We start from the raw sequence: 72,089 nt of genomic DNA, 5'->3' as shown, positions 1-72,089 counted from the left end.
GTCCTATTTTGTAAAAGTATGACTACAATCAAGCGTTCAAAGACACCAATAGGGTGAAAGGTACCAACGGTTCACAACATGTTGTTAGTGATCTCCAAATGCATAGCAGAATCCAACTTGAGATTATTAATATTAAGAAAGAAAAATATGCTGCATATCCATTACAATGCCCAATGCACACCTAATAAGTTATTGTGCTATGTAAATTGAACATTGTTTATATATGGTATTAGGAGCACTAACACGTCTTGGAAACAGTAGAACAATGTATGTTTACCTAAAAAAATAAAAAAAAATACATGTACGACTATCCAAGGATACCTAATTTTATGTTTTTTGGTGAGAAAAAAGTACATTTAAACTGTAAGGTTGGCAGTTTTCTTGCTTGATGATGATCGTATTTTCGTGTAACAACAAAAATGGTTAAATTGCAAACAGCAAATTGAGAGAGGGAATATGTCACTCTTCTCGTAGTACTTGTGAATGTTTACCAATGTGCTTAACTTTTAAAAGCTGCGCATTTATAAACTGAGGACAAAGCAGAAGTGAATCAGTGATTTATTTCTTTGCACAGTGCATGCATTTAGATTAACAACGTTTGGCGTGTCTTTATACAATTTAATTGCAAGTTGTATTTGTAAGGAAGCAAAAGAAACTGATGTCTGCTATAGCAATGACAAAACATGATGAGTGTTCACCTGTGAGCCTGGAACTGCCTAGATCATAATCTATGTATAGACCCTCACCCCTTGCACTTGCCCTCCTTGGGCTCTCCTAGCACTTAGCTTGCCTCGGCCCTGCCTTACCCTGCCTCAGCTATGGGACCTCCTCCATCCCCACTGCACTATGTTAATGCACTTGCACGACCCAAATGTTACAAGGCCTAGTACGACCATCTTGTGTTGTTTATTTTCCCCTGCCCCCTCCCCTTTTGTCTTATGGCACCTGGAAACATTTTCTACTGTATCGGCACCATACAAATGCACAATAAATAAATAAATAAATATAAAAATAAAGTAGAAATCAGTAAATACTCTTTCTCATATCTGATCAGCACTTGGCCATATGGAATAGACCAAGACCATTCACAAAAGAAATCACAAAAAACAAAAGAAGATTATGTTTTTACGTATGTATTAATTCGGTGTGAATGATTGGCTCATTCTCTGGAATAAGCTTGAACATGTACCACCTGCATGTATTTTGATATGACATGTACCATGAATGGACATGTGGGAGTCTTTGCAAATTTTGACCCACCAACTAAGCCACAGAGTACTTATATGTGCACACTTTTAGAAGTATAGCAAGGCCTACCTTTGTCTGGCAAGTCCCTTCTGATGCCAATACAAAAACCGAAGGAGCTAAAAATAATTCAACACATAAAATACAGGAAAAACAGAAATGTATTGGAGTATCTGCCGAGGCAGGGACACATCCAACAGACATTCAAACCATGTAGTAGAGTGAGTGAATGATTATGTTGTGGCTACAGAAAGCAAAAAGCAAGTTTAAACATTGTAAATCAGTGATTGGCTGGCAAGTGTTGCAGTATACATAATTTCATACATTGCACATTTTCATTGGCCTATTATAGATATGTGGTAATAGTGACATACATGCAGGTTAGCTAATTTCTAATGAAATCACCTTTATCTCATAAACAGTGATTGGCTGGTGAGAGTTTGAAACATGTAACAGATGGTTTTGGTTCATTATTATTGGCTGTTCCAGGAGGAGCAGATGTGGAGTGAGCAAAGCAGAGAGTTCTCAACCAATTAGAATGTGAGTTATTGATATTGTGAAATGGGATTATAACATCCAGGTTCCGTCCTGAATGATCTAAGCGGCTTGGCACCAGAATAGTTTTCTCACCATTATGAACTGTGTATTATCATTTCATTGTGTAACTTTTCTTTGTGGAAAGGCTACGTGCCTGTCCTTCCTGATCCTCATGATATCACCTTGTTCACATATAAACATTGCTCATTCGTGATGGCACAACTGTAAATGTGTGTGTGTGTGCAGTGTATATTGAGATAAAAGTGCCTCTATGCTGCTAATACATTCAGGCAGTGTAACATGAGTGTGGCCAGCTATACCAATTCAGTAGTTTGAATGTAATTATATTATATTGACTGAAAACACATTGTTAAAGGGACGTTATGGTTAAGTTGCACTAACAAAAACCCTTGAAATGCAATACACATTTTAACACGCAGGACATCAAAGATGACATCACAAATGTCATTGATGAAATCAACAATGATATCACATATCTGGGCCACTTCTTTTTGTTCACTGACATATCTAAGCCACGTGTTTTTGTTCACTGATGGAGACAATGTTACATATGTAGACAATAACCGTGTTGTGTGTTGTTAAGGCACTTTCCTTAGGATTTGGCCTCAGTTCATGGTGCACATACATGTGGAAATAACCGAGCCTCAAACACACAATTTATTTTTATACTTGGTGATGAAGTCTAATGTTACTTTAATTCTTTGGTGGTGTTGTTTCTTTCCTCCTTACTGAAGTTTCCCTTTATGTGCCTCAGATTTGTATGCATTGTGGGTCTTCATATTTATTGTTTATGCTAACATCAGTATGTAATACGTCTTGAATTATTAGCTATTAGCTATATGCTATTTATTCCATGTTTATCATTACTCAAAACTCTGATAAGGTACCATTTGTTATTTTACTATCCATAATTACCAGATTAAACATATTGTACATCTATAGTGCATGCTGCAGCCATTGCCTATGTCCATGCATGATTAGGTTCCTGTATTAACAACAATACTCCAATATCATGTTTTGTTCAGATGACTACATTCTTTAATAAATTAAGTAGTTCATGATATTTTCGCCAATCACCTCTGCCATCTTGTAACTAATTTTATAAACACAACCCCTTTTAGAGACTTTTTTATCAAAATGTATTTCATATATGATATCATCACTAATGTCATCAATGACATTTGTGATGTCATTGTTGATGTCCTGGGTGTTAGACTTCAAAGTGCACAGAGGTTGCACGAGTTCTGGTTGCTTAGCTTACCAAAACTGTTGAATTTCAAGGGTTTTTCAGTTTTACTTGTGTCCATTCAGTAACATTTTTTCATTGAATTTCATTGGTTGTTATTAGTGCAACTTAACCATAACGTCACTTTAACAAAGATTTTTCAGTGAATGTCATAGGTTTTTATCAGTGTCACTTAACCATAACGTCCTTTTTAACAAAGTTGTTTCAGTGAAATGCATAGGATTTTACTAGTGCACCATTAATCTGCTGCAAGTTCCTTATATTATACTCACCACCAATGTAGTCTGCAGACATCAGACGGCATTTGCAAAGCCCAGAATCATAGGGGAGACTCAAAAGAGTTGTACCCATCAACCGACAAACAGATGTACATAACATCATTACTAATGTTTACGACACAGACGTATACCCTTTTGTACAAACAATTACTTTGAAAAATATTTTTTTTCATTGAGCAAACATTACAATGGAATGCACCAATCAGAAACCATAACAGTACACTTAATATAATCTCCTCAGTAGAACTGTGCACACAGATTGAGAAACACCAGGTGCTTATTGGAAAACAAATTCTCACTTAGTAAGTGCATTGTATTTATTTCTCTATTATTAGCATTCATTATATAAACATTTGTTATAAGACAGAAGCATTTTTGTTCTTCACAGAAATGGCAAGCACACTTGAGTGGTTAGTGGAGAACTTCGGAAAATAAGAAATGATTGACGATAAAATCTCTCATGGTACACAATACATATTTTAATGTAAACAAATAATGTAATTTGTATACACCTTACTAAAATAATAGTATCTATTTTTCTTACAGTACATAGTTTTCATGAAGAACCCACGCCTCAGTTTAATTATACACAATCCCAAGAATCACAAAGAGAAGCCCCATAACCAACTGTATATAATCAAATTATGAACTTGTCTACAAAATTGGATGGTCTAAGTGATGATTTTAAGGAACCTTTACAATATGTCAAAAATCATGTTGCAAGAAATCATCCTCATCAAATTCCCAACATTTAAAAGAAAAACATTTTGATAAATCCTCACTCCCTTCCTCCCATCATTATTATTGTACATAAATTCTTAATTCTCCCATTTATATTTTCTATTGCGATACCCCATCTCTTTCTTAAACAAATGTATGTTTTATACTGTAAATATTCATGTATACTGGTCTGTCACCCCATTTTACAGAACACTGTTGACCCTTACCTTTGGAGGGTCACAGTGGTATGTTTGTACAGTGAAGCACCAATCTGTAGGGGGAGCAGTTTCGAAGTGCTTTTGAGGCTGCGGTCAAGGAGCATGAGAAACACTGCCACCAATCAGACTAAGGCCCACCCAACATCTTCCTCTGTCGCCTACCCCTCCGTCCCTGTGGTTGGCACCCCTTCCCTCCCTTCCTCCACTACCTTGCCTCTCCTGCAAAAAAATACAAAAATAATACAAAACTAAAAAGACACGAAATAAAGGTTCCTTTAGGAGCAAATTTTCACAGTTGAAAAATAGAACTGAGAAAAAAAGTCACAGGCCCCTATGCAGCTCGCATAGTCCATTGACAGTGTTGTAGTGCGTAGAATTCAAAAGGATTCCAGGCGTGTGGTAGGGGCATGAACATCATTTTTTTTGTTTTGCATTCAAAAATTGCATCTCTTAAAATAACCTTTTTTGTGTTTTTGGCATTCATATATATTTTTTTAATTTGAACTTTTGAATGTAATCTGATTACCCACAACAGTTAGATGGACGCCATCTCTCCAAATAAATGTTGGCAATATCAAATGTAATGTTCTCATTATGAAAAGATGTAATGCCAACCTCTTGCAGAAAAGTACTCACAACTTTATTGACGTTGCAGCTCACTTTTTCCACTTGCAGACCAAATAAACTCAAACTGATCCACATCCGTCCCTGAGGAGTGCAAGAAAAAATTATTTTCAAATTTGGGAACATTTCCTTCAACTTTCCTAATGTCTCCTTCATTGTAAACTGCAATGAAATTCCAGTCACTTAACCCAAACTGTTCCCTCCATAATGAAGAATAATAATGTCTAGATGTTTCAATTGAACCATATTTGCACAACATGGGAGTAAGTTCACACACTTCATCCCTCGTACTCCATAAAATGACACTTAAAATTCATGGAATCCAAGATTTACCACCAATCCACACTGCTCAAAATAGATCTTCAAACAATGTACCCAAGAGTACCCCAAAATGTACACACTCTGCCTTCTCAAAAACATAGCCATAGCCATTGTCAGTGCTCTCACAACTCCTACTAACAAAACTGCTGCTACACTCTCGTCCTGTACACCACACATAGGAAACCTGATTGGCTGATCCCCCGATATCCGCGGATATCATGAGTGTCTGTGGTCTCCACAGTCCCCTTTCCATGCCAGGCATCCTGAAAAGAGCCAGATGTGGCACAAGGGAGAGCCAGCCATGTGATGTCATCAGTGATGTCAGTGATGTCATCAATGACATTTGTGATGTCATCTTTGATATCCTGGGTGTTAGTGTTAGCAGTGCACGGTTGCGCAAGTTATGGTTGCTTATCTTACCATAACTGCCGAATTTCAGGGGTATTTCGGGTTTACTTTCAACCATAACGTCCCTTTAACAAAGTTTTTTTACTGAATTTAATAGGTTTTTAGTAGCGCAACTTAACCATAACGTCCCTTTAACACATTTTTTTACTGAATTTCATATGTTTTTAGTAGCACAACTTAACCATAATATCTTTGACTTTATATACATGTAACATAGAACATACTGAACCCCTAGCTAGTGATTTCGATGTCCGTGGACTACCGCAATGTCCGCGGACATATCAAAAATCTGAGCGTGGTGAATGTAAATTTAAATAGTGTGCCCCATTTCCCCTTTGAGGTTGGCTCTGAAAAGAGCCGTTTTTTTTTTTTGCAGATGCTTGACAGACACCTGTTATTTTGTATTTTTTTTTCTTACTTTACTCCTAAAATCTTCACATAACCTTCTCCAAAGCAACCCTTACATTCCAAAACAGAATGGCATTTCCCATAAAAAGATAAGGAAATTCCATCTTCTTTAAAATAAACAGCATTACTGGAATCAATATTCTCATTATTACAGAAGAACATACCAGCTCTAAGCATGAAGGCACACATGCCTCGGTTGATTACACACCTATCATTGTTTTACTGAGGACAAAAAACTGAACAATTGTCCCATATTACCCTAGGTACTAAACCAGAAAAAATTACTTTGGCAGTTGGAAGGATGTTCATTACTGCTTGAACCAAGTGTTCCAAATCTGCCAACAAAGTAGGGGCACTAACATAGCCCAAATGGAAAGCATCATAGTGCAAAACTACCACATGGGGACTGTTGATCCTGCCCATATCGTCACAAACTTGTACAATTCCCTGTACATTGCAAACAGGCACAGTGCTCCACAGCACCTCCACTCCTTTAACATCAAAATTATTTGCAACATGCCTGCATTAAGCATACTGTTGTAAACCATGCACAAACATATCTCCGAGCACCAACACCCTGACTTTCTCCACTTCTGCCATCTTCACTACACACAGTCTTTTTGAACACAAATCCACAACCTGAACATCTGATTGGCTGATCCCTACAGTCTTCTTTCCATGCTGGATTTGCTGGAAAACCCCAGATGTAGCACGCCCTGTCCGCAGACCGCATAACTCTTAGACAGCCCTTCTACCATTTCCACTTCATTCTCTGTGCCATTCCCTCATTGGATACAGCTAAGCAGGCACACAATACGGACAACGTCCTCAGAACACCCCCATTTTCTTTATGTACGAACATTTCAGGACACCGCAAGTGTTCTTAGAACACTTTCAGCTTGACAACGAACAATACAGATAACGTCTTCAGGACACCCCCTGCGAACAATCCAGGACCCCACAAGTCTTCTTATTACACTTTCAACTTGAGACCGAATCCATTGTGCTTATTTACGAACATTTCAGAATAGCCGTGTTGTCCGCAGACAAATTGAACACAAGAAAAGCGTCTAGCACATAAAAAAAATACAACATTGCACCTATCTCATACTCCCCCACCCTCCCCAAACACTCTTACACACCAACACACTCCACTAAATACAATCTTTAATCCAAGTTTCGCCACTCTGTCCGCGGTCGTCTGCGAATGCAAGATGGCGACCGCCACAGAAAATCTGACGTGCTTCACGCACCACGCCGTCCAAACAGCGAACACGTCGCATATCCGCGGACATCACGCAAGCCGCTCGGCCAATCAGGGCACTGTCCGCGGAGCGAACCGGGAAGTCCATCCACGAAGCGAACGGAGATATCACTAAATTGTTTGCCTTACATTCTGGTCATTTCTAAAATAACTACTGGATGGATTTACACCAAATTTGCAAAAGCACACTTTCGGGACCAAGCCCCCACTCCTGCTGCAGATTTGGTGTAAATCCGTCCAGCGGTTTGGGCTCTAGGCGTGCGCAAAGTTTTTTCCCATTATGTCTATGGGAAAAAAAAAAGTTTTGGGACCCCCCCATAACTTTGCCCCCCCTGGACCAAACCTCTCCACACTTTGCAAACAAATTCAGAGTGGGCCATATACTTGTTTTCCAAAGTTATAAGCCACCCAAAAAATGCTCTTCCTATGGAAACACCAACTTAACCATAACTTAACCATAACTACATGGACGCTACCGCGTCCATGTAATTACACGGCACACAGTAGTGGGCGTGTAGTTATGGTTACGTTGCTAATCCCATAGGAAGAGAATTTTTTGGGTGGCGTATAACTTTGCTCCCCCTGGACGAATCCTCACCAAACTTTGCAAAAAAAGTATAATGCCCACTCTGTTTTTTTTCCGAAGTGTAATGATGTTTGGTGCAGGGGGAAAGTTATAAGGGGGAACCCAACATTTCTTTTTTTCCCATAGAGTGAATGGGGAAAAATGTTTGCTCACGCCTACAGCTCAAACTGCTGGACGGATTTGCACCAAATTTGTGGCTGGAACAGCGGCTTGGTCCCAAAAGCTTGCTTTTGTAGATTTGGTGGAAATCCGTCCAGTAGTTTCTTTTAAAACAACCAAAAAGTAGGTGTCAAAAATGAGTGATATCTACACATTTCTCTGTTCGCTCGCAGACAGGACCCGATTGGCTAATCGACTTGCATCATGTCTGCGGACATACGACGTGTTCGCTGATTGGCTGGGATGAAGCGTGAGGTGCGTCGTATTGTTTTGATGCGCCTGCCATCTTGGCAGCACAGCGACAAACGGAGAAAATACACCTTTGGGGAGAATATTAGTGTGTAAGAGTGCTTGGGGAGGTGGGGGAATAAGAGATGGGTCAAATGCTGTATTTGTTTAGGTGGCAGGCGCCCCTGATGTGTTTGTCATGTCTGCGGTCACTGCGGCTGTCCGCGGACATAGAAAATGCAGTAGCCCATATAGCACAGTTAAAATGTTTGATTCTATGGGTGTGTTATGTTGCAGGGTTTGTGGTCAGGGCCTAGAGACTTGGGTGCCTGGCCGAAGGCCGTAGGCCGTAGGCCATGAACCCAAGACTCTAGGTCCTGGCCACAACCACTGCAGCATAACACACCCATAGAATCAAACATCCATCAAATATCCACAAATCTACAGTTTGTGTACTGTTTGATTTGTATAGTTTGTATGTGAAGTTTTGGCTACGTCATGTAATTAAGATTGTATAGTTTGGTAACAAGCACTGCAGTATAACATATCCATGGAAGTAAACATTTTGGATTGCGGTGTATGGTTAGATGTTTGCTTCAATGGTTGTGTTATGGAGCAGTATGTGTGAGTTAAATTATAATATACTTACAGTTTGATTTTTTGTGATTGGATATATTTTTCTATGACTTGGGTAACTGGAGCAGATATTCTTTTTCAATTTCTGTGATAAAAGAAAAGATCATGTTAGTGTAGGTAGCTTATAATGAGTTATTGCATTGCATAATAGACATTACTGCATTATTTCGACCCTCATATTTAGTAGTTTACAAACCAGTGTACTGTGCAATTTGCTCAGTTTCTGTGTTTGTTTCTTAAATCATTGGGGCTGTGGGAAAAAAAAAATCCATGTTGGATTAAAAAAAACTTTTTTTGTTATGGTACAATACATTTCTTTCTTTGTTTTCAGTGTTTATTTCTTGTTTCTGTCTAATGTTGGCTTGTTGCAGATTGTTAGATACCTGTTGACGTATTCTAACTGGTTATAGTTTTTTATTTATATTTTCAAGTTGCTCATCTATCTGTTGGGTTATTGCAGATTTTTGGGGCAGTTAGATACCTGTTGCCGTATTCTAACAGTTTATTTCTTCTTATATTTTAGTGGTATTGATTTATCTGTTTGGTTGCTGCAGAATCTTGGGGCAGTTAGATGTCTGTTGGCGTATTCTAACTGGTTATAGTTTTTTATTTTATATTTTTAAGTTACTCATTTATCTGTTGGGTTATTGCAGATTTTTGGAGCAGTTAGATACTTTTTGGCATATTCTAACTGTTTATTTCTTCTTATATTTTAGTGGTATTGATTTATCTTCTAGGTTGTTGTAAAATCTTGGGGCAGTTAGATACTTGTTGGCATATTCTAACTGTTTATTTCTTCTTATATTTTAGTGGTATTGATTTATCTTCTAGGTTGTTGTAAAATCTTGGGGCAGTTAGACAACTGTTGGCATATTCTAACTGTTTATTTCTTCTTATAATTTAGTGGTACTGATTTATCTGTTCAGTATTTTTGGGGCAGTTAGATACATAACTGTTGGTGTATTCTAACTGTTTTTAGTTTTCTAAGTGAAGTTTCATTAATGTTTATGCACAGATAATTTATTACATTTTGGTTTTAAGAATATTAAATAAGCGTTTATAAGATTTGCTGGTAATCTGTGTTTTAGAGTAATGGTACTATCATTACATTCGAACCATCCACAATTCTTTTTCATATATGCAGTGTAGTGACTTGCATTGGTTGTGGCTCATGTGTGGTAGATTATAACTATTGTTGTGAAGGTTTTTTTTACCAAGTGATACTTGACAATGTGTGAATCCAGTCAGCTTGCAGTTGTTTTTGGGACCATCTGCATGGTTACATAGAAGCATTACTATTACGTATTTACTATGTGTTTGTATTTGTAAGGTGGAGCGATTATCTAAATTGCTGGTAGTACATAATCTGCCATGGTTTGCATTTTGTACAAGTTGCTGAAATGGAACGGATTCACAGTTAGGTATGGATACATACACAATGCGTTCATTAGGGATTTGTTCCTGTGCCACATATTTGCAAAGAGTGCATGTATGTTTCCACATGTATGAAATCTGGAAGATTTCATTTATAGGTATGTTTATGTTTTCCAGTACTTGTAGCAAGTACATTAGAAATTCTTGTGGATCTTTTTGTGAGTTTACAGTGAATTTCACCATTCCAGCACAGTAGTCCAATTCTTGTCTTATTCCATGAACCCTGTATGTGTTGTCAGGATTGTTGCTTGCATTTCTATGAAGGAATAACATTTGCAAACACAATTGGTCTGTATTGTGTAAGTAAATGTTGTCAACAATTGGTGGCAATTGGAATAGAATATTTATTGCTACATTTGCGTAGCAATTTACACAGTTATATTTGAAAATTTAATTGGACCAGATAGTTCTGGGTCCAAGTCATTTCTTCGGAGTGCGTGTTGCTTCTTTGAAGAAGTACCTGAGTCACTTTGAGTATTAGATTCTTCTTTGGTTGTAGTAATTGATGAAGTATTAGCTTCTTTTACTCTCTTTGGAGGATTTACAGTCAGATCCTGTTGCAGTTCTGTTTGAAGTAGTTTTCTTTTACAATGTTTTGCTTTTTGTGGAACAGGATAGGTTTTTAGATGGTGGTGTACAGTGAACGTAGTCTATTGTATTCTAAAATGCATGGAATATCAGCGTTTACTTTACCTGCATCAAACTTGATTAGAAATAGACCATCAAGTGTACATAAGCGTGATAGTGCTACGTAGCTCATGCCTTCTTTGAAGACTGTGTTCCCAATATCTATCAATGCTTTATCTAGGGTAAGACCTTGTGATGTGTGAATGGTGACTGCGTATGCTAGAGTTAGAGAAAATTGCTCTCTGCGTACATACATGTCTATGAAAAGAAGGAATCAAGTTGTTGAGCATCCTATCCTTTTTACTTCTGATAGTTTGTCAAAGAGAATATTGACAAACTGAATGTTGTTGTCACGTGGGTATGTTTGAAAGCCAAGAACTGGACCAAGAGCTCCATTAACTAGTCCTTGCTCCATGTCAAGGTTGCATTTAAGCATTACTCTACAGTTTAAAGATAATTTTAATATTTTCTCCAAACCAGCTGTGTTGGAGATAGAGTTTTCTAAGGTATTTAGTCTTGTTGTGGCTTGTTGACACATGGGTAGTGTCATACCATGTACGTCCAGTTTGTCTGTGGAGCAAATTACAATTATTGGTTGCATTTATTTTTTCAACATTGTTTAATTGAATTTTGGACAGCTTGCAAGAGTTTGCATCCAGGACATACAGTTGACATTTCTGTGTTCTAATTTTTCCATGACATCACTAGCACATCAGTTATGGCCATACAGTGCATGGATGTGCCAGGTTTTCTAATATTGATTGTGCTTCTTGAGGTAGTACACCAACTCTAATACTTTTTAAAATGTTGGGGTATGTGAGGTATGCAGACTGGCACATGTTTTCTGTTAATTCTCTGTATTGGAAATGTTGCCAAAGGTATAATTTCCTATGCTGCCAACAGTTTTACGGCAGAGTTTGTGTCCTAAGGTTTTAAAAATAGGTTCACCTTTCACTGGTGTCAATTGAAGAAGATCTCCAAATACAATAATGTGTTTTCCTCCAAAGAGCTCTTCATAGTTTATTTTGAGTACTTCTTGTAATCTGAGGTGAATCAAATCCAACATTAAGTTGGAGGCCATGTTCACTTCATCTATTAGTAGTATTTTGATTTGTTTTAACACTCTGCCTAGTTCCATTGCAGCTTCTGTAGAAACCTTGGAATATTCTAATTTGTTTTGGTGTTCTACTGGAACGAGTAATAATCAGTGTAACATGACACTGCCTATGTTGTAGGCAGCTAAACCTGTGGGGGTAGTTACAACAGCTGACAGTTTGTTGTTTGTCAGTTGTTGAAGGAACTTGCTGATGATTTTGATTAAGAATGTTTTGCCTGAACCAGCTTGACCACTGACGTATAGTAGTATAGGTTTGTAATTTTGACACGTACATTCTTTATTTTCATGTTGTACACCATGTGCAATTTCTTTTGTTACTTCTTGAAAAATGCTACGCTGCTCACTGTTCAGTTTTGATTGCAGTACAGTTAAGTCTTCTGTATCTTCTGTATCTTCTTCATAGTGACACATGGAGGCCGATTCATGGAATAAATGTGCGCTGAAATTTGTGGAGCAAGCTGGCGCAAGCGTGAAAAAGTCAGCGCATTCACACGCGTGCGATTAATGGAAGGCCCTGCACATGTTTTCCCCGGGATGTGTGCCAAATCCACGGATGGCGCACATGGGCGCACACGTCACTGCAACACCCCGAACGGCGTTTACCGCAAACACCAAAAAGGGGGTGGAACACGTAGAATGGGAACAACGCATGTAAATGAAGGCGTAACTGGGGAAGTACTGCTGGGAAATACACAGAACGGCCACACACGTGCAAACAACACGTATTCATGGAATCGAATACGGGAAACCCATGCACACCAAAAGACACGCACAGGAGTAAACACATCCACCACAAGAAGGCAGGCGGAGCTTCCCTGCACAGTATAAAAGTGCGCGCAAACAACAAACACGTATATACAGCTACGAAGAATGTCCTATTTCTCGCAGCACTGATCGTGGGACACCACAGGAGGAGGAGAATAGCCAGGCCCCACATTTTTTTGTCCATTACCAGCCTTTTTGGGATGCCTGATGACCAGGTCTATGGCAGGTATAGGTTTCCACCTCATATCATCCTAGACCTGGTCACTGAGTGGGAGGATGACCTCACATCACCCACCTTGTGCTCTCAAGCACTGAGCACTGAGCCCCTTGGAAAAGTTGCTCAATGTCCTGCATTTTTTGGCCACTGGGTCATTTCAGCGGACAACTGCCATAGTTAGGGGCATCTCACAGGCCACGCAGTCACGCTGCCTGCACCAGGTGTTGACAATCATGACTGCGTGCCCCTCAGTCCGCAGGCACATATACATGCCCAGAACACCCATAGAAAGGCAGGCCGTGGTCCAGGAATTTTACATGGTGGCACACTTCCCCAAAGTGCTTGGTGCCATAGATTGCACCCATGTGGCCCTACGTCCACCTAGGTCCACTGAGCACATCTATCGAAACCGCAATCACTGGCCTTCCATCAACGTACAGGTTGTCTGGGATGCCCATGGAATTATCACCTCTGTCTATGCAAACTATCATGGGTCTACCCATGACAGTTTCATATACAGAATGTCTACCCTGAGCCGGGACCTGGAAGCTGGGAAGCATGGTGACACATGGCTCATTGGTGAGTACAAATGTCTGTGCACATGCATGCATGTCACACACAGACAAATACACAAACCCAACTAATGACAACCATCCTCACCTCCCCAGGGGACAGTGCCTACACTCTGAGCAACCGCATGATGACGCCAATACGGAATCCCACTACACCACCCAAGGTAAAATACAACGCTGCCCATATTGCAACCAGGGGCATAGTGGAGTGCACATTCGGAGTGCTCAAGTCACGCTTCCGCTCCCTTGACCGCTCTGGCGGGCAGCTACTATATGCACCCCCAGTAGTGTGCAGGATCATTGTGGCAGCATGTGTCCTGCACAATGTTGCAACACGGCAGTGCGTACCGGTGGACATGGTGGTGCCCCCGCATCCCCAACCACAGGCACAGGTGCTGCATATGGGAGGGGAAAGGGCATGTGGTGAGGCAGCCCGGACTCAACTTGTGGCCACATTTTTCACCTAAACTCCCACCCCTACGGAGAGCACAAAGGCCTGGCACATACCAGGTGACAATCGATGATGACAAAGAGACAGTCAACTGTCACAAACCTACCACCCTGAGAATGTTGCCACGGAAGTGCTACATTGTGTGCATCCCCAGCCATAACCAATCCAGTGTGACCAAAAGGAAACATGCAAGGTGTATATCACACTGTCCCCCTGCAAAACAGGCCATGGCAATCACTATTATGTCACCCAAACCCTCCCAAACCACATCACCCTTGTCTGCCACACCATGACCTGGCATGCAACAGCAAAAGAGCAAACCAAAAGCCCAACATATGACCAGTTAGATACAAAGTGACACGTGGTAAATGGAAAGAGGCCTGAGACAATCACACCTGACATGGAATCTGATTAAATGACTGACCAACAACCTCCCACACATACAAAGTCATACACAAATGCATGCCACCAGCGGTACCATCAACAAAAGACAGAATGCCTGTTGGCATGCACATTGGCAAAGCCAAATCCGCAAATCCCTAAACCGTGTGCTGTGTGTGTCTCCTGCAACACACTGCTCAGCACACAGCACAGTGAGCAGCCATTGTGTTGGGGATACACCTTGAGCATCATATAAAAAGGATAAGCAACAAAAATGACCTATTGATGCATGTACACGATCCCCAAATGGTAAGTGATCATGCGCTGCAGGGACACAGCATGCCAGAGAAGTCAATCTGTGTGCACTTGTGCGCATGGAAGGGTGGTTGTATGTGTGGTGAAGTATTGTGTAACTGTGTGTGTCAGTAGGGACATGCACTCAATAGATGCATGTGAAATCAATGACCCTCAGTGTCCTGTACACATCACATGTGAACATTGCCCATGTGTACACCCCAGTATGTCAAACACAACAATCCCCTGACACCTGAAAAGTATACCCAACACAGGAACAGCGATTGACCAGCAGAACACATCATGTACATAGTACCCCACAATTAGAATGTCAGAGAGTGCCCAAACACTGCAGCCCAAGCGTACTGTCTGACAACAAAAGGCCCTCCCTCATTTACTCATCACCATCACCTTCAGAAGAACTGTGTCTGGGGTCCGTTGCCTTCTTCCTTCTAGTCTACCTAGCTTCAGGATCCTCTTACCCGTTGGTTTCCTTGTTCTACCTTGCGTGTAAATAGGGTCTAGCTCCCTCAGAGGCCACCTTGACTGGTAAAAATACCAAATCGCAGAGAACTCAAAGGAGGCAAATCCCCAAACCAGGGAAAAAGCCTGTAGCCACCAAAAAACCCTGGAAGAGTCTCCAGTAGATGACTTGAAGTCGCTGAATATGGCCAGGCACATGTCCAAGCAGAATGATAGAATAACTACCAAGGTAGCACACTGGAACAATGGTTCAACAGGATGGGTAGCATTGTCAGTACACAATAATCAATGAGGATGCAACAACTGATGGGTAGTGTCACAGCTCCGGTCTCCAGGAGCAGGAGTGGCACGACCAACCACCCCCTCCACGGTCCGGGCACCTGCAAGGTAAAATTTACACAGGCCTCTGAGACCCCGGTGGGGAAAGAGGGTTAGGGATTGGTTGTTTGGATAGGCATCAGTATTCAGGATAACCGGAAAGAGGGTCAGGAGAGGGGAGGTGGATGGACAAGGGAAAGTAGGCAAAAGACAAAATACAACTATTGACAATTACACATACTCAATCAGAGAAACCATGTTCTTCATGCACATTGTACAAAATGGCTCAAAGGCGAGCCAAAGAGAGACTTATATCTGGGGTGAGTGCTGGCCTCCTGCCTGCGCACTCTCAGGTCCAGTAACAGGAGCAGTTCAATGCTGCACAGAAAGCATGAGTTACTATTCTGTGTGTGTTTTCCCCACACACACATAACACCATGCATGCCTCAAACTTAGTGACTCCTCCCCAAACAAGCACTCTTGTCTGCTGCTTTGTTTGTATACTTTTGCTTGCCCCGTGATGGCTCATATGCTGTTAATGCAGTATGGCAGCCGCACGTTGCCCTGCGGTAAATGGAAGACCATGTGTTAAGCATCACAAATGATAGAATGGTCCTTAGGTGAGCTGCTAGACGCGTGTGGCGAGGTGCGACTTCAGTACAAATCACGTTCTGCCATCCATGGATTTCTATAGGTAGCGCACGTGTCAATTTGCATATGCTAATGATATGCACTGCACTCGAGTTTGTGCATCGCTGGGTGCTCCCCATTGTGCTGTATTAGTGTGTTGCTAGGAACGCTACTGCACTTATAACTTAGCTTCTATGGAGCAGGGTTGACTCAAGGATATGGGAGACAACCCCTCCGTGTGCCTCTGACAACTTGGAAAGCTTGGCATTTGGTCCTCAGCGTGATTTAGCTGTACTGTGCTCATCTTCCCCAACACCTGGTCAAGCTCCCCAGCACTGGCGCTACTTAACTTGCAGGTGTGAGGAGCCTGGAGTAAGGTCAGCTGGGGCATGGCCCCTCATGCTGCTCACCTTTCTTGGAGCGCCTGGAAACACGTCTGCTTCTGTCAGACGTTTGAGCACAAGCCCTGTGCTCCTGCTTGCGCACACATGCGCACGTGTGCCCCACCTAACGTGGCAAGGCTTTAGTAGTTCTTGGCCTGGTGTCTGCTGGGAAAGGTAGTCTGGAGGCTCCTTTTCCTGCAGAAAGGGCATACAAGGCTTTAATAAGGCTGGAAAGTTTTCTGTGTGTGTCTTCATGTTGCTTGTTACTGGGCCATGTCTGAGACCTACATCTGACCTCCACCCACACAACCCCAGGTTCTGTACCCTGACAGGTAGAGCTGGAACTTGAGTAGAATATAACCAAGGAGGCTGGCACAACTGGATGGTTGAGCTGAAACCCAATCAATCCTTGATAGCGTGAACTAAGAAAGGCAGAGACAGCACAAGTCTGGAAAGGCACAGAGAATGCAAGATAGCCAGAAACAGCTGACAGCAAGTTAAGAGCCACAACAGTTGAATAGCATTGGCAAAAGCCAACACTCAACATAAAAGCATGGATGTAATATATGAAAGACAGGAGGAGTAACAGAGAGATGCATTTGAACAAAAGTGTACTGAGGCAAACCAAGGCAGTGTAAAAGTATGTGGAAATAACTGCCCGAGAGGCGGTTGGACAGATCTGCAACAAGGACAGTAGGAGGAAGAAGAACAGGGACTGAAGGCACCAGAGTGTGAAAAACAAGTAAAAGAACCGTAGTCCAGTAGGAAAACTGTGCCATCAGGCAGCATCAAAGTCGTAGAGGGAAGACAGACACAACGTGCCGTCCAAATAGAACGTAGTATAGTAGTAGTATAGGCGGACATCTCAGGTGAGGACTGGACTGTGAGTTGTGCCTCTTGGGTCATATTCCTAATGCATCCTCCTTTGCCACAATCCCCAGGGGATGTACTCAACACGTACCAACTTGACATTGTCACCACCCGGCCCCCTCCCACCATCAGTGACAGCTAAAGGGTGCAGGCTACCGTCTACAGCATGAAGTGCATCAAGCATGTATACAGGCAAGTAATGAACATACATCCCAATCAACATCAATAATTGGACAGTTCAATAATGTGCACACCAAAATTGATTGCAGACATGCTGTGGAGAAAACATCCATAATACCCACTAGGGGTGTGAACACAAGTAGTACAGCAGCAGACAGGCCACAGATACGATGAAAGTCCAATGCTCTTGTGTAAATGGTTGTAACACCGAACCATCCTTGCGAGCCCATGGATAGGGGAAGCAGGAGCGGCATATGTGAGTCAGGACCCCCAAGCTGCAAACACATACACGAGACAAGCTTGAATGGGCCCTGCTGGAACATAGAGTGGATGCTTTCAAAAGTTACAAAGCACCACACCCTCACATTAATGCACAATAGAGAAACAATTTTAAACTATATTAACTAATTAAACTATCTATAAAAATAAATAATGGCCAAATATGAGCCGGGGGGAGGCACCCAGGAGGAGGGAGGTACAGGGTGCACCTCAACACCCACATGCGATGATGATGAGATAAAAAAAATTCCATGGGCTCAACACCTGGACGGCCCGACCTGTGTGGGAGATAAGTCGTCGTCTTGCTCACCCTCTGACTCAAAAGGTGGACATGGCACAGTACCCCCTCGTCGGCAGCAAGTCTGCAGGACTGGTAAGCCTGGTCCTGTGTGGTGATGACACGTAGGCCAGCATGCAGAACCTCACGTGATACACGTGCTTCCTCTTGCAAGGTAGCACATGTAACACAGAGTTCTTCCTGCATGGCCTGGCATGACATCTAGAGGACCTTCCGGCAAGCACATAGCTCAGCCGAGATGGTATTCTCAAGTTGCTCCAAGCTCTCATCTGTCCTCTACCTCTGGGTCATGTTGAGCACACCCAGAGTAGATCTGAGGGATCGGTGGTCATCCCTCAGGGCCTCCCTGTGTGCCTCTGCATGAGCAGCAAGTGCTTGACACAGAGACACCATTTCAGCCCGGTGTGCTCTGTCTGAGCCCAACTTGCCCATCCTGAGCGAGTGGGCCGTGGACTGTGTTGCCCGCTGCTGGAGATCCACCTGCCTAACAGGGGGGAGCACGGATTGGGCCACACCTTCCATGTTCTGAGCGATCTTATCAATTGCTGCCCCCTGTTGTTTGGAATTGGCAACCATGGCTTGCCCCCACTCAGAATACCCCAGTTGCGGCGCACAGCCACTATATTGCTGGGCTTGACACCCGCGGGGCCCAAGGAGCCGTGGTCTTCATTGGGTTGGCACCACCCGTGGCTGCAGGACTACATCCCTCCATTGACGTGATGCCCCAGGCACATCAGCAACTGGTGTTGAGTGTGGCCGTGCGTCCCAATCTACCACAGGCGGAGGTTCCAACACCGTCTGGCCCCTCAGTGCAGGATTCGCAGACAGAGGATCATCAACATCAGAATCACTCACCGTCGACGGATGGACATGACGTGCATCCAACTCAACATTGTTGTCTGAGTGATCATCTGAGCTAGACCCATTGCCAGCCCAGGACACGATGGTCTGCAGCACAAGTGGGTTCTCGTGGTTTACCACCCCACAACCCCCACTTGTGCCGGGTTGCTGATGTGATAGCAATCCCGTGTCAGGATTGACATCACCATCCTCTGGCTCCATTGCGTCATCATCTGTAATGTGGAAAAAACAAACATGAGTACACATGTCAGAAGCATATAACTAACACACACATAGACATCACATTGACAGCCAACGCATGAAGCAGACATGTCACACACAAATGAAATTCTGGCATGAATTCAGTGGCATTGATATGCAAACTCATCCCAAAAGCAGAAATGGATGTGTGTAAATAGCAAAGCCTACACATGTACAGAATGTAGTATATCACCTCCATCACACAACACCTCTGTCAAGCACATGTCACAGGCAGAAATGACAGATGGCAACAAAGAGATGGCACATACCATAAGCATGTCTGAACTGCAAAATGGCCACAGCTGCAAGAGAATCCAAACACACCATGACACACGTAATATGCATGTACACATGCATCACTAAACCATCATCACCAATACAGCTTCATCCATCTGCAGCTCGTCCCATACCGGGCGTCATGGGCCATGTAGACATAGTGAATAAAAAAGCAAAGGGAGGACCTGCAACCAGGCATGAGGGACCATAACGCCCAGTGCGGTCCGCGCTGCCACCCATGAAGCCTCCAGAACACCCCTCAGGGCCTGATTGAGCACATTGTGCATTGATTGTGCCCTAAAATATTATTCAGTGTGTCAAATCATCACGGCCAGGCCCCACCAGATTAGCTAAGTGGGCCTGGGCGTACACATGCTGCACCATAGTGCACCTTCAGGAATGTGCCAGTTGAACATCACGGGCAGAATGCTGAAATCGCAGCAGCATTAACATTAATCAACTACATTTTAGTCAGACAACCAAAAAGTTTCAGAGAACAAGACACATAAGTGAGTAGCCGAAATGTTGCACTACACAACATTGAAGCTGCTTGCATATGTACATGTGAAAGGGTTCAAAAACACTTGTTTCCTTATACACCTGTATTGTGAACATGAACAGCACCCAATGCAGCAAAGCAAGCAGCTACAACGCTGCTTCTTTGATGTATGTGAAAGTGTACACATACACACGTGCAGGCAGCTCCACAATCATTACAACCCGATTGGCAGACTACAGTCAATCTGCGGCCTATACTGGTTAGAATAGGCCACATATTGACCTATCAACTTTGCTAAACACCCACTAGTGTGTTTCAATACTGAATACATGTGTCACAGGATGCACCTGTGCCTGTGCCTTTCATGACATTGAAGCGATGACAATCTGACCATACATGCCAGGTCACTTTGACATTGCATCAGTGAGTAGGCATGTAGAACGGTGTGACATGGCTCAGAAGTGGCTTGGTGCAAAGCAGAGCATGTGCACGTTACCGACTATCTACATCAACAAGTACATTATGATGTCAAACAATAAACAAGAAGTCAGTGTAAGTGCAAGGTCAGGCCTCACATGCAAGGCCATTGCAGTAGCCCAACATGTTACCCACCAGTGCAATGGTGTAACAGTGGTTCAGGGGGGTGGAGGGGCAAGGGAGCATGCCTACATGGAGTACCAGCATACAGGCAGAAGACACATACATGTCAGTCATGCAATGACATAGTCCGAGTGCTGAATGGAAAGACACCCCAGGCTACATGCAGAAGGGACAGTGAGCTGGAACATGGACAGGAGGGGAAGCCGGGTGACTAGCATGTGAGTAGGGTGCAAGTGTGGTGATGAAGACAGTCCTTGTCTTCACTACATGTCCAGCATACTGCACAGCAGGCACGCATTAGTGAAGCATTGCGTGACTCGCACATGAGAATCATGTAAACATAGCATGTATTGGGAGTCAAGCACAACACATCGCACAAGCAAACCACACATGGCCTGGACAAGCACACAAAAACACTCACTGGACGGGAAATCAAAATCCAGCATCTCTCCCTCTCCTTCGTACAATTATGCCGGTATGAACTCTGCAGCGATCAACTCATGCGGAGTGAGTTCTTCCTCCTGAGGTGGTGGCTCTGCCAGTCACCCCAGTCATGGCATAATTGGAGGCACGCTTTAGCTTAGCACAGCGTCATAGGTCATCCTAACACTTTTTGCACTCCTGAGCTTTGCGCACCTCATATCCGAATGCACTAACACTCTCTGCAACACGCTTCCAGTGGAACCAAGGCTGGGCAGCCGTAGTGTGATGATTTTGGCCCAATAGCATATCACGTTCGTGTTCTGACACATAGCCCACAAGGAAGTCCAGTTTCTGCTTCCCGAATGGCTTCTTCCTCGACGTGCCTGAGGACCGAACCGTGTGTGGAGTCCCAGCCTCTTGTGCAAGTGCCACCTTCCTCCTCTTGGGCAGTGATCTGGACCCTGACTGGCAAATGCCGCCCTGATCTGTAGGGGCAGTGGCACTAGTGGATTGAACTGAGGGAGTGGCAGGTGGAACAAGGGCGGAAGCCCTGACTTGCGTCAGTGGCTGCTGGGTGCCCTTGACTGGACCCTGCACAGCAACATCTGCTGCACCAAGGTCATTGACCGGGACTGTCCTGGATGTTAGACTCACAGCCAGGGTGATGTTGGCTGCATCTGCCCATGCACTTGCCAACACCCGGCTGCTCGGGGCAGCAGATGACAATACTCCCCCAGGGACATTATCCTTGGTCAGGGCAGCCCTACGTACACTTACCACATGCCTCCTGACCTCCTGGAAATCATCCTGGGACTCTTCAGGTGCCAACGCAGCATGCGCTGGCTGACACTGAGCCTTAGTGGTGGTGTCCATGGCTGCACCTGCAGCTACCACTATCCTTCGGCCCGTGGCAGTCGATGAAACGGACTCCCGGGTTATATGGGTGCCAGTGCCAGATGCAAGAGCTGCATCTCCCGGAACCACAGGGGGTGGTGGCATGACTACATCAACACGTGGCAGAACATCCTGCCAAAGTGGTGCGCCCCTGCCTCTTCCCCCTCGGCAGCCACCCTGGGCACCCAGGAGTCCCCCTACTCCCTGGTCCCCCGGCCATATTCCTGACCACGCCTGCCATGTGGAGTATGCCCAGCTGAGGTGCCCCTCAACTTTCGTGGCCTCCCAACAATGGCACAGATGTAGTAGTGCCGGCACAGATGTAGTAGTGCCAATGGGAGGTGTACACTACAATTCTTCTGGGCAATTGGAGTGAAGGGGGTGGGATACTAGATATTAACAGCACCCCTGTGTGCCTGCAAGGCTGTATGTGACCCTGGTGATGAAGTGACGGGTCACACAATGCTCAGGCACCCCAAAACTGCAGTAAAACTGTGCACACAACCCCCGGTAGCCCACGTGTGTGGAAATAACCTCCTGCAGTACACAGTAGAACCCAGGGATGTGAAAAACATGTACGTGTGGGACACGCAGGCTACTATGAACTCAAAAAAAGGGTAAACAATACACAGGGGGACCCACAGTGGGAAAAATAGCATGCACGACTCACTGTCTGACTAGCCGTGGTAATGAAAAACATGCGTAGCCAATACCCCACCAAAAGAAGAGATATGTCCGTGATCTGCAGTGAAATAGTGATGGTGCATGAAACAACCAGAAGTAGCAACACATGCGTCGCTCTCCACGAAAGGCACATACAGTGAACTGCTGGCCCCTCTCACCTTTAACCTGAGCTGAGGGAAACGCCCACGCGCATCATGTCACTCACACGCTTAGGCCCTTTCCTCAAATTACACGCATTGCGGACGTGCTGTTTTTTCACGTGCTGAATCACTATGCACCCGTGCCGAGGGAAATGTCCGCGCACATTACGTCACAAATGCTCTTATGCACTAAGGGCCTTTCCTTGAATTACACGCTGACGTGCTGTTTTTTCATGCGCCAAATCACTCCGTATCATGCTGGCCACGCGACAACACACGGAAGACCATGCTCCTGCCCAGAAGGTCATTGTTCTGCCCCCCAGAGCCGCGAGCCAACTCCCACCAGCCATCTGCTGCTGCCTGCCTGCTGGCCGCGTGCCCTACTATTTGGTGCCTGTACGTCAGCCATCCGCAGGGGTCCAGTTGCTGAGACCACCCCTGCTGGAACAGAAGACTCCCGACTGAAGTTCCATCGCTCCACAGCCCAGCACCAGGACCCAGTTGCCCACCCACACCTGCCTCTGGGGTTGTCATGTCAGGGGAAACACCATCAGAGACCACTGGCAACCCCCAGCCTGAGAGGCAGGGGGCTGCCAGTTTCACAGCAGGAGAGGTTGGCATCCAAGTGGAGCAAGTCCTGGTGCATTAAGATGCCCTCTATGGAAGAAGATGCGGCGACAAAGATGGACGTGAGAGGATCTGGCTGGACATCGTGGTTGCCATCAATGTGGAGGGGGTGGCAACCCGCGACCTACAACACGTCCGTATGTGCTGGGAGGACTTCAGGTCCAGGACCATCAGGAAGGCCCGGCACCTTTGGAAGCAGCAGATGCAGTGAGGCGCCGGGTCCACCTTACCACCCACAACAGGTGGGTCCTGGAACGCATTACCCCAGTGCTTCACTACCAGGTCCTCGAGAGGGAGACCGTCCAGAGTCGAGCAGTAAGTGTCCATGCGTATTTATTGGATAGTGCATGTTGAGTTGTGCCAGGAGTGTGCAGCTTGGACATATGTCTGAAAAGGGCCATGTATGGATGTGTATGCGTATGGACATGACGTGCTGCATGTGAGTCCAGTCATGTGTGATGCACATCAATGGTGTATGTGTTACAAATCATCATGTACAACTGCATGTGGAGATGCAGACATGTTAGCATTTCTGTGTATGTACTATGGCATGGTTGGGGTGTGACAAATGGATGCTGATTCCACCTTCATGTACGTGCATGGCATACATGTGTGTGTGTGTGTTTGACATGTGTGCAACTGTTATACGCCATGGATGCATGTGACACAGACATGTAGGAACCCGATTGGCAGATGTCACATAGTTGCCAATGATTGCACTGTGACAGGTGGTGGAGATGTACAGATGCATGTCTGTCTGGTGGTGTGTGTGCAAGTGTTGGGAACTCCCCATGTTGCTTGTGATGTCATGCCAACCTTCGGATGTTCATGCTGGTGTGTGTGTATCGATGCTGCTGCCTGCTGCACGATTCCTGTCAATTTGTGCATGTGTGTGGGTTCAAATGATATGAGTGTTGGGGAGTGTGATGCTATCTGTGAAGTTTGACACTGCCACTCATGTGCAACTGTACTGTGTGTATCCAACCACTGTTCACTGCCCTGATGCCTGTGTTCTCTCTCTCCCTGTCTGTAGCGTCAACTGATGAAGAGGGCGGAGACGGTGCTGTGGAGCACAGTGGCAGGGTTCCCTCCACCAGCCGGAGACGCAAGGCCCAGCTCTCCTCCCATGTAGTCATCTCTCCCGGGAGTGAGGAGTCTGGTGCCGTGTCCATGGCCGCAGCTGCCGAAGGAAGGTCCAAGAGGTGGAGTTTGGAGGTGGACTCCTCGGCAGCAGTAGGGGCAAATGAGCCCCCACAGGGGCCTATGGAGGAAGATGGCACAGAGTCATCCAGGTTGGTCGGGGGTCCGGTTGAGGAGGAGGCTGTGGAAGGCCAAAGCATAGGGCCTGGAGGGGGGATTCCACTGGTGCTAGTGGTGCAGTCCTGGGGCAGGGACAGGAGGCAGCACAGGCTGCCGCGGAGGTGCCTGTGTGTAATCCTGTCCCAGATCCTGTGACTGCATCAACCGGCACCAGCAAGGATGCCTCCGGCCAGATCCGTTTTCAGGGAGGGGATGCACGTACAACAACTGGTCTTCCTCTCCTTGCGGACATTGCAATCCATGACTGTATTGAGCCTGTCCTAGTTGGGATGGCGATGCTCCAACGAGGAATTCGGGATGACGTGCATGGTTCTTGTCGGGACAATGCACGTCATTTCGGATCCCACATTGGCCACGTCGACCTACTAGGACAGGTCGTTGGCACTGGGTTCATCCGTGTGCTGGAACTTCTTGCAACCCCCTCCTCAACTTAGCCCCCTATGCACCAGTCATCCTCCTTGCCATCTTCCTGCCCAAGTATCACCTGGGCACCCTGTGGATCTGCCCCTGAGCCAGCAGCCAGGCTGGTGGCGGACACGTCCCTGCCACAGTCGGGAGTCGGAGGTCCAGCAGGGGTGGCCACCCCACCAACTGGACCCCAGCAAGAGGAGGACGTGCAGGCATCAACAGGCAGGGCACATGCACGGCAGCAGCAGGCTGAGGGTGGGAGCAATGATGGCTCAGGGCCATCAACATCACAGGGTCAGGCATCTATTAGTCTCACATTCTTTACATCTAATCTGAGGAGTACCCTTTGGAGCTGCAGTGATCATTATGTCTTTTGTTGCACTTGCATTTTTATTTAATCACTTCGATACCATACTCGTGAGCCCACTATGGTCAGGGTGGAGAACGCCATGCGCAGGGCATTGAGGCAGGCTGAGTGCCTTGAGGCAACTCACAGGGAGTTGGAGGAGGCCATGGCTGCACCCTTGCGAGACCTCGAGGCCATGGAAGAGGCCTGCCTCCGGAACATCGACGTGGAGTTCGATGATGCCCTGGCCCGGAACATCAAAAAGTGAGCCGTAGGACTTGCCCGCCGCCTTTGTACATAGTTCATTAGGGTTAGGTTTCCTTTGTTTTATCTTTTTTTTTGGAGTTCATAGACTTTGCTCCACTTTATGTATATAGTTTTTTATTCATAGCACTTTTTTGTAAGTTTTATTTTTTTTGCTTTTATTATTTCTTAATTTGCAAGTTTGAATTTTCATTGTTTTATTTCATTACATTTTTGAATACATTTCATATATCTTCATTATTGGTGTTGTGTACTCTCATTGGTTTTGTGCATGTCTCTATGAGCATTGCCTCAGTCACATGTTGCCACTGTGTGGCTCTGTTGTACATTTATGCATGGCCATGGTGGTTCTTTTAAGACTCTCATGGCATGGGTAATTTGTGGTCTGGGCCTGCTGGCAGGTGACCGTCACTGGGGTTGGAGTGGGGGAAATGAGTCAGGGCCTGCTGGCAGGTGCCTGTCAATGGTGGGTGGGTGAATGGGTAGGTGGGGGGACATGATTCAGGGCCTACTGGCAGGTGACTGTCACTGGGGGTGAGGTGGGGGACATGAGTTGGGGCCGGCTGGCAGGTGCCCATCAATGGTGGTTGGGGAGACATGAGTCGGGGCCTGCTGACAGGGTCCCGTCAATTGGGGGACATGACTTGAGGCCTGCTGGCAGGTGCCCATCACTGGGGGTGGGGAGGGGGACATGAGTCGGGCCTGTGGTGTGGGCTGCCTGCGCGGCATGGGGAGGGGGCACACCCAGGCCGGCACACACTGCCAAATCACGTGTGAAACTCCACGTGCACCCCCGGAATACACGTATCCCACTCGCGCCAGCGAAATCGTGTGTAAAACTCCCCACATACCCCCGGAATACACGTACCCCACTCACGCCAGGCCTATCGCGTGTAAAACTCCCTGCGCACCCCCGGAATACACGTACCCCGCTCGCGCCAGTGAAATCACGTGTAAAACTCCCTGTGTACCCCGGAATACACATACCCTGCTTGCGCCAGGCCTATCACGTGTAAACCTCCCCGTGCACCCCCGGAATACACGTACCACGCTTGAGCCAGGACTTTTGCGTGTGAAACTCCACAAACACCCCGGAATACATGTACCCCACTCGCGCCAGGACAATCACGTATAAACGTCCACGTGCACCCCCGGAATATGTTCAGGCAGCCCATCCACCCTCCCCATGCCCCGCAGGCAGCCCATCCACAATGACCCGCAGGCAGCCCATCACCCCAGACCATGGCCCGCAGGCAGCCCATCACCCCAATCCATGGCCCGCATGCAGCCCATGACCCCAGACCATGCCCGCAGGCAGCCAATCACCCCTGGACATGCCCCGCAGGCAGCCCATCACCCCAGTCCATGCCTCACAGGCAGCCCATCATCCTGGGCATGCCCTGCAGGCAGCCCAACACCCCAGTCCATACCCTGCAGGCAGCGCATCACACCTGTGCATGCCCCAGAGGCTGTGCATCACCCCAGTCCATGCCTCGCAGACAGCCCATCACCCCTAGGCATGCCCTGCAGGCAGCCCATCACCCCAGTCCATGCCCTGCAGGCAGCCCATCACCCCAGACAATGCCCCGCAGGCAGCCCATCACCCCTGGGCATGCCCCGCAGGAAGCCCATCACCCCTGGGCATGCTCCACAGGCAGCCCATCACCCCAGTCCATCCCCCACAGGCAGCCCATCACCCCTGGGCATGCCCCACAGGCAGCCCATCACCCCAGACCATGCCCTCAGGCAGCCCATCACCCCTGGTCATGCCCCGCAAGCAGCCCATCACCCCAGACCATGCCCCGCAGACAGGCCATCACCCCTGGTTATTCCCCGCAGGCAGCCCATCACCCCTGTCCATGCCCCAAAGACAGCCCATCACCCCTGGGCATGCCCCACAAGCAGCCCATCACCCCAGTCCATGCCCTGCAGGCAGCCCATCACATCTGGGCATGCCCCACAGGCTGCGCATCACCCCAGTCCATGCCCCGCAGGCAGCCCATCACCCCAGTCCATGCCCCACAGGCAGCCCATCCACCCTCCCCATGCCCTTCAGGCAGCCCACACCACAAGGGGATCTTTTTCCATGCATCTTACCTGATGCGAGCGGGGTACACATATTCAGAGGGGTGTGCAGGGAGTTTTACACGCAAATTCGCTAGTGCAAGCGAGGTACGCGTATTCGGAGGGGTGTGCGGGGAATTTTACAGGCGATTTCGCTGGCATGAGCAGGGTACGTGTATTCTGAGGGGTGCACAGGGAGTTTTTCACATGATTTCGCTGGTGCGAGCGGGGTACGTGTATTCTGAGGGGTGTGCGGGGAGTTTTACACGCGATTTCGCTAGCGTGAGCAGGATATGCATATTTAGAGGGGTGCGCAGGGAGTTTTACACGCGATTCAACTGGCACGTGAGGGCTGTGTGGTGTTTTTAGCGCATTTTCGTGGTTGGGGGGTTGTATGCTGTTTTGCGGCATGTAGGGGATTTGTGCAATGTTTTTGGCGCACGGGGCAGAGTTGGGGGCGTAACTGGAGCTGCTGTAGGGTCGCTGCACCACTCTGCGTCATGGCTGGTTATGGATGTAAAAATCCATGAATATGACTCTTCAATAATTTCAGTGGTTTCCCTCAGGTTCTCTTCAATATTAATTTCTTTGTAGTATTCATTATTGTCTTTTAGATATTGTAAGGCTTGTCTAACTTTATGTAAGTCTATGAGTTGTTGGTACCCCATTTACTAAGACAATTAAAGATTGCTCTTTTGGACGTTTCACTCCTATAGTGTGTACATTTTCTTTCAGATCTATTGGTAAATAAACTACTTTGCCACAAATGCCTTTCTTTAATTCTGAGGAAGGTCATTTTGCTGTTTTTAGTTGAAGGCGTATTATTGCTTGAAATGGATGCACTGTTTGAATTGTGATGCTCTCATATAAATTAAGTTGTTGTAGAGGTTTTGGTACTGGGTATAATTCCAAATTATTTGTGATAGAACATGAAGGAGTTTGGTTGTTGTCAAGTTTTGTAGTGCAATAACTGCAAAGTATTAAGGGCTCAGTTATTTCATATTTGTTTTCTGCTACAAGGTAGAGAGCTAATTCAAACCATTTAGAATCTTCATTGTCTTCTATTTTGTATGATAGGTCCACAGTTTTTGTGTTACTTTTATAAAAAATTCTACGGCAACATACACATACATGGTTTGGTACTTCAGCTGATGTACTTTTAAATTTTAGTATTTCTTTTTTGTATGTGTTTAGCAAAAGGTTGCCATGTGTAGAATTGTTGCTTAATTGGTTTAAAGCTATTTCATTCTGTAAATGGCTTTCACTTCCAAAATATTTTTTCTGGATATAGTGAATTTCTTCAAGTAGGTCTTTTGCTGTACCATGAACAAGGATGTTATTTAACTTTGCTAGTGCTAAAGCAGGACTTTTAGCATAATACAGTTTATAGACTAGATTTCTTATAGTTGAATGATGTGTTGATATCCTTTTGATATCATGGAAAGTGGTTTTACAAGTAGGTCCTGTAATGCAGGCCAATGAATGTCCTTGTAGTCCTGTTTACTTGCGCACTGGACAGGTATCTATATTTTGCAGTAATTTAATTTTGATTTTGTCTTTGCTTTTTACATATTTATTGAGGAATTGGCGTAAAGATTTGAAACATTGTTTGGGAATGTTACACATTGACGTGCATGGCCATTTGTACACTAGACGTTCTGATTCAGTTGAATGGAGCGATAATTCTAAGTTTTCAGGGCATATTTTTATAAGAAGTACTTCTTGTTCCATTATGGTATTATTCACTTTTTCATAACCTCGACCACTGCTATGTATGGCAATTGTATTCGTTTGCTTTTGTTTGTACGCTTCTTCATTAAAATATGGTTCTGTGCTTGTAGTGTGATTCCATTCACCTCCACTTTCTGTTGATATTTTGCTTATTGAGAAGTCTTTTTTGTAATTTAGTTATTAGTTTTTTTAGTGGTTTCATTTTGTTTAACAGTAAAATAAATACATTTCTTTGGAGAAGAATTGCACTGTCCATCAATGCTTCTAAGATTACTTTTTGTAGTGGGAATAATTCCAAGTTGTTTGTGATAGCACGTGAAGGAGTTTGGTTGTTGTCAAGTTTTGCAGTACAGTAACTGCAAAGTATTAAGGGGCCATTTATTTCATATTTATTTTCTGCTATAAGGTAGAGAGCTAATTCAAAACATTTGGAATCTTCATTGTCTTGTATTTTGTATATTATGTCTACAGTTTTGGTGCTACTTTTATAAAATTTCTGCGGCAGCACACACACACATGGTTTGGTACTTCAGCCAATGTACTTTTAAATGTTGCCATTTCTTTTTTGTTTGTGTGTAGTAGAAGGTTGCCATTTGTAGAATTTGTAGAATTGTTCCGTCTGTTGTAAAGCTATTGCATTTTGTAAGTGGCTTTCACTTCCAAAATATTTTTTCTGGATATGCTCTATTTATTTGAGTAGGCCTTTGGTTGTACCACGTAGAACATTGTTATTTAAATTGCCTAATGCTAAAGCTGGACTTTTAGCATAGTACAGTTTATGGACTGGATGTCTTATAGTTGAATGATCTGTTGATATCCTTTTGATATGATGGAAGGAGCTTTTGCAATTAGGTCCTAAAATGCAGGCTAATGAATGTCCTTGTAGTCCTGTGTGTTTGCGCACTGGACAGGTATCTATATTTTGTAGAAGTTTCATTTTGAATTTGTCTATGCCTTTTACATATTGATTGGGGAACTGGCTTAAAGATTTGAAAGATTTTTTGTCAATGTTACACATTGACGTGCACAGCCATTTGTACACTGAAGTTTTGGTTCAGGCTGATGGAGAGGTGATACTGATTTTTCTGGGGATATTTTTTTAAGCAGCGTTTCTTGTTTCCTCATGGCATTATTACGTTTTTCATACCCTTGTCCACTGATATCTATGGCAATTGTGTTTCTTTGCTTTTGTTTGTATGCTTCTTCATTGAAATATGGTTCTGTGCTCGTGGTGTGACTCCATTCACCTCCACAGATATTTAAGAAGTTATTTTTGTTGACATTCCGTTTATTGAGAAGCCTTTTTTGTAATTTAGTAGTTAGTTTGTTAGTGGTTTCATTCTGTTTAACACTAAAATAAATTACTTCCTTTTGAGAAGGATTGCACTGTCTATGAGAACTTCTAAGATTAATTTTCTGTGGTAGGTTTTAAGGCTTGTTATGATTTCTCTCCTGTTTTTATAAGATTCTGAAGGACTCTGTGGCGGAACATTTTTTGTAAAATACTTTTTTTGGTATGGTTACTTACCACTACATCACGATTTATAGGAGCAGTGTTAGCAATAGTGGTAGCTGAATTTTGTTATTCACTTTGTTTCATTTTACATTTTGAAAGAGGAGGCAAAGTTTTTGTACTGGAAGCTTGTTTTGTTTCGCTTAAAGATCTTATGTTTGAACTTTTTGTACAAATTAGGCTAGAGATGGATGCTTATTTTGGACAATTTTATTTTCATTTGCTCTACTTCTGCGTTGTTTTCTACAGACTTGCTTTTTGGTATGCATTCTTTGGGGTCTGTTGAAAAAAAGAAGATATCGGTTGGGTTGTTCTGCAATGTATGTCTGCTGTGTGCATGAGTGTCTGAGTATGATGGTAAGGATGTATGTGGTTGTGTGTGATTGTGCATTGGGCAGCTACAGCTAGTTGGGAAGGCTTGTCTTGTATTTGTGTGTTACTATACTGGGGTTCAGATGGGAGTAGAAAGTAAGCTAGTGGTGAGGAGAAGCACTAATACTAAATAAAATGGTATAGAATTAAAACAGTTCTTTGTTCTGCAATACTAACATTCTAGGGGCTGATTTATGGAATTTGTGCACCGAAAAACATAGATTTGTGTGCCATTCTGCCTGCAAATCCCTGTTTAACAAATGGGGATTTGCGGGCAGCATGGTGCACAAATCCCCGTTTTTCAGTGCACAAATTCCATGAATCATCACCACAGTGTGTTTGAGTAACAGTAAGAACATTATGGTAGTATTGTACTTAATTGTTTTGTTCGGAATGAGCAGGTGTCTTCTGAGTTGTTGGTACTTCAGATGCTGCTGCTTTTCAGGAGAGTGGGCTTCACTGCGATTGTAAAAGAAAGAAGTTACTAATTGTGTATGTTTATAGCATTGATGTTAATTTAGACGTTGATTTGCATGTTTTTGTAGTAGTATTGTTGTTTGGTAATTGAACATATGCAGTTTCCTTTGACTATGTGCAGCCTTTATATTTTACTTACAATATGTTAGTTTAACTTGATTTTCAAATGAGTAGAATACTAAGTGTATAAAACTCACTTGGTTTCTTAAGACTGTGTTATTGAATGTTAGGAGATAGAAGAAATAATGATAGACTTATTTTGCAATTTTTATAAGGTAAATGGCAGAAACTGTATAGAAAAGCATAGAATGCAGGCATTTGTGAAGGTGTGGGTAATAAAGCAGAAGGATGTGATGTACAGGCAGTGGTGTTATTTCAGCTGGGAGCTTTTCAATGATAATGTCTATCTGTGTGAGTGTATAAAGAAGCATGAAATTATCCTGGCTGTGTGTAATTTTATAATACACTACTAAGTGTTTTTCTACAATTACAATGTTATATCTCCCATCTTTTAATATTATACTTTTTAGATAGCTCTGTGTGTAAAAAAGAATGTAGACAGCAGGCAGGTTTGGAAGTGACAGTTGATTATAGGAGATAGGAGAAATAATAGTAAGTTCGTTTTATAGGTTATACAGGTTAAGTGGCAATTACTCTGTTTATATGCAGTTATAAGTGTTGTAAATGTACTATGCATAACATATGCATAACTGTAGTTTGTATTCATGCATGTGGATATGCATGCAGCTGCAAGTAGAAATCTTGGAGACTTGTACAGTAGTTTTTTGTAATAGGTGATTTACACTGATATGAGACTTGTACTCAGAGTGATTAACAGTACATTTGAAGTGCTGAACTCTGATGATGGAGATAGATGTAGAGGTCTTGGATGTGATTGGTGGCTGGTTGTGTGCAATCAACTGAGTCATGTGTGCTTTCATGCTTAGAGCTGTTATGTTCTTCTGTAATAATGATAATATTGATTCTAGTAATGCTGTTTATTTTAAAGAAGATGGCATTTATTTTTCTTTCATGGGAAATTCCATGCTCTTTTGGAATGTAAGGGTTGCTTTGGAGAAGGTTATATGAAGATTTTAGGAGTAAAGTAAGTAAAAATAGAAAAAAATACAAAATTACAGGTGTCTGTCAAGCATCTGCAAAAAAAAAAGGCTCTTCAACCTCAAAGGGGAAATGGGGCACACTCTTTTAATTTAAATTCATCACGCTCAGATTTTCGATATGTCTGTGGACATGGCGGTAGTCCGTGGACACTGTGTAATAAATACGTGAATTTTGGGGTGGAGAGGCATGCAAATGAGAAAGAGTAGAGCAAGGGATTGGTTAATAAAGTTTACTGGGTGTGTTGTGCAAGGAGAAAGTTTGTCAGAAAGTCTTTTTTCCTGAGAGAAGAACAGATAGATATGGCTGTGTGTTTTAGAAAACAGATTATCTGGATTTTGGGAGACTCATGGATACATTGGTTGGAGGTGCATGTAGAACGCTGTGGAGTAGCAGCAGATCTTGGATTCACTCATGTGGAAGTGCACTGGCATGGAGTGTGTGGAATGAAGTGGCTGGACTTGGTACCTCTCTGTCCTAGTTTGAAGACACAGCATCATCCAGACATAATTATAATTCATTGTGGAGGGAACAGTTTAGGACATGTGTCTGGAATGTCTTTGCAATTTGCAATGAAAGAAGGAATTGGGAAGGTCATGGACATGTTTCCAAATTCCCAAGTCATTTCTTCACTTGTTCCACAGAGACAAATGTGGCTGCGTTCTTCTTCATTTGGTCCACAAATGGAGAAAGAGAGGCACAATTTCAATAAGGCTGTTTGTGCCTTTTTAAGAGATGTTGGCATGTCCTCTTTTCGCAATGAAAATATTATGTTTCGTAGCACATACATTTTTCACAGAGAGAGTGTCCATCTTACTTATGCTGGCAATCAGATTTTTCTGAGAAATGTACAAAATGCATTGCAAACTTTTTTGGAATTACAGCAATCCATTTTGCAGTAGGTTTTGACAATTTGAAGTTTTTCAAACACAACAAAACACCACCAAAAGACTCTTTTCAGAGCCACCACTTCCTCCCATAGAAAAGTGCAGTGGTTATGATAGGGCAGCACGCCCCAAAAATAAATGTCCGCGAACTGTCCGCAGACTTCTAAAAAATGCACAGGGCCCTGCACTATTTATTTGTCACTTCTATTTTTAAATTGTGAAAGGCGGCTTTGAAAAGAGCCTTTCTTTTGGTTTTTGTTTTATATTTTTTGTTTTTTTTTTTAAACACGACACACAAGGAAAGGAGGGGAAAGGAGGGTAAGGAAGGGACACCAACCACAGGGATAAGAAAGGGCAGGTGCAGAGAGGAAGATATAGGGTGCGCCTTGTTCAGGTAGAGGGCATACCTTCTTGTGCTCCTGGCCCGCAGTCTCGAAAGCACTCCAAAGATTCTCCCCCCTGCAGAGTACTGCATCGCAGTACATTCACAATATTGTGACCCTCAAAATGTAAGAGTCAACAGCATCATGAATGGCCTGTGAGGCAGGCAGCTGGAGGGATGCGCTGTCCCACAGGAGTGTCTCTTGTGGTGACAGGAGCGGAAACGGTGGATTTTGCAGAGGAACTCAACCTACTATGTTTATCACAAGGTACAACCTTGTGAATAGCCCCACTGTGGAACAACCATAGGTGTCCCTTCATTGATGTTGTACCAAAGCTGTACGAACCAGGCCTCCCACGAGTCAGCACCATGTGGCACTGATTGCAGGTGACCTTATTCACACATGCTTTTGGCACTCCACCAAGAATGGTAAACAACCACCACACCAAAGTCTCATGGTGAGTGCTGGTAGTAGGGACTTCCACTACCTTATCCTCTTCATCCTCCTCCTGTACATCCTCATGTCTGTTCCCCTCCGCAGGCCCTTGGCGAGGTGGTGGTGGTGGAGGGGGTGGGGGTGCTGATGCAGCGGAAGACAGCAGGCAGAAATCACTAGTAATGCAGTTAGTCAATGCAGGTCTAAAGCAATGCTCTGTCAGGTAGCTAGAAGCACAATGAGGAGCAATTCTAGGGTGTGGCCTTTTATAGGGGTGCTGGTGCATGCTCCGCGAACACCCAGGCTGTCCGCGGACAGATCGAACACCAAAAAAAGGCTCAAAAAGTTCAAAAAAGTATGGAGATCGCCAGGGACATTGTCTGGGACATGTGCAATGGTGAACTTCTACTGTAAAATACTTTGGATTGCCCAAAAAAGTACTTTTAAAATGTTTGGGGTCCGGGACAGTGTCCGCAAATCAGGACACATGCTCAGCATGGGTGCGGTTACATGATGACGTTGCAAACACATCCGCAAATGGGATGGGTGTAAACAGGACACCAAATGCGCAGGAACGGTTGTGCGCATGCCAGCGGGTGTTCTACGGACAGTGTTCGGGTCCTCAAACTAATTAAAAGTGTGACACACATGAGACAGACAGTTACGGACAGGTGTGAGGTTCGTAGGACCTATGGGTGTGGTCCACATGTGCTTACATGTTCTACAGACAGTACAGACAGGTATAGTGTCCTTAGGACACCTACATTTTGGTTAATTGTGGACATTCCAGACACAGAGTATATTCTAAGAACAGTTCCATCTTGCTTGTGGACAGTACGGACAGGTATAATGTCCTTAGGGCACCTCCATTTTGGTTAATTGCGGACATTCCGAACACCGAGTGTGTTCTAAGAACAGTTCCATCTTGCTTGCGGACATTACGGACAGGTATAATGTCCTTAGGATAACCCCATTTTGGTTAATTGCGGAAATCTTGGACACCCGCGCTGTCTTTTAAAAAAAAAATAAGACACAAAGGACGTGGGTGTTAGTCTTAGCAATGTACAGAGGTGGTGTGAGTTATGGTTGCTTAGCTTACCATAACTAGCGAATTTCAGGGGGTTTCCGATTTTACTTGGAACCATAACGTCCCTTTAACAAAGTTTTTTTTACTGATTTTCATAGGTTTTTAATAGCACAACTTAACCATAGCCTCCCTTTATTACATTTTTTTTATTGAATATACATATTCATAGTGTGAATTTGATACATGTTTACTAGGATTCCTTACTTTATATACATGTAACATAGAACATACTGAACCCCCAGCTAGTGATTTTGATGCCCGCTACTGTGCGTATGTCCGCGGACAGACGCAGACAACATCAACACTACCCAAAAACAAAGGGGTATCTTAAATTGTTCTATCATGCCATATAAACACTGAACAAGTTCAAAAAGCAGCACATAAACACATTATATATAATAATAAATAAGAAGTGGAACCTATAAATGTAACACATCAACCATCCATTTAAATAGCATATGTACTAAAATGGAATATACCAAAACAAAAAAGATATGCCTCCAACATAATTACCTCACAGAAACTGCACAGCAGGAAGCAACAGCAGACCTACACAACAGTAACAACACTTACCAGAAACTAGTAAGTAAATTTAATTTTTCTTATATATTTCTAAACTTTCTGTATTAGGTACACTAAAAGTAATATATTTTCTTTTACACAGAAATGTCCATTACTTTGGAATAGCTTGAAGAACTCCAGGCCCAACTAGAGAAGGACACTCCCGACAGTAGTCAACATTCTGTAACAGGAAGCCAAGAACCATTGGGATAGCCACTAATAGCAAATGAGGCAGAATTAGCTATGACAGAAGTCGAAAACACCATGTGTCACTATGAAGAAGATACAGAAGACAACTGTACTGCAATCAAAACTGAACAATGAGCACTATAGCATTTTTCAAGAAGTAACAAAAGAAATTGCACATGGTGTACAACACGAAATTAAAGAATGTACCTGCCAAAATTATAAACCTATACTACTATATGTCAGTGGACAAGCTGGTTCAGGCAAAACATTCTTAACAAAATCGTCAGAAAGTTCCTTCAACAATTGACAACCAACAAACTGTCAGCTGTTGTAACTGCCCCCACAGGTTTAGCTGCCTACAACATAGGTGGTGTTACTTTACACCGATTACTACTCCTTCCAGTAGAACACCAAAACAAATTAGAATATTCCAAACTTTCTACAGAAGCTGCAATGGAAACACACAGAGTGGTAAAACAAATGGAAATGCTACTAATAGATAAAGTGAGCACATTCTCCAACCTGTGTTGGCTTTGATTCACCTCAGATTACAAGAAGTACTCGAAACAAACTATGAAGAGCTCATTGGAGGAAAACACATTGTTTTCGGAGATCTTCTTCAATTGACACCAGTGAAAGGTGAACCTATTTTTAAAACCTTAGGACACATACTATGCCGTAAAACTGTTGGCAGCATAGGAAATGTCAACCTTTGGCAACATTTCCAATACAGAGAATTAACAGAAAACATCCGCCAGTCTGCAGACCTCATATATACCAACATTTTAAAAAGTATTAGAGTTGGTGTACTATCTCAAGAAGCGCAAGCAATATTAAAAACCCGGCACATCCATGTATGTACGCAGAGACACATTTTCTCTAACTTTAGCATACACAGTCACCATTCACAAATCACAAGGACTTACCCTAGATTAAGCATTGCTAGATATTGGGAACACAGTCTTTAAAGAAGGTATGAGCTACGTAGCACTATCATGCTTACGTACACTTCAGGGTCAATTTCTAATCAACTTTGATGCAAGTAAATGCCGATATTCCTTGTACTGTAGAATACAATAGACTACGTTCACTATACACCCACATCTAAAAACCTATCCTGTTCCACAAAAAGCAAAACGTTGTAAAAGAAAACTACTTCAAACAGAACTGCAACAGGATCTGACTGTAAATCCTCCAAAGAGAGTAAAAGAAGCTAATACTTAATCAATTACTACAACAAAAGAAGAATCTACTACTCAAAGTAACTCAGGTACTTCTTCAAAGAAGCAACACACACTCCGAAGAAATGACTTGGACACAGAACTATCTTGTCTATTCAAATTTTCAAATATAATGGTGTAAATTGCTACGCAAATGTAGCAATAAATATTCTATTCCAATTGCCACCAATTGTTGACAACATTTACTTACACAATACAGACCAATTGTGTTTGCAAATGTTAGTCCTTCATAGATATGCAAGAAACAATCGTCACAACATATACAATGTTCATGGAATAAGATAAGAATTGGACTACTGTGCTGGAATGGTGAAATTCACTATAAACTCACAAGAAGATCCACAAGAATTTCTAACATACTTACTACAAGTACTGGAAAACAGAAACATACCTATGAATGAAATCTTCCAGATTTCATACATGTGGAAACATACATGCACTCTCTGCAACAATATGGCACAGGAACAAATCCCTAATGAACTCTTTGTGTATGTATCCATACCTAACTGTGAATCCTTTCCATTTCAGCAACTTGTACAAAATGCAAACCGTTGCAGATTATGTACTACCTGCAATTCCGATAATCGCTCCACCTTACAAAAACAAACACATAGTCAATACGTAATATTAATGCTTCTACTTTACAATGCAGATGGTACACAAAACAACTACAAGATGACTGGATTCACACATGGTCAAGTATCACTTGGTAAGAAATCCATCACAACAATAGCTATAATCTACCACACAGGAGCCACAACCAATGCAGGTCACTACACTCTCATATATAAAAAAGAATTGTGGATGGTTCGAATGTAATGATAATACCATTACTCTAAAGCAGAGATTACCAGCAAATCTTAGAAACACTTATTTAATAATCTTAAAACCAAAATTTAATAACTAATCTGTACATAAACAATAATGAAACTTCAATTAGAAAACTATAAACAGTTAGAATAGGCTAACAGGTATCTAACTGCCCCAAGATTCTGCAACAACCAAACAGATAAATCAATACCACTAAATTATAAGAAGAAATAAACAGAATACGCCAACAGGTATCTAACTTCCCCAAGATTTTGCAACAACCAAACAGATAAATCAATGCCACTAAAATATAAGAAGAAATAAACAGTCAGAATACACCAGCCGGTATCTAACTGCCCCAATAATCTACAACAACCCAACAGATAGATGAGTAACTTGAAAATATAATAAAAAAAACTCTAACCAGTTACAATACACCAAAAGATATCTAACAATTTGCAACAAGCCAACAGATAGAACATTAGCCAGAAACAACAAATAAACACTGGAAAGAAAGAAAGAAATGTATTGTACCATAACAAAAAATGTTTTTTTCTAAATCCAGCGTGGATTTTTTTGTCCTACAGACTCAATTATTTAAGAAACACACACAGAAACTGAGCAAACTACACAGTACACTGGTTTATAAACTACTAAATATGAGGGTCAAAATAATGCAGAAATGCCTATTATGCAATGCAATAACTCATTATAAACTACCTACACTAACATGATCTTTTCTTTTATCACAGAAATTGAAAAAGAATATCTGCTCCAGTTACCCAAGTCATGAAAAAAGATATCTAATCACAAAAATCAAACAGTAAGTATCTTATAATTCAACTCACAAATACTGCTCCATAACACCACAATTCAAAATGTTTACTTCCATGGATACGTCATATTGCAGTGCTTGTTACCAAACTCTTCAATGTTAATTGCATGACGTATTCAAAACTTAACATACAAACTATACAAATCAAACAGCACACAAATTGTGGATATTTGATGGATGTTTTATTCTATATGTGTGTTATGCTGCGGTGGTTGTGGCCAGGGCCTAGAGTCTTGGGTGCATAGCCTACGCCCTACGGCCTTCGGCCATGCAGCCAAGAACACATCCATAGAATCAACATTTTAACTATGCTATATGGGTTTTTTTTATGTCCGCTGACAGCCGCAGTGACAGCGGACATGACAAACACATCAGGGGCGCCTGCCACCTAAACAAATACAGCATTTGACCCATCTTTTACTCCCCCACCCTCCCCAAGCACTCTTACACTCTAACACACTCCCCAAAGTTGTATTTTTCCCCCGTTCGTTGCCGCGCTGTCCACGGATCCAAGATGGCGGACGCATCAAAACAATATGACGCACCTCAATCTTCATACCAGCCAATCAGCGAACACGTTGTATGTCCTCGGACATGACGCAAGCCGATTAGCCAATCGGTGTCCTGTCTGCGAACAGGGAAATGTGTTTGACATAGATATCACTAATTTTTTGACACCTACTTTTTGGTCATTTTTGATCATTTTAAAAAAAAAAGTACTGGATGGATTTCCACCAAATTTACAAAAGCACGCTTTCAGGACCAATCCCCTGCTCCTGCCGCAAATTTGAATTTGGTGAAAATCCATCCAGCGGTTTGGGCTGTGGGAAAAAAAAAGATTTTGGGACCCCCCGTATAACTTTGCCCCCCCCGGACCAAACCTCACCAATCTTTGCAAATTCAGAGTGGGGCATATACTTTTTTACTTAACCATAACTACACAGCCACTACCATGGGCCGTGCAGCATATATATATATATATATATATATATATATATATATATATATATATATATATATATATATATATATATATATAGAGAGAGAGAGAGAGAGAGAGAGAGAGAAAGAGGGAGGGAGAGAGAGAGAGAGAGAGTGAGAGAGAGAGAGAGAGAGAGAGAGAGAGAGAGAGAGGAGAGGGTTCCTGCTACCTACCCTGTAATAAGCTTCTTAATAAGCATATTCTCTTTTTCAACCACTCTAGCAAATGCCATGCATTGCAGCATTCATCACCTGCTCACATGAAGCAGCAAACAATTAGAATGCTCTGCACTTCAAAATGTTTACAACACTCTCTTTTCCAAACAGAAACAACAAAATGCCTAAAGCAACTCTGTAGAAAAGAAAGGAAAAATAAAGCAGGTAAGAATAACACCAAACCATATAGTCATCTACCTCTAAAACAATGTATTGAAAACATCAAAACAAAAGAACTAGTAACCTCACTGAACGAAACTAAACCAGCCATGCAACATGTACAAAGAAAAGCAGACCTAATAATGAACCTAACACTCTATCTACCAGTGTTAATGCAGTCACGATAAAGAAATCCCAAAAATGTATCTTACAAAAATTGTTCCAGCATAGATTTCTTTACAATCTTACAAAACAGCTGAAAAGTCACAATCTACTCTTAAAAACTACTGCTGGAGACTAATCCTCAAAGCTCTTACTGACAGTGTTTTTCGACTAAAGAGAAAATTGATTATATTGATTTTAAACAGAATGAAACCACTAACTTAATGAATCAATACATTACAAAAAGTACTTCTAAACGTGTGTGAAAGGAAAGGTCGTTTAGGCCACTCTTCCCTCCATTCCCGTCCCCGCACGCACACTATGCTCATTCGACGGCTGGCCATGTGCCTCTGGCCAAAGGTGCCGGACAGCTTCGGGACGACACATACAGGTGCCACATCTACAAGTGGGCTGATTACTGACTCCATTTTGTATGAACACCGACTCAATTTTGTATCAGCTCCGGTAGGTCTCACAAAATTGCCGGCCTGTAGGCTCGCACCTCTCCCCTGGGTCCACGCACAGTTAGCCAACTACTCCCCCTCCATCTCCCTTCTGTTGTCTCTGCAACTGTCCTTTTGTCCCGGAAAGTTGATCATGAAAGGCTACAAACAGAACACTGTATCTCTCGCCTTCCTCCTTACATCACTGCCCTGTAAATGACCGGGTCAAGGCCTGGTCTTGGAAAAAAAACACCCATCTCCACAAACCTGCTCTGCACTCGCAGACCCCACTCAGAGGCACCTTTTATTCTTCAAAAAATAAAAGACAAAGATGACGTTTTACGGTAAAGTATCACAAATCTCTCGGCAAACATGCGTGGTACCAAGGAATACTGGTTCCGACATCATGCTGATGTACGTTGTATGCTAAGGTACCTTGGCCCACCCACATGGTTTGTTATTTGAAGTTGTGCAGAGTATGCATGGTTTGACTTGCACAACTTCTTACGCACTGCAATCCAAAATAAAGACAGAATACATATCTAAACACCAGGAGAACTCCATTCTCTTGACCATGTCTATACATTAAGGTACTTTCACCATCGCTTCTTTGCCATCCTGCACTTTTATCTGCAATAAAACTACCCCTCCGCTCGGGGAAGTGCAACACTTCTGTTGGAGAAAAGAATATCAATCCAGAAGAGCACCACACATCCACATGCTTTTGTGGATAAAAGATGCTCCTAAATGTGGCCATGATAGTGACACCACTGTTTTACAGTTTATTGAAAAATGCATTACCTGTGACATCCTTTAGAATTACAGTGACCTTCATACACACATTGTACGCTTCCAAATATAGTCTTCTATGTTTATGACTTTGTAGTATTCATTGTTTTCTTTCAGCTATTGTAGGGCTTGTCTAATCTAAGTCAACTAGTTGTTGCCAATTTCTTTTTGCTTTTCTTGGTACTCCCTTAACTAGTACAATGAAGGGGCGCTGTTGCGCATGCTGCCGGATGGAGCTTAACGTGTAAACTCTGTAGGAAAGCCAAGGACCGCAGATATAAGCTCTCAAACTACAGCCTGGTTTTACACCGGAATCTGCATGGAGGTGTATGAAGTCGCTCACCACCCACCCACCAAATATGGGGAGAATTGGCTGCACGGTTACAGAGTTACACCATGTTTTAGGTGTGACTCAGAGGGGCATTCTGATCAGCCCTGCTCACTTTGCACAGCCGCGCGCAGCAGCGCCACCAGCGCCACGGCGGAAAGGCAGCCAAGCTGCCTACCACTATGAATCCACGAAGAGAGGTCGAAGACCTGCGGCTGCACAGGTGGCGCCATGCTGCTGGCCAAGACATAAGTGACCCTGAAGAGCATGTGGGTGCTCCGGTGATCATCCATAGAGCACCTGCACATGCACGGCCACTGGGGAAGAATCTACAGATAGTGCCACCCTTCTCCCCAACAGTGCGGTGAGAAGACATACAATGCCTAGAGGAGCAGTGCCCAAAAAGGGAAAGGCGCCATTGAGAAATACACACACAGGCACCTAGAGTAAGCGACAGGCCCAGAACTACTCTTGGATCAAAAATGCAGAACACACCCACAAACCTGCTGGCCACCATGGACCCTCAAGCGGTTTTCGCTTTGATGCAGCTAGGATTCACGGTCCTGAATGACAAACTCGATGCAAATGTAACCACAATCAAGAATCAGTTCTAGAAAGCAACTAATCGCATTACGGAGGCCGATAACTGGATCAGAACTACCTAAAATGCTCTAGAAACTCTACGAAACACTGTGACTGAAATGGCTAAAGATCTAGGAACAGTAAAAAATAAGTGCAAAGATTTAGAAGCCAGATCCTGACACAATAACGTACGTATAGTGGGTGTGCCGGAAGATGCGCTGAAAGGCCTGATGGAAATAGCGCTTGAAGAATTGATCAGAGACTTGCTGGGAGACCTGAGCTGGTCCGCAATGTTCGTAGTTGAAAGGGCACACAGATCCCTGGCTCCCCGCCCCAAACCTGGTGCCTACCCTAGGCCCATTATAACCAGACTGATAAACTATAGAGACAGGGATCTGGTGCTCCGACCAGCGAGAGACATACAAGAACTGAAACTGGGTTCCAATGTCCCCAGACTACACACTGGCTATTCAACAGGAACAATGCTCATTTACAGGTATCAAGAAAATGCTTCGTGAATGGGGGCGCCATACGCAATGCCTTATCCGGCCGACTGCGCCTACAGCACAACAATAAAACATACTTCTTCACTTTCTCTGAAGAAGCCACCACCTTTGTTGAGTCCAGCATCCCATTTCCATGCAAGCAATCACCCAGAACTACCAGGGGCGATGATGCCCTAACATTGTATAACTGAAGTGTTCAAAACAGTTGACTCATACTATACTCAGGAACAATAGACAAGAGGCAAAGTAACGGTCACTTAAGTGTTGCATTTCCTCCTATATAGCCATTTACTGCTAGCACCGTCATACTACTTATCGCCATTAATTAATATGTGTACTGGAAACGTTTAAGTTGGTGATTTACGGGTAGTCTTGTTTTACTCTATGTCCTCAGCTGCCGCTGAATGTCCCCCCAATGCGGGTGAAAGGGTTAAACGAACAGGTTAAGATTTGGAAGGGAGGGGGACACATAGTTGAAGTTCGGGGAACTATGAGGGAGGGGGTAGGGGATTGCAGGAATGCAAAGGGTGTTAAAGTTAAAAAAGCACTGACATACATAAGATGGACATATGACAACACTTAGCGACACTTGTACACTGTGGAACACACTAGAAACTGTACGGAGTATGGCTGAAACATACCCTAATGCCCTTAAATTGATAAGCTGGAATGTGAGGGGACTGAGGATGCCAATAAAAAACACAGAAGATATTAGCACGTATTAACAGAACGGGTGCCCATATCGCATTCATCCAGGAGACTCACATATTGGGATGGCAGGCGGATAAAATAGCACCTGGTTGGGCTAACCACTGCTTTTACACTTCCTACTTGAGCAGAGCACGAGGGGTACTCAAACTGATGCATAAGGCATTACCTTACACACACTTGGCGGCTGAATGCAACCCAGAGGGCCACTTTGTGATAGTTCATGGGAAGCTCTCCAAAAAGGAGTTTTTCCTCGTTAATCTCTAGGGCCCAAATATGGATGAATCAGATTACTACACTAACATCTTTCAGATATGCGCTAAATACCCCACTGCTCATATAATCATAGGTGGGGACTTCAACACGATATTGAACATCCAGCTGGATCGCACATCCGAAGCCCCCAGAACACTCACCCAAGCAGCACGCACTATTCATACGCACATGACCGACCTTAACCTATGCGATTTTTGGCGATCCCTACAAGGAGAGAAATGTGCGTTTACTCTCTACTCATCAGTGCATATGCACTCTAGAATCAATGTTTGTCTGACATCCCAGGGGATTCTAGGATGGCTGTCTGAAGCGACAATACTACCCAGAACGCTGTCGGACCACGCTCCAGTATTGTTGACACTACACTTTCCGAAAGTCTCCCCATGAAGACCCCCATGGAGATTTAAGGCGGCTGCACGGTTAGATCAAGTATATAAGTCCAACTTGACCCTACAAATTGAGGAATATTTTGAAAAAAGCAAAGGTACGGTAGAGGGGCAAGAAACGCTATGGCAAGCCTTCAAGTTGTACATAAGAGGGATCACCATGTCGACTGAACTAGGAGTGCTTAAAGACATTGATGGGGAACTCTGATGCCGCAAGGGGTGCATAGCTCAGCTGCAAGAACTATACACCATTAACCCAACTGCCCAGACCAAACTAGACATCAAGACTCAACTCTCTGAGTACAATGAGGCAGCAGAATGTTAAATTCGATACTTTGACAGACCGGCGGCTGCTAGACAATTGGGAGAACAGGAATGCCCCGGTAAACTCCTAGCCAGGTGGTGAGAGGGAAGCACGGGAACTCCAACATCCCATGTATAACACAACTAGATGGGTCAGTGGTTACCGATCAGGGAGAAATAGGGAAGTATTCTATGACTTTTATGCAAACCTATACTCTCCCCAAAGTCTCACCACAGAGGAAGAGATAGATAGATAGATACTTAGCTGGGATACCCACTACACTTTTATCGACCAAAACGAGGGAAGCACTAGAAACTCCCTTGAATCAGGCTGAGATACCCAAAGCAATCAAATCTCTACCAAATGGGAAGACACCAGGGTCCAATGGGTTGAGTACCGAATTCTACAAAGAGTTTGCTATGATCTTAGTACCTAGACTCCTGGCAGTCTGGAACAAAGCTCTAAACACCGGAGAACTACCTGAAAAAACTAGAGGGACAATAATTACTCTGCTGTTAAAACCTGGGAAACGGCCAGAGGAATGCAGCTCCTACTGGCCCCTCCCACTAATAAACACTGACGCAAAGATATTCGCTAAAATACTGGCCGCACCACTAAACCCTCTAATGCTGCATATGGTCCATGAGTACCAGGCCGGTTTTGTATTGGGCAGGTCCACGGCGACTAACATACGGCGCTGTTATAATATCCCAAAGACACACAAGGAGTAGCCCTGGCACTAGACATGCAAAAAGCCTTCGACACGGTCTACTGGCCCTTTACATTTAGAGTACTCAATGATTATGGATTCAGACCAAACATTATAAGATGAGTGGAAATATTATACACAAAACCGTACGCCAGAATTTGCATCAATGTGATCCTCTCAAGGGTCCTGGAGTTGGCCGGGGGTACCAGACAGGGCTGCCCACTGTCCCCTTTATTATTTGTTTTAGTCATAGAACCACTTGCAAATTTAATGAGAGCTTGACATACAAAAATGGGAATCTCCTTGGTGGGTAGGATTGAGATCATTACACTATATGCTGACGACATGTTGTATTTGAAAAACCCTGAACCTAACCTTGCCAAGGCGCTATGCTCAGTCAAAGAATTAAGGGAATACTCTGGACTGAAGTTGAATTCGACCAAATCAGAGATATTTCCACTTACAGAAGCCACACCCATACCCACAGAGTAATACCGGCTCCAATGGCCCCCCACACAAGGGCTTAAATATTTAGGTGTCGAAAATAGCGCGCAGTGTGCAAATTGTCCATGCCACAAATGACGCAACCATGGCAGACATGCTGTGTGCCAAGCGTGAACGGTGGAGCGTCTTGCAAATCTCGCTCATGGGCAGGCTTGCCCTGATCAAAGTGATCATTCTACCCAAATTATTTTATTTATTCAGCACTGTCCCCGTTTGGCCAAGCAGGCCATTTTTCAGTAAAATTCAGGGAGCATGTATAGCATTTGTCTGGAAAGGACAGCCAAGGGTGAGCTGGCAAAGGCTCTCCCAAATGTACCCCCTTGGCAGCCTTTCTGCCCCAGATTTTGAATATTATCTCGCAGCACAAGCTTATTGTACCACATACTGGATAGAAGGGAACCCCCGCGCACCAGACTCTGTGATTGAAACAAATACAATGGGCCAACTGAAGCTTTTGCACAAAGAGGCCGAAGCCAAAGTAAAAAATGACAACACCATCAACCCAGTGCTAGTGACTTGCTCAGCCTGGACTAGAATGACCGGACACCCCAGACACATAATTCTGTATCACCCTAACATGCCACTGTGGGAAGCCCACTACCTCCCTCCCAACCAGGACAAGATCCTCATCATACATTGGAAAGACAAAGGGATACATCAGTTTGGTGATCTGTTTCTAGATAAGCAGTTCATCAGCTTGGAGGAAATAAGCAAGACCATAGAGGGTAAATCACTGCAGAAACAGCAATACTTAAGACTGCTATACACCATGGCATAAATATGGGCTGTTTTCCCTAATGAAATGCAGATACACCCGGGCTTGGGGTACATGTTTGTCGCTAACACAACCAAGACATCCATCTCTACACTATATAAAATCGCACAAACCACCAGAGAAACAATATCCCCAGAAGATAACAGGAAATTGGAGATAGATCTAGACTGCACCATCACTCACCACCGATGGGCTAACTTCTGTGCATTAACAAAAAAGGTCTTGTATAACTCTCCATATTGGCTAATACATTACAAATTATTACATAGAACCTACTACACCCCTGCCAGGATCAAAGCTTTATACCCTGTAACCGATGGGAAATGCCCCAGATGTGGGAGCGAGGACGCTGGCATGCTACACATGTTGTGGTCATGTATGCGCTTGACAAGATACTGGACTGAAGTGTGTGATGTACTCGATGAAATGGCAGACCAACCTATGGCATGGGACCCTGGCTTATGCATGTTGGGTACGGTTGATAAAATGAATCACACATGGCGTAAACTGCTCAACCTCAGCCTGGTACTTGCAAAGAGGACAATACTGATGAGATGGAAATGATCAGAACCCCCTACAAAAAATGAATGGGAAAGGGACATGGTATGGGCCAATGATTGTGAAGAAACATACGCCAGCTTACTACCCCAACGCAGTCGCCCAAGAGACATATGGAGCAGGGATAAACAATATTTGTCCGATAAAAATACGAGAGAGAGCGGCTCTGAAGCAATATAATAATGTATGTGAGTATACCAGTTCACTATGTAACAAAATGACAATAATGTTGTCAATTGCAAGTCAAGCTATGTTGATATGTCTTTGCAAGTTAAAATAAAAGTAAAACAATAATAAAACTAGTACAATCAAAGATTGATATATTGGCCATTGTACTCCTAGACTTTTTACATTTTTGTTAAGATATAATGGCAAATATACCACTTTGCCATTTTAGTAACTAAGATGGAGGCAATGTGGCTGTTTTCGGTTGAAGGCCTATTATAGCTTGAAATGGGTGTATTTTTTGGATTATAATGCTCTCATACAAGTTAAGTTGTTGGAGAGCCTTTGGAAGTGGGATTATTCGTGATAGCATGTGATGGCATTTGGTTATTGCTAAGCTTTGTAATGCAGTACATGCAAACTATTGAAGAGTCAGTTATTTTGTATTTATTTTCTGCTGTTAGTTACAAAGCTAATTGGAACCATTGGGATTCCTCGTTGTCCTCTTCTTTTTTAGGCCATATCTACTTTTTTGTGCTCTTTTTATAAAATGTTCTGGTCGACAGACACATACTTGGTCTGGTATTTCAGCAGATGTGTTTTGAACCGCAGCTATGTGTTAGGAGGTTGGTGTTTGTGAGGTTTTTGCTAATGTTTTCTGAAGTTACTGAAAGTTCTAAGTCAACTTCAGTTCCAACGTATTTACTTTGGATGTGCTTTAACTCTTGAAAGAGTTCTTTGGCTGTTCCATGTTGGAGAAGGTTATTTAAATGTTGCAGTTCTAGAGCAGGACCTTTTACATTGTATAGTCTATGAAAAAGGGTCTGAATACAGCGGGATGGTGTGTTTCTAACATTCGATGTGGTGGAAGGCGCTTTTGCAATTAGTTCCTGAAATGGAGGGTAATAAATGTCTTCGAAGTCCAGTGTGCCTGCGCACTGGACAAGAGTTCATTGTTTGTAAAGTTTTCATTTTAGTTTTGTCTTTTAGTTTCACATAGTGATAGGGGAATTGTCGTAAACATTTAACGGATTGTTGGCGTACATTACACATTGAGCTGCATGTCCATTTGTACACTGGGTGGTTTGTTTGGCTGAAAGGAATATTTGCTTGAAAGTTTGTTGCAGACAATTTTTCTATAACAGTTTCTTTTGCCACAATGCTATCTCCTACCATTTCATACCCTTGACCATTACTCCCTATGGGAATTGGGTTGTTTTGTTCTTGTTTATAAGCCTCTTTGAAATATGGTTCTGTGCTGCTCATGAGAATCCGTTCATCTTCACATAAGTTTGAAAAGGTATCTATATTGACATTGTGCATGTTTTAAATATGTAGGGTATTTTGTGGAGATTTGGGGCCTGACGGTATTTTATTACCACCGAAAAATAACTTAGCAATAATCACTCTTTGTATTCAGATTTGGCCATGTGCAACAATAATGCAATGGACATGCTTTATTTCAGCACCCAGACCTGCATATTTGGTATACGTGGTTGGTAGGCGCGGTTGGTGGTATTTTGGTGAGCATAATTCCCTTGTTTTATTTGTGGCCCCAATGTCCAAAATCCCTTATCTTTACTTAGATTTTTCGTGTGATCACTAGAGAGACCTCAGACCTACATTTTAGGAATACCACATTTTTCAGTGATAGTGTTGGTGTGCCACCATGGGCGAACTCACTGACTTATTTACGACAGAGAGCTATATATGGTAGTCTTGTGGTAATTTCCACTACCTTATATACGGTAGGGAGCTATGTTCAGAGAGTCTCTCTTCCCGTTGGCTCATGTACCTCCAACAAGCTATGCTACAGTCACTCACAATTATTCATACTGATTCTGACATGCACACATCTGTCTTAAAATGACCTTTGCACTGTTTAAAAATCTCCCCACATCATCGGCATTGTAATGGTAAATAGTAAATACACCACCCGTCTGTTTTCAAATATTTTTCTGTATTATAAAAGTTGCATTTAAACACGATCTCACTCTTTACAGAAATAAATAAAATGGTACAGTAAAAGCATTGTCTATGACACACTGCAAAGAGAGTGGCGGAGAACAGAACTCAAATTGCAACATTAGCATTTGATTAAGGCATGCACAGGAATCCTACACTGACTGCATATTACCGTACACACTCAGCTCCCACACTTCTCATTACCTTATCTTTTTAGTTGTTCTCTTTGGCTGTTCTCTTTGTGAATGTGGCTCCCTTGGATTAACTCCAGCAAAAAGGAACGCTTTCCTTCTCAAACCGGGGTCATTGCCTGGAATTCTCAGCTTTTGCAGATAGGAACGCCTCAGCCAGTGGAAAGGTCCTTCTTTCAGCTCTCCCCAATCTCGACTGCCAAATCTTGACTGTAGCAGGACGCAGGGATCTGCATTCAGTCAGGAGTCCCACAGCCAGGTCTTCTCTCCAGTAGTGCAGAAAAATGTCTCCTGTCTTTTTCCCGATACTGCCCACTAAAACTTTCATCTCAGCCCTCTGTATGACGTGTCCCAATGAAATCCATCATCTCTCCTCCTCCTACTCTCAACAATAGCTTCGCTTATACATTTGCAACTGTTGCAAATCTGACTTCCTTCTTCCTGCAGTTACTGTGCACAAAAACACGGAGAAGCAGGCAGAGAAGAAAAAAAAAATCTGCACACACATTTAAATGGCTTTCAGAGTATGCCTAATTCTGCAGTGGAGAACACATTTTATTAGTGGGTTATGTTAAATAAGGTTTTATTAGTCAGGTTAATGGTTAATAGGTTAACTGTTAATTTTCAAATGTGTCTCTCGCACCATAGGCATTTCAGGTGAAAAATAGTGTGCATTTTTAAATGAGCATGTGTGCTTTTAACTGTAAAAATAGATTTGCATCTTATATGTTAAAATCGTTTTTGACTGAATAGCCTGTCTTTCCTTGTTAATCTGTTAACCCATATAGCAATGCACCGCACCCTTGTGGTGGTGCTGCAAAAAAAAAATGTGTGCTACTTGTGCAGTAGTGCTGTACTCTGTGCTGTTTGCTACCTGTGTAGTAGTGCTGTACTCTGTGCTGTTTGCTACCTGTGCAGTAGTGCTGTACTCTGTACTGTAACACGCCAAATATCCTTACATATACCCTCCTTTTGTTTTTAGAACTTGGCTATAATCCAAGCCAATTCCTAAAAACAACTTGTTCTTTTTTTTTTTTTACAATATAGCAATCCAACAAAAGGAATATTCATGTGCATCAATGAAAATTTGCAATCAACATTTCATCTGAGTCCATCAGTCCATAAAATGTTCCACATTTGCCTTCTCAATGGAAGTGGCATTACTTTAAGTTTAAATTTTCCAAGTCAATTAAAAACAACGAAATAAAACAACTAACTAAAACAAATAATGAATATAACAAATTAAAATAAATAATTAAAATAATAAATACGTGGAACTTCATATGCCGGAACTTTTGTTTTGTCTCTTTTGGTATGTCCCGACCAGCGATGTTATTCGGTTCATTCGAGTACTCTTTCATCTTGGCAATCTTGAATCCACAGTAGTCATCTCTTTTGGCATTCCGGTTATTTTGTCTTCACCTCCACCTGGAGGCAGGCATCTTTTGGTCTTCATCCAGGGGACTCCAGGACTCCATCGTCACCCGTGGCCTCTGATCCCGGAACCTCCGACCAAATAATGTTAATTGTCTAAATCAAAATAGAAAATAAACAGATTAAGTACATAGCACAATACTAACTTCATCCTTTTGCCAAAAATAAAACATGCTTGGTAAAAATATTTCATTTTTTTTTTTTTTCTGAAATTAAACACAAGTTAAAAGAAAACAAGCAGATATTCAATATTTAACACACTTTCTCTCTGCACACCAACCATGAGCTTCCATTATATGTGCATTTATTTATTTATTTATATTTATTTTATATTATATTTTACATATACTACAGTGTTTATGTGCCATCATAACAATCAACTTTTTAACTTTTTTGTCACTGCCTCCTGATTGTACCCATTTATTTTCTCTTTTTGTGTTCAAGGGATTTTATCTGTTTCTACATGCTCAAGCCGCCTGATCTCATGTCTGGGATGGCATGGTTTGATTTGATTTACATGGACAAACTGCTCTATTGCTGTTTCACCTTCATTTTTCAAAATTTTATACACTACAGGAGAGACCTTATCTATAATCCGAAATGGCCCCTGCCAGGCTGCTAGAAATTTAGAATTGTTCTGTTTACTCTTTCCAAAATGAAACTTGTACACCTGATCCCCTACACTGTATTCCTTTGCTGATGTCTTTTTATCATAATATGACTTTGCACTGTCAGCAGCTCTTTCCAGATTTCTCTGCACAAAAGCAAATGCATGTTGCAAATGCCTCCTCAGTTCATCAATATATTCATGAACTGTGGATGCACTCACTAGAGTGTGCTCATGTGTTCTGTATAGTAGGTGTTGTGGTAACACCATTTTCCTACCTGTCAAGACCTCATGGGGGCTAACACCTGTTGCTTTGGCAGGAGTCGACCTGATTGCCATCAGAACCAACGGTAAACGTAAATCCCAGCTGGAACCTGCTTCTGCCACAAATTTCTTTAAAATATCCACAACAGACCTATTGCTTCTTTCAACTGTACCTGAAGACGCCGCCCGATATGCGATATGTAGTTTCCTTTTCACACCTAGTATTTGCCATACTTTACTCATTAGAGTACTTGTGAAATGACTTCCTCTGTCTGACTCAATTCTTTGTGGCAACCCAAACCTTGAGAACACATGGTTCACTAGCAATGTGGCTGCTGTTTGCGCACTACAATCTGGTGCAGGAATGCACTCAATCCACTTTGACATCAAACATACCATACTCAAAATATAACGGTGTCCCCTGCTCGACCTTTTTAAAGGACCTACATAGTCTATTTGCAAATCTGACCATGGAAGAGTTAGGCCTCTTTTCATCAATGGTGCTCTATGCATTGGTGAAGCAGGTTTAAATTGGGCGCATACTAGACATCCTCTAGTATATAATTCCACATCTTGGGACATATGTGGCCAGTAAGCATAATCTTTTAGTATTTCTAATGTTTTTTGTGAACCTCTATGGCCTGCAGTTATGGCATCATGTGCATGGTGTAGCATCAGTCCTCTGAATGAAAGGGGTACTACCCACTGTATTTGTCCTGTTATGGACTCTCTAATCATGAGTCCATCCTGTAATCTGATTCGTGTTTTGTTCTTTAATAACACCCTCAACTCTTCTTTTCCCATACAATCATTTTCTGTTAAAGGATTTTGTTCAGGATCTATCAAGTGATTATAATAGATTCCCAAAATTTGATCATTCTTTTGTGCCTCAATCAAATCTTGGTCTGGCGTGTCATGACTCCACTGCACCACCGGTTGATCTACCTCCTTTGGTGCTTTAGAACGTGTCACTGCATCAATTTGTATTTCACCCATTAAATAATCAATATGTAGCAATTCTCCCATCACAGCCCCAATCTTAGCCAGATGGTCTGCCTCATCATTTCCCTCCTTATCCTCTCCTGGTGTTTTTAAATGCCCACAAATTTTTCTCCAGTATATTGTTAAATTATTTTCTGACACCAATTTGTCTATGGCTTGTATCATTTTTCCATGTTTAAGTGGCTTTTTGTTGTATGTAACCATGCCTCTTGCTTTCCAACCAGGCAAATACTCCACAAAGCTATTCCGTGCATAGTCAGAATCAGTCACCAGGACAATTTCACTGAACTTTTTATCAACTGCAGTAGCAATTGCTTTATAGATGGCTGCCAATTCCGCCACCTGACTGCTCCTATCCCCAATCCTCATCCCTATACTGGGGACGCCTTCACATTTCAACCAGACATTTCCTATTCCTGCCACTAACTGTTTATTACTGTCATTTTCAATGTGAAAAGCACAACCATCCACATATACAGTTGGCAAATCCTTGCATGTTTTTTCATCAAAAGCTTTGTGTGATGATTGTTCAAATTCCTGCAAACTAGTTTCCACTTCCATTTCATTTGGTATTTGTTCAGCTGCACAGTCATGTAAGTCAGCTAACCCTTGAGCAATTGGGCTCTTTTTATTTTGTCCATATCTCACTTCTACGGGAAAACCTTGTAATGCCAGCGTCCATGAAGTGATTCTGGATTGCGCTAGATTGCCTGATCTAATTCTTTTACTCTCTAAAAATTGCAAAGGTTGATGATTTGTTTCAATAATCACCTTTTCTCCCTGAACAATGGGGCGGAAATGTTGTAGCGCCCACACAGTGGTTAATAGGGCCTTTTCACATTCATTAAATTTCATTTCAACTTGGGAAAATGCCTTACTTGCATATGCAATGTTTTTGTGATTCAAATCGTGTTTTTGTGATAATACTGCTGACATACAATGTTCAGAAAAACCTATTTCTATAAAGAAATCCCTGTCCTTTATGCGGTATGCTAAACATGGTGCCTTTACAAAACATTCCTTCAATCTAGCCACTGCATCAGACTGCTCTCTTTCCCATCTCCAGGGAGTATTTAGTTTAAGCAGTTTAGTCAATGGTTGAATGATTTCTGCATAATTCTCAATGAACTTTCTGTTATAGCCTGTCATCCCTAATAAACTTTTTACTCCTTTCACATCTTTAGGATCTTTTAATCTTTGTATGGCCTCTATTTTCTTCCTTTGTGGATTTAACCCATGTTCAGTCACTTCATGCCCTAGAAAGTTCACTTTTTTCTTGCACCATTGTGCTTTTTGCAAAGATACTTTGGCGCCTGCTTTCTGCAATTGGCCAAGTACATGTCTTATTTCCTCAAAATGGCTTTTCAGGCTTTCATTTTTTATCAGGACATCATCCACATAAACTATTGTTCCTCTTTCCGCTGCATCTGGCATGGCCTTTCTCAAAAATATGCCAAATTCACTCCCACTATTGATGTACCCGAACGGAGCTCTAAGCCAGGCATATTGAGTCCTGTCAAATGTAAAGGAAAATAAGTGTTGTATCTCCTCTGCCAATGGCACACACCAATATCCAGATGTGATATCTAACGTGGTAAATACATTTGAACCATGTATCTGAGCTAGGCCCTGATCAATGAATGGTAGTGGCCATCTAGATACTGGTACTCTTTTATTTAACTCTCTTAAGTCTGCACACAGCCGCCATTGACCATTTGGCTTTAACACACCTAAAATAGGCGTATTGGATGTGCTATGAATGGGCCTGATTATTCCCCGTGATTCCAAATTTTTAATAATCTCTGCCAATGATTCTAAACATGCCAGCGGTAGTCTATACTGGCGTACAAACACTGGATTCCTGCTACAACCTTCTGGTAGTGTGGCCACATGTAAATCAGTTAAACCACAATCATAAGCATCTTTTGCAAATACATCCTTAAACTCCATAAGTATTTCCCTCAGGTCGTCTCTATCCTTATCGCTGTCACATGCATCCGCTAAGGAGATCTGCTCTTCTACCATTCTGGAAAATTCTGGAAACTCTTCTGGTAAAGGAATCTCAGCGCTTTCCTCTAACTGTGTGGCTGTGTCTTTTTGTAGAGCTGCCACTTTTAAATATTTTGGCATATCAGCTTCCACTTCAATGGGCTGATTTCCTGTTTCATTTTCATTTAAATTAAATATTATGCAATCCTCTTGATGGCAGCACACTGTCTCATTTGAATCATAAGGATACACAGAATGAATTTTAAATATTCCTTTGGGCTGAGAGTCCGGGTGTTCTGGCAACTCGCCCTTGGCATCTACATATTTTTCAGGAATATTCCCAATCACCATGTTATTTAAATCTGCCGTATAATGTGATTTTTGTATGGCCATTCCTAATGGGGAGTTTTCCTCTAAATGAATATCCTGACAACCTTTATTATTTACCATGATTTTTACAGATCCCTCACCAATGTCTACCAATGGAATGTATTCATAATCCAGGCCTTGCTGTTTTATGGATTCATTCAGGCATACAAATGCATCAGAGCCTTTCATCTGCTGCCCATTTTTGCATTTCAGTGTTATTGCAAACTGTTTTGTAAATGCAGGAATAATAGTATCTTTCCTTATTTGTAATTCGACTGCATAAGGAACCAGTTGTGCACAATGATAAGCCCTTCTTTTGTCTTCAAATTCAGGTGCCGGACCACCTAGGCGTGACCATATTTTTTGATTAAGGAAATCTAACACCATACACATTCTGTGCATGATGTCATTGCCCATGTAAAATTCATTTTGTGCTCCACTCACTATCCATACATTATGGTAAATTGTTTTCTGCCCAATGCTAATTTTAAGCATGCATCTGCCTGCAATTCGGTTTTCAAAGTCTGGACTGTCCAACCCAGAAACATATTGGTTTTTAATCCTAAATTTCGGGATTTCTTCCCTCTCCATAATTTTTTGCAACAATTTCTCATTAATGAAACTCCTTTCATGTTCAAGTGCTAAAGTGGCTTTCATTGTTTTAAGATAATCATTTATACCAACATGAACCCATGGTTGCTCATCTTCCATGTGTATTTCTGCCAGAGTGGTAATGTGTTTTTCTGAATCTGTTTTAGGAGCAATATTCTGTTTGCATGTTTTCTCTTTTAAATAGAAACGTAATGTGTGCTCATCTATGGCAGTCTGCCAATCTTTCCTTGGGTCCAAGTATATTTGTAAAGGTAGTTTTTCATTGTCGCTCTGCATTTTGTCTTGACACATTAATATAACAGTGACACTAGGTATGCAGCTATTCTGGAGATATACCTCCACAGCATCATTTGTTTTGGCAACGGTGTGACATTCATTTATATTGCTGTTTTGTGATTTTAATTTCTTAGGCCTCAATGGTTTTTTGGTTAAGGACCACAGCACTCCATTCACCCCATCTATGAGAGGAGACAATCTTTTCAGGCAATCTGTCCCCATCAGAAATGGAATTTCACAAATAGATGTGATCAATACCTCTTGTTTCATTCTGTGCTTTCCTATTTTTATGTCAACCTCAGTTACACCTATGATGGGCACCTCCTCCCCATTAAAGTTATGCACTGGGTCTTGATTTGCCTTCACTGTGATCTGACTCTGTGGAGGCCTCCCTTCATTGATACTCTTTACCAGCTCCTTGGACATATTTGTGGCCTGTGCGCCAGTGTCAATCATAGTGAAGGTGTGGCATTTTTCTTATACAGTGATGGGTGCATAATATCTGTCCTCAACTTCCTCTAATACACATAAGAAATGTGAATTCTTACTGATTTCAGGGCTCACCTTTCTCAGATCTTTTTCACTTTTGGCTAAGCACATTGGTAAATGAAAAGACATGTTTCCCTCCTTTTTACCCATTTCTGTGCGAGATATTTTATTCATTTCTCCATGTTCAGAGGTTTTTTGGAGTGTGGCCACTGTTCGCCCATCCATCTGGGTAACATCAGAGACCACATTACAACCTTCCAACTGAACATGTGTAACAACATCATTCAGCAATTTGTCATTTTTTAATTCTGTGCATTTGTGATCATTTAGTGTAATACCAGCCCTTTCAGCCTCTTCAAAAATATGTGGCTCAAAGAATTCTTCAGGTGATTGACTTGTACCCTCCTTGTGAGTATTTCCTTTTTCTGTCTGTGTTTGGTCATTGTTTTGCTTGCCCAGGGAAGGAGCTATGGCATCCCCACTTACTCCCTGTTCACTGGTATTCCCCATGCATGAGTCATTTTTCTTAAATCTGTTCCTTTGTTCTTTTGGAATTCCTAATGTTTCTTTTTCATTTGTGCAAATCTTTACTGTTTTATTTAGCTCTAAGTTAAACCGTACCTCTTTTTTTAGAAGTATTTGCACTTTCTATCACAATTTCATTTACTGGTACTTTCATTTTTAATCCATTAGGCATCTCAGAGTCGTTATGCAAAATTATATCAGAGCAATCTGTCATTTTGGCACTGCAGTTATCATGAGTACTTTTCGGAAGCCCCCCGGTCATTGCAATGGTCATCAGCCCCCTCTTTGGAAAGTTGTTTTTGCGCTGTATAGAGCTTTCCTATTTGCTCAGCTAACATTTTCACTTGGGCCTCAAGGCACTGGAACCTTTCCATCTCTCTAGGATCCTCTTTCTGTGGCCTAGGTCGATATTGGTTGTTTTCCCCCTGATTGGATCTATTCTGATACCTCTCAGGTGATTGATGTCGGTTGGGATGGTTTCTGAACTCTTGATTCATTTGTGGATGGGAGCGGGTTGCACCCATCCTTTGATTATAGTCCCCTGGTGGGGAATCATTGTACTGGCGTGGACTGTAGTTCACGTTTTGCCTCATGTCCTGTCTCTCAGATTGTGGGTACTGGCCCCTATGTTGATTTCCATTATCAGTAAATCGATCCACATATCGGGGCCTATCCTGATTACCATATATCATGGTGTTGGGATCAAACCTACTCTGTGTCCCCAATGACTGGTAGGGACCATCATTTCTTTGATCTTGATTTTGTCTCTGGTTATTGTTCATACCTGCCATATCAGGCCGATATCCTACCCGGGGTCTATCCCCTAAATATCTAGGGCTGATGTAGCTCTCTCTATTACTAGGATCATGTGTTTGGAACATTGGTACAGGAAATGGCGATCTTTGTTGATTACCCCCATTATTTTTACCTTGGCTTTGAGCAGACTCAAGGGACATTTTGGCTGACCTGATTTCCATTACTGTGGCTGAGGGTTCTTTAGATTTAGGCCTGGTATCTTTCATTTTATCACTTTCTCTACCCTGACAATAGAGTACCTCATATAGCTTTGTGCTTTGATGTACAATCCATTCAAGGGACTTGTCACGGTCAAATTCACGGACCAATTGGGATATGATGTCTTTCTGTAGCCCATAGAAGTATGCGGTTTTAAACTCATTGGAATTTGAGTCAAAAGATACATCAAAGCGAGAGAATGCTCTTTTTAAGTCTTGTAAAAATTGGCGAGGGGATGTATTAGGTCCAGCAGTAATTGTGTATGCGACTTTCTTTGCCTCCTGCAATGACTGAAAAGGAGAAAAATGACGCCTAATTTCTTTTTCAAACTCCAGCCATGTCATATTCTGCTGTTCATTTAATCCCCTTATGATGCTGGCCATCGGGGCATCTAAAGTTAAATGAAAATATTGTCTGTACTGTTCCCTAGGTATCTGGAGTGCTTTAAAAATGTCATGCACCGCTTCTAAGTGATCCTCAATGCAGCATTCACCTCCCTTTTTAAATGGTTTGATCAGGGCTTTAATGGATTTCATTATTTTTATGGGGCTACTTGTTGCAATGCATGGAATTGCACTATTTTGTGATTCAATCCTGTTTTCAGGTGTATGAGATTGGTGGCTGCCCCCAATTGGAGTATCAAATCCCCCAAGGGCGCTGCAACCAAGTTCAGTCACCGGCCCAGTCACTGGGGCACTAGCTCTTTGGGCAGAGCTAGAATTCACCTCCAATCCATTGAATGTGGTACCCTGCCGCCTCTCCTGGGACCTGGGAATGCACATTTGCTGTTCTAAGTCCTTACACTTTTTAAGGAGTCTGGTTGCTTCATTTTGCAAATAATTATTTTCATCATTCATTTTATTAATCACCTCCTGCATATCGCACATTTGCATTTGGCATTCATTGAACTCTTTATTTCTCTTGTCTCTTTCTTGAATCATTTTAATCATTTCTTGTTCTGCACTCTGGAGATCACCTTCTTTTTCGCAATGTTCTTTTTGTAAAATCTGCATTTCTGAAACAACCTCATCTTTATCCTGCCTAATGTGATCCACTAAGGCTTTTAAGTGTGCCAATTCTTGCTCACTATCTTCAAATTGTTTCTTGCTTTTGGATAACTGAGTATCAAAGTCTCTGCATTTTAATTGCATGTCTTTTTGGCATACATCCAATTCTGCTCTCAACATTTCCTGATTTTTACTTGCCCCCTCTAATTCAGTCTTTAACCTGTTAATTAGCTGAGTATCATTCTCTTGCATTCGCAGGGACTTGTTTAAAATAAACCATATTTTGCCGCATAGCCGTATTAAACAGTCTTTCTCTGCACTTTTATCGGCTGCATTCAATAATCTTGTAAGGCAGACCTGAATTATGCTGCCTTCTGCAAAAATATTGTCTAGTTTTTCTTTCTGCACCTCACCCTGAATGCGGTTACTCCATTCTAACATGCTATTCGAAGACCAATTCCCATGTGCAAATAACTTTGCCTCTAAATATTGCACTAGATCTGAGAATGTGGTTTCCCTTTGTGACATTCTGAAATTCGTTTTTAGTGGCACACTGCTATTATAAAATGGGTTCCCTTTAATGTGCAAATGGCAGTGTGAGACACGCTTGCCACGCCCAGTAGGTACTCTAGGATCACTTTCCCGGCCTGCAACGCACCATAAATATGTAGGGTATTTTGTGGAGATTTGGGGCCTGACGGTATTTTATTACCACCGAAAAATAACTTAGCAATAATCACTCTTTGTATTCAGATTTGGCCATGTGCAACAATAATACAATGGACATGCATTATTTCAGCACCCAGACCTGCATATTTGGTATACGTGGTTGGTAGGCGCGGTTGGTGATATTTTGGTGAGCATAATTCCCTTGTTTTATTTGTGGCCCCAATGTCCAAAATCCCTTATCTTTGCTTAGATTTTTCGTGTGATCACTAGAGAGACCTCAGACCTACATTTTAGGAATACCACATTTTTCAGTGATAGTGTTGGTGTGCCACCATGGGCGAACTCACTGACTTATTTACGACAGAGAGCTATATATGGTAGTCTTGTGGTAATTTCCACTACCTTATATACGGTAGGGAGCTATGTTCAGAGAGTCTCTCTTCCCGTTGGCTCATGTACCTCCAACAAGCTATGCTACAGTCACTCACAATTATTCATACTGATTCTGACATGCACACATCTGTCTTAAAATGACCATTGCACTGTTTAAAAATCTCCCCACATCATCGGCATTGTAATGGTAAATAGTAAATACACCACCCGTCTGTTTTCAAATATTTTTCTGTATTATAAAAGTTGCATTTAAACACGATCTCACTCTTTACAGAAATAAATAAAATGGTACAGTAAAAGCATTGTCTATGACACACTGCAAAGAGAGTGGCGGAGAACAGAACTCAAATTGCAACATTAGCATTTGATTAAGGCATGCACAGGAATCCTACACTGACTGCATATTACCGTACACACTCAGCTCCCACACTTTTCATTACCTTATCTTTTTAGTTGTTCTCTTTGGCTGTTCTCTTTGTGAATGTGGCTCCCTTGGATTAACTCCAGCAAAAAGGAACGCTTGCCTTCTCAAACCGGGGTCATTGCCTGGAATTCTCAGCTTTTGCAGATAGGAACGCCTCAGCCAGTGGAAAGGTCCTTCTTTCAGCTCTCCCCAATCTCGACTGCCAAATCTTGACTGTAGCAGGACGCAGGGATCTGCATTCAGTCAGGAGTCCCACAGCCAGGTCTTCTCCCCAGTAGTGCAGAAAAATGTCTCCTGTCTTTTTCCCGATACTGCCCACTAAAACTTTCATCTCAGCCCTCTGTATGACGTGTCCCAATGAAATCCATCATCTCTCCTCCTCCTACTCTCAACAATAGCTTCGCTTATACATTTGCAATTGTTGCAAATCTGACTTCCTTCTTCCTGCAGTTACTGTGCACAAAAACACGGAGAAGCAGGCAGAGAAGAAAAAAAAAATCTGCACACACATTTAAATGGCTTTCAGAGTATGCCTAATTCTGCAGTGGAGAACACATTTTATTAGTGGGTTATGTTAAATAAGGTTTTATTAGTCAGGTTAATGGTTAATAGGTTAGCTGTTAATTTTCAAATGTGTCTCTCGCACCATAGGCATTTCAGGTGAAAAATAGTGTGCATTTTTAAATGAGCACGTGTGCTTTTAACTGTAAAAATAGATTTGCATCTTATATGTTAAAATCGTTTTTGACTGAATAGCCTGTCTTTCCTTGTTAATCTGGTAACCCATATAGCAATGCACCGCACCCTTGTGGTGGTGCTGCAAAAAAAAATGTGTGCTACTTGTGCAGTAGTGCTGTACTCTGTGCTGTTTGCTACCTGTGTAGTAGTGCTGTACTCTGTGCTGTTTGCTACCTGTGCAGTAGTGCTGTACTCTGTACTGTAACACACCAAATATCCTTACACCCTTGACCATTACTCCCTATGGGAATTGGGTTGTTTTGTTCTTGTTTATAAGCCTCTTTGAAATATGGTTCTGTGCTGCTCATGAGAATCCGTTCATCTTCACATAAGTTTGAAAAGGTATCTATATTGACATTGCGCATGTTTAGAAGTGCTTTGTGTAATTCACTGAATACGTTAGTTAGTGGTTTCATTCTGTTCAAAATCAATATAAACCACTTTTTTCTCTTTAGTAGAAATGCACTGTCAATTAGAGCTTCAAGGATTAGTCTTCTGTGGTCATTTTTAAGGTTAGATCGTGACTTCTTAGCTGTCTTTGTAAGATTGTGACAAACTCTTCTGTGGAACATTCTTTGTAAAAATAAAATTGGGAATGCTTAACATTGGTAGATATAGTGGTAGGTTCATTAGTAGGTCTGCTTTTGTTCGTACTTCTTTTTCTGCTTTTAGTTTTTGGAAGCAGGCAATACTTTTTTTTTTGGTTGCTCTTATAGTTTTGTTGAATGAGGTTACTAGCTGTTTTGTTTTAATGTTTTCTAAACATTGTTTTAGAGGTGGATTACTATATGATTTGATTTTATTCTTATCTGTTTTATTTGTTTTTTGTTTTCTACAGAGTTGCTTTTTAGTAGGCATTCCGTTCTGTCTGTTGGGGAAAAAGAAAGTTTGGGTTTGAAAGTTGTTGAATCATTGTGCATGTATTGTGGATGGGTGTGTGGGTGTGATTTCAGATATGAAGAGAGTGCTGTGTGATTGTGTAGTGGGATGATAGGTGTAGTTGAGAAGGTTGTAAGAGTAAGAGTCTATACAGGTGTGATGGACTTAGTGAGTAATGGAGTGGTGGTATGATTGAATAAGTAGGGACTTTATGATATTTTGAGGAAAACAGTGGTTTTTATAATGGTGGTGTTTAGATGGGAATAGAAAGAGTATGAATGTTACAATATAATGAGTATGAGTAAAATAAATGTTGTTGATTCGAAAAAAAAATGCTCTAGGCGAACATATAGTAAAAGTAGATCATTACTATTAGAAAAATATCCATGCTATATTGATGTACTTACTTTGAAGGATGTGAAGAGTGTTCTTTTTTTAGTAGCTGTCTTTGGCAATCTTCTTCTTTCCTGTAATTGTAAAAGAACGTTAGTGGGTATATGTGGTAATGGTGAAGTACTTTTAGTAAGCAAGGTTGTTGTTTATAAAAGTAGGAGGAGTTGTTGGGAAAAAGAGATAATAACATTGTGTTATGGATGATGTATGAAAGTGACTTAATTCTGTTGTTAAAATAATTAGAGTATGAGTAGTGCATTTGTCACATTAGAAGAAACAGGGCAACAATGGATGTGAGAAAAATGGGCATATGTACATTATTTTTGTGCTGCTTATTTGAATAGGAGAACTGCTGTGTTTGTGTTGTAATGTATCTGTAATATGGTGTGGTGTTAATAAAGAATATTAAACTCTGGCCTAGTGGTAATGCAATGGTGGATTGTTGTTGCAGCAATGTTATGGGTGTTTTATAGTAGAGGTTTGGAAAGAAGAGTACTTTATAGGTAAGGTGCAATGTTGTATATAGATACTTTGGAGGTATAACCATATGTGTGACCGGTGGAGAATGGGGCAGAGTAAGGGGGGTACTGAGTGAGGCTGGAAAGTGTGACATTTATATGGAATGAAAAATGTAAAATGCTGAACGTTTAAAAAAAAGTCTTTTGGGAGCATTTTCATTAAAGTTGAAAAATGCAGACGTGCATTTATAGCAGCACTTTGTGTAACTTTTTGTAAAAAAAAAAGCAGGTGGAAATGATTTGTAGCAAATATCTAAGAGGGAGCTGTCGTGTTGAAATTGAATATGTTGGTAGTACATGCATAATTGCCAACATGATCCATTACCAACTCGAAATGCCTCGATAGAAAAGAGAAAAATCGGGGGGCAGCAGCTTCAAAGTCCTTGCTCCTAGACACTGGATCTCCCTACCTACCAATATCAAGAATTAAATATCCTACCCACAATTTAAAAAATCACTGAAAACTTGGTTATTCAATCAATACTAAACTGAACGAAGACCCTAACTTTCCTGACTAGACTGTCACCATCGGTTGTACATACACTGTATGTAACATTACCATTGTGTTCACTGTATTCTTGTATTATAATTAAGATTGTATTTACCCATTGTCTGTAACTATGCCGTGATACCTCTGGGTCTGGGCATATTATAAATGCAATAAATAAATAAATAAATAAATAAATAAATAAATAAATAAATACATAAATGGTTTGTGCTTGGTGAATTCCATTATATTGCGTGATAAATAAAAATAATAATTTGCACATTAGGAAGTGATGATTTGTACAAAAAGGTATATTTGGGTGTAGTAAATATAAGCAATGTTGTTTTATGTATATGTGTTTGTTGTTGTATATAATGTGTTCTTTTCTCCCCTGTGCTTCAGAGCTTTCTTAATGCTACCTTCTGTCCACAGACTATAGCACTGTCCATGGACTCTACAGCTGCTACATTGGGGGTGAGTATAAGGAATGTGCAGCAAATTAAGGATGCACTGATAAAAACCTATGAAATTCAGTGAAAACACTTTGTTAACGGGACATTATGGTTAAGTTGCACTAATAACAATCTATGAAATTCAGTGAAAAAAATGTTATTAAAGGGACAATATTGTTACAAGTAAAACCTAAAACCCCTCAGAAATTCGCCAGATATGGTAAACTGAGCAACCATTACCCATGCCACCATGTGCACTGCTAAGAGTAACACTAGGACATCAAAGATGACATCACAAATGTCATTGATGACATCACTGATGACATCTATATGAGATTCATTTTGATAAACAGTCCCTCCAAGGGGTTGTGTTTATAATATTGGTAACAAGATGTCAGGGGTGATTGGGAGGGCTATCACAAACTACTTAACATATTAAAAAATGTACTACTCTAAACAAAACATTCTTTTGGATAGTTGTTGTTAATACAGGAACCTAATCGAACATAGATATAGGCAATGGCTGCAGGATGCACCATAGAATTACACTATTTTTAATATGGTAATTTTCGATAGTAAAATAATGAATGCTACCTTATCAGAGTTTTGAGTAATGTTAAACATGGAAAAAATAGCTAACAATTCAAGACTTACTACATACTACAAGAACACATATGAATACCCACAAAGCATACAAATCAGAGGCATATACTGGAAACTAAAGTAAGAAAGAAACAACTGCATCAGAAAATGTGAATAACATTTAAGTTAATCCTCATGTTTACAAATGAATTGTGTGTTTGAGGCCTGCTTATTGCCCCTTGTATGTGCACCATAAGCTGAGACCAAACCCTAATGAAAGTACTTTAAGAACATATGCTAAGGTTAAGGTCTAGATATATAGTACCTTTTACATTTTCATATTCTGATTGCCAGTGAACAAAACCACCTGGCCTAGATATGTCAGTGAACATAACAAGTGGCCCAGATATGTGATGTGATCAGTGATGTCAACAATGACATTTGTGATGTCATCTTTGATGTCCTGGGTGTTAATCTTAGCAGTGCACGGTGGTGGCGTGAGTTACGGTTGCTAGCTTACCATAACTGGCAAATTTCTGGGGAGGGGGCGCTTTTACTTGTAACCATAACGTCCCTTTAATAAAGTTTTTTCACTGAATGTATGTATATATGTGTGTTTGTGTGTGTGTGTGTGGTGACCTAATTAAAGCATGACTTCTGGTGCTCTGCTTGTCTAAGTATTAAGCCTTTTAGCAAACGGGGCTGCTTGCTTTATTACAGCATGCTTTCCTTACAATTAATTTCTCCGCTTATACTTTCGTGCAGGTTTGGGACGTTGCATTAATGTGCCCATGTTCTGATACTCCCATTGATTCCTCCCTTTCATCCCTTTAGGGTTGAAGGTTCCTCTAACTTCTCTGATAGCTTTTATCTTCTGCTTCTGGCCACTCATATACACTTCTGGGTATCCATGTTTTCCCTACATCTCTTGATCCTCACCATACATAATGTAATCCCAAGGGGTACATTGATATGATATTTTATTTGTATCGCACTGATAAACAAGTGTTACTTGCAAATAGCTGTGGAGCCATTCTAGAGTGGTACTGATGTAACATTTGAGGGAATAATTAGGGTTATTGGGTTAGGACCAAAGGGCATTGTCAGGGTAGCTGTGTATGGTTGTTGGGTACCTTCTCCTGTGCGTTCCTACCTGTGATGGCTCATCTGTTAGACCGTTTTTGTCTTTCTACTGAGGAGTTGCATTTCCTGTCATTACTGAAAATAAATTATTTGTATTGTTTCGGAACACATAGCATGTAGCAATTACTTGATATATACACCAGAATAATATCACAAGGATGAGGATGGGGAAAGAAATTCAACAGATGTTAGTCAGCCAGCAGGGCATCCATGAAGTAAACAGTGCTAGCAAGTCATTGGGGGTCATTACGAGTTTGGAGGCAGCCATGGTGCTAATAGCTCCATGGCTGCCTCCAAACCCGTGTCCGGGTCCGTGGTGTCGGAATGGGGACTTACCGGGACATTCCGACCCTTGCATACCCGGTAAATCCCCATTTCAAAAACCATTCCCTATTCCCATTCGAGCCCCCATAGGGCTCAATGGAAATGGGGAAGGAGTTAATAACGGGCCCGCAAATTGCAGGCCCGTTATTAGCTCCATGGCCCCTCAACGGGTCCCACTAAGGGCGGTTGGTAAAACCAGCCGGCCCTAGTGGGACCCGCTAAGGTACCTTGCAATGCAGCGGTAGGGGGTTAACGGCACCGGCATACTTACCAGTGCTGTTAACCCGCTACCGCCGTACATGTAATGACCCCCATTGTCTTTACCAATTCCTCCTTCTTTTTCCATGTACATTGTAAATGTTCCATTTTCAGCATCATTAGGAATGACATGGGTGCACCAAGACTTGCCAATCTTTTTGCAGATGCCATCCTCCATTGCTGTGATGAGGTCAAGAACCATGCGGTTCTGGAGCGCTACAAGCCTGAGTTCACAGTGTTCTTTGTGGATGACATTAAGTCCATGTTCAGTTGCATTTGCAAGATCCATCAAGTTCCAGTGGAGTAAATGTGGCCATTTTGTGTTGGCGGCTACCTAGATTCAGGGGCAAGCAAGGAGGTAAACAAAAAAATTCTATTGTTAGTGAACACGCAAAATTGAGCTGCATCTTCTCCAGTGCCTCATGACTTTCCTTTGTAAAGTAAACACACCTTTTCTTTCTATGCACCCTATTTGAGTCCACGTCTGCTACATTCGTTGGGGTTTGTTCAGGGGACTGGGATTCCTTTTTTGGCAATTGCACATGCCTCGTAGGGATAGCAATCACTGGTACATGTAGGGTGTCAAGGGAACAGAGGGCGCTACAAGATGGTGACAGATAATAGTAGGATTTGGACCCACACTACAGATGGTGTCTATTCTCATGGAGGTGCCTTTGATTAGTGCTGGCATCTGTTAAGTCTTGTTGCCATTTGTTTTGGCACTAACAGGCATGCTGCACTTGCCTCTGAAACAGAATGAAGATTGAGTGAGTTTCTTTACTTTAACAGGTTGCTCATATTGATGCAGATTTGTAAATTTTCTCACATGCAATGCCCATATATCTCTACACAGTTTGTCTATTTGCTTCACTTCATCTTCTGTAAATCCCATTTGCCCCTCAGTGTTGAATACTGTCTTCCCCTTTATCCACTTCATATTCCAAAATTGTTGCTCCTTCTATCACCATCAGTTTTCTGGCTGTGTGCCTTCTTGCTTTTCACATTCTTCTGCTGATCTTTCCTCCAATCTAATATATGCTGTCTGTCCCTGCAATTGCCCCTGAAGTTTACAAGTTACTAAATGTGCTAAGCACTGTACCTCTAATGTAAGTGTTCCTTGCAATAATAACAGTCTGGGGTGCCAACTGCATGGGGAGTAGCCCACAGACATAGCATGATTCATTTACTTGGGTCCCACTACAATATTTCATAATTTTCTAACACCATCTGAGTGATGGGACGAGAGGATAGCTGTGTGGCAATGCACGGGTCATGGAAGCAAGACCACACCGAGCACACACAGGTACTTATCTGGCCTCGAAAAAACTGAGCGCGTTATAAATAAGCACCACTTCCACAATTCAATGAAACTAGCGCCTAGATACCTATGGGTTATGTGCGCTGCAAACAAATGCAATTAATGTATTAATTTTTTTAATGTTAATCTAGCACTCCACTTTCTTCTGTGCTTGCTTGTCTAATATATATTATCAATATATGATTCCTAAGAACAAATACATTTTTACTTGTGTATTATTTGGCTGAATACCTCTATGCCCTAGTCTCGACAACTCTGTTAAAAGGATAGAAAGAAAAGAGTAAAATATGTGACTATTCTCTTCAGCTTCCTGCATACTAACTGCAGCACTTGTTCTTCTATGTTCTGCTATGCCCAAAGGGACTCACTTTCATTTTATGTTTGTTTTTAAAGTCTGTGAATGTATTCAACTGTTCTGATGTTGGAGACCATTGTTCATCAGAGTTGAGGTGCTGTGCTTGTGTCCTTTCGCAAGTCAGTTAGGTGCACTCAAGCACAATGATCTTTAAGTTTAGCAGCTGTAGGTGTTGCAAACTCCACTTCATGAGGCCCAGTGAACTGGGGCCCTCACCAGTATTGCAGGTGTTGTCTTGTGTAGATCTTGTTGCTGCTTTGTCTCTGACGAGCTGCCTCTGTTGTGGCTCCTTGTTGATCCGCTGCAGTCAGTCTTTCAGTGATACTGTTTATTGGTGAATAAATCAACTTTTCACAGGTTGACATGCTCTTGAGATACACACCAAATTAATTTCCTAACATGTCTGCACAGCGATGAGCATCTGACACATTTCATGACGGAACTGCTGGGGCAAACATTCTCCTGCATGTCACCACCTCATGGGGTGTGAGGTGGTGGTCTTTGCTGGTCTGATTTCTTAAGCTAAAGAGGGCCAGGGGCATGCAGTGCAGCTAGCTCCTTTTTAGGGTGTCACATATTTTTGCCAGTTTCAGAAGACAATTTAGTCTCTCTACCACCCCTTTACCTGTGCGTGGTAAACTGTACATGGTTTGTGCCTGATTCCTAATAATCGAGTAACCTCTGCCAGGAATTAATTTACAAAATGGGGACCATTATCAGCCCTCAAAGTCTCAAAGGTGGCCCATCTAGGGAATACTTCCCTAACTAAGAACCTTGCAGTATATTTAGCGTCTGCATTGGCACAGTGCCCTGCCTTTATCTAGCAGGAGTATGGGCATACTCCCACTAAGTCATACCTGTAAGTGTTGCAACGAGTCACCATATATATGAAGTCTATGTGGAGCTCCTTGAATGGCCCTGTGGGGAGGGACAGTGTTCCCTGTCATATCTTGAATGTTTGTCCTGGATGAAATTTGTGATATGTAATACATTTGGATACAAATTAGTCAACGTGTTCCGCCAGATTTGTCACAAACCAATCCTCACTTATGATAGAAGCAATCTACTGCTTAGGGCATTCATGGGGAATGGTGCTGCTATAGTGCAATATTTAACAACTCTATGGGCATGATCACTTTACCTGTGCTGTTTTATCTCCAAACAATGTCGGTGGGTGATAGGGTGCACCACCTTTTTCCCATATAAGTTTTTCCTCTGCTGGGGCTTTTTCCTGAAATTCAATTATATGTTCCTTTGATAATGCACTATATGCTTCTGGTAACCCCCCTCTGTTGGGCTGCTGTAACAGGTATTTTGCTTTCATCCAGAAAGAGTGTATAAGCTGCCTGTATTGTGGCTGTGTATGCATCTGCATTTCTGTGTGACAGTAAGTCTGTTTCTTTGGAGTGTGCTGTGCACTTTACGATTGCTACAAGGACAAGGTCATTTAGTGCTTCAAATACTCTTGCTGGCACAATTGCATGCTGGACTGGAGACCCATCTGCTCGTCTATATCCTCTTATCTTCCATCTTGATAAACCTGAATGTACTATAGATGTCATGTGTGCAGAATCAGTATATATGGTAGCATCTTCATATGCTGATATTTCTAAAGCTTCAATGAGTGCAATAAGTTCAGCTGCTTATGCTGAATTATGTGAGGGCAATCTCTGCTGCATGATTATCTGAAATTCTTTCTTCTGGTCCTTCACATATTTCTCTACTGCTGCACCTGTGTGCCTTTGTCCATTCTCACGGTCTATGCTTGATGACCCATCTACATAGAGTACTGATCCTGCTGAACCCGTCTGATTCTCCCTCATTTGCTGCATAATAATGAAGTTTGTCTTCTGACCCTACTGGTTTGGCAATGTAAGTTGCTGGGTTGTCTGTGTGGCACCTCACTATAGTGATAGCTTGGTTTGTCAGATGTACCTCATACCCACTTGCACTCTGTGTGGTAAGTGTGGATTTCTTTCTCTCATGTATGGAAAAGACTAAATGCTCTACATACAAAGCGAGTGGACACCCCATGACAACTGTGGCAGATTTCTGTACTGTGAAAGCTGCTGCTCCTAATGCTTGTTTACATGGAAATTGTCCTTGCATTACTGGGTCTAGGAGGACACTATAGAATGCCAAGGGTTTGTGTTTCTGTGATGATCGCTGTGTCAGTACTGCTGTCATGACTTGGCCATTTGAGTGTGAAAATAAAAAGAACTTATTTTTTAAATCTGGTGTTGGAAATACAGGTGCTCTTCTGATTGCTATTTTGAGATCTCACAGCTTTATGCCATTTCCTGTGTCCATACAAGTGTACCCTTAATCTACTGGGCTTCCTTAAGTGCCTGACATAGGGGTCTAACATCTCTTGAGTAATCAAACACCCATACAAGGCAATAATTGCACAACCCAAAATAATGGTTGCATCTTCCTTTTTGTGTTGGGCTGTGGTGTGTTTCTCACTGCTGTGGTTCTGTCTGGGCTTATCTTTCTTCCTGTTGCAGATATGATCTGACCCAAGTATACCACTTCTTTCTGGCAGTACTATAACTTGTCTCTGTCCACCTTGCATCCTTTGTCTGCTACTATTGTTAGGAAATGTATTGTGTCCTTTCTGCACTGTTCTTCTGTGGTACTGCACAATAGTAAGTAATCTGCATACTGTAGCAGTGTACTGTCAAGTTGACGTTCCCTAAGTCCATCTGGAGCACCCTATCGAAGACACTGAGGGACTCACAGTACCCCAGGCATAACCAAGTCTTTTGTAATCGCTTCCTGTGATATGAACACATTGTCAAGTACTGGGAGTCTGCATGTATTGATATGGCAAATAATTCATTTTTGAGGTCTATTACAGAGAAGTAGACTGTATTTGCAGGTATGTTGCATAGATTGAAGCAGGATTTGGGACTAGTGAATATTCTGCTTGCACTATGTCATTTAGAGAGTGGAGAGCCTGAATGAATCTCCATGATCCTCCCTTTGCTTTCTTCAATGGGTATATACCTGTGTTACAAGATGTGTCTAAAGGCACAATGATCTCTTGGTCAAGCAGTCCTTTGATTTTGTCGTAAATCCCCTCATCTGCTTCTTTGGACAATCAGTATTGCTTTATTTTAGGGAGTATGTCACCTGTTTTGGGTTTGATTTTGTATCTTTCCTCGTGATTACTGCATGAATGTGTAAGGTGAACATTTTTTGTGGGGCTTCCTCATGTGGTGCTGCTGGTCTAAATAGGAATTCTGCAGGCAAGCCAAATATCACATCCTGTATTCCTTGTAACTGACCAATCAAAATGATAACTGCATATGCAAAAAGTGCCTCATGCAATGGCAGTGCTCCAATTGTGATGGGGCTGCAAAGTGCCTGTAGTA

Source organism: Ambystoma mexicanum, chromosome 5p (assembly GCF_040938575.1).
Source record: "Ambystoma mexicanum isolate Mex_15411 chromosome 5p, UKY_AmexF1_1, whole genome shotgun sequence".
Classification (NCBI taxonomy): Eukaryota; Metazoa; Chordata; class Amphibia; order Caudata; family Ambystomatidae; genus Ambystoma; species Ambystoma mexicanum.
The sequence above is the reverse complement of the archived record's forward strand: the minus strand, read 5'-3'. Positions refer to the sequence as shown.